General features: G+C 46.3%; 1 protein-coding gene across 1 annotated transcript; it reads left to right on the top strand.

Moving 5' to 3' along the window:
• Positions 1–13,856: 13,856 nt before the first annotated feature.
• LOC141735454 (small ribosomal subunit protein uS12-like) lies at positions 13,857–29,309 on the top strand. Its single transcript, XM_074568277.1, has 8 exons — positions 13,857–14,039; positions 23,239–23,445; positions 23,571–26,243; positions 26,481–26,607; positions 26,787–27,023; positions 27,525–27,684; positions 28,567–28,687; positions 29,120–29,309. Exons 3-8 carry the CDS (start codon positions 26,196–26,198, stop codon positions 29,264–29,266), a joined length of 840 nt encoding a protein of 279 aa, XP_074424378.1. The 5' UTR covers positions 13,857–14,039; positions 23,239–23,445; positions 23,571–26,195; the 3' UTR covers positions 29,267–29,309.
• The last annotated feature ends 33,941 nt before the right edge of the window (positions 29,310–63,250 follow it).

Genomic DNA, 63,250 nt, shown 5'->3' with positions numbered 1-63,250 from the left:
CCGTGGAAGGGACTCCACGCTGGAGCAGGGGAAGAGTGTGAGGATTAAGGAGCCACAGAGATGAAACGTTATGAACTGACTGCAACCCCCATTCCCCATCACCCTGTGCTGCTTGGGGGGGAAGGGGTAGAAGAGTTGGGAGTGAAGCTGAGCCTGGGAAGAAGGGGGGGTGGGGGGAAGGCATTTTTAGATTTGTTCTTATTTCTCATAATCCTGTTCTATTACAATTAATTGACAGTAAATTAAATTAATTTCCCCAAGTCGAGTCTGTTTTGCCCGTGATGGTAATTGGCAAGTAATCTCCCTGTCCTTATCTCTCTCTCTTCTCCAGGCTGAACAGGCCAAGTTCTCTCAGCCTCTCCTTGGATGTCATATTCTCCAGCCCCCGACTAGACTTGTTCTAGTGTGTCGCTATCCTTTTATTGGGAAGCCCAAAACTGGACACAGTGCCACAGATGCAGGACTTTGGATCTGCTCGTATTGAGCTTCATGAGGTTCTGGTCATCCATTTCTCCAGCCTGTCCAGGTCCCTCTGAATGGCAGCCCTGACCTCCCCCCAACTCCTCCTGGTTAAAACCTCTCTGGTATGGAGGACCATGGCTGAAATGTAAATATAGAATCATAGAATAGTCCAACCCTGCTAAAATGAGCAAGGACATCTTCAACTGCATCAGGTTGCTCAGAGCCCCATCCAACCTGGCCTTGAATGTTTCCAGGGATGGGGCATCTACCATCTCTCTGGGCAATCTGTTCCAGTGTTTAACCACTCTCGTAAAAAAATTCGTCCTTCTATCTAGTCTAAATCTACCCTCTTTTAGTTTAAAACCATTACCCCTTGTCCTATCGCAACAGACACCACTAAAAAGTCTGTCCCCATCTTTCCTATAAGCCCCCTTTAAGTACTGAAAGGCTGCAATAAGGTTTCCCCAGAGCCTTCTCTTCTCCAGGCTGAACAACCCCAAGTGTCTCAGCTTTTCCTCATAGGGGAGGTGTTCCAGCCCTCTGATCATCTTTGTGACCCTCCTCTGGACCCGTTCCAACAGGTCCATGTCTTTCTTGTACTGGTGGCCCCAGAGCTGGATGCAGTACTCCAGGTGGGGTCTCGCCAGAGCGGAGTAGAGAGGCAGAATCACCTCCCTTGATCTGCTGGCCGCGCTTCTGATGCAGCCCAGGACACAGTTTCTGGGCTGTAAGTGCACATTGTTGGCTCATGTCCAGCTTTTCACCCACCAGTACCCCCAAGTCCTTTTCCGCAGGGCTGCTCTCTATCACATCATCCCCCAGCCTGTATTGATACCAGGGATTGAGCCGACCCATGTGCAGGACCCAGCACTTGGTCTTGTTGAACCTCATGAGATTCATATGGGCCCACTTCTCAAGCTTGTCCAGGTCCCTCTGGATGGCATCCCTTCCCTCAGGCATGTCAACCGCACCACTCAGCTTGGTGTCGTTGGCAAGCTTGCTGAGGGTGCACTCGATCCCACTGTCTATGTCATTGATGAAGATGTTGAACAGCACCGGTCCCAATACAGATCCCTGAGGGTACCTCAGCCTTCTCCTCGTCCCTTGTTACCAGTTTGCCAGTCTTGCTCATCAGGAGGCCATCGTGCAGCAGGGAAACTATGATGTGGTTGCCATCACGGAAACGTGGTGGGAAGACACACACAAGTGGAGTGCTGTAATTGATGGCTACCAGCTTTTCAGAAGAGATAGGCAAGGGAAGAGAGGTGGTGGGGTGGCCCTCTATGTTAGGGGCGGTTTTGAATGTCTAGAACTCAACAGTGTGAATGACAGTGTTGAGTGTGTATGGATAAAAATCGAGGGGAAGGCCAACAAGGCAGATATCGTGATGGGAGTTTGTTATAGACCCCCTAATCAGGATGTAGAAACCGATGAAGTATTCTATAAGCGGCTGGCAGAGGTCTCGCGATCATCTGCCCTTGTTCTTGTGGGGGATTTCAACTTCCCGGATGTCCGCTGGGAATACTACACAGCAGAGAGGGAACAGTCCCGGAGGTTCCTGGAGTGTGTGGAAGACAACTTCCTAACACAGCTGGTGAAGGAGCCTACTAGGGGAGGTGCCCTACTGGACCTACTGTTTGTTAACAGAGAAGGTCTTGTGGGGGATGTAAAGGTTGGAGGTCGTCTTGGGCAGAGTGATCATGAAATGATAGAGTTTTCAATTCTTGGTGAAGGGAGGCGGGGAGCCAGCAAAACTGCCACCTTGGATTTCCGAAGGGCAGACTTTAGCCTGTTTAGGAGCATGGTTGAGAGTGTCCCTTGGGAGGCAGCTTTGAAGAGCAAAGGTGCCCAGGAAGGCTGGTCATACTTCAAGCAGGTGCTCTTAGAAGCACGGGAGAAGGCCATCCCCACGTCCCGAAAGACGAGCCGACGGGGAAGAAGGCCAGCCTGGCTAAATAGAGAGCTTTGGCTGGACCTCAGGAAAAAAAGGAAGGCTTACATTCTCTGGAAAAGGGGCTCAGCAACTTATGAGGATTATCAAGATATAACAAAGCTATGCAGGGGGAAGATTAGAAGGGCCAAAGCTCAATCAGAACTCAGCTTGGCCACTGCAGTTAAAGACAACAAGAAGAGATTTTTCCAGTATATCAACAGAAAAAGGAAAACTAGGGAAAATATAGGTCCACTGATGAATGAGACGGGTGCCCTAGTGGTGGAAGACACAGAGAAGGCAGAGCTACTGAATGCCTTCTTTTCTTCGGTCTTCACTGATAAAGCCGTCCCTCACGAATCCCATACCCTGGAGGCAAGGGGGAAGGTCTGGAGAGAGGAAGATTTTCCCTTAGTTGAGGAGGACCGGGTCAGAGACCACTTGGCCAAGCTGGACATTCATAAATCCATGGGCCCTGACGGGATGCACCCGCGAGTGCTGAGAGAGCTGGCAGATGTTATCGCTAGACCACTCTCCATCGTCTTTGCAAGGTCATGGGGAACAGGAGAGGTGCCTGAGGACTGGAGGAAGGCTGACATCACTCCAATCTTCAAAAAAGGCAAGAAGGAGGACCCAGGAAACTACAGGCCGGTTAGTCTCACCTCCGTCCCTGGGAAGGTAATGGAGCGACTCATTCTGGATGTCGTCTCCAAACACGTAGAGGAACAGGAAGTTATTGGAAGTGGTCAGCATGGATTTACCAAGGGCAAATCATGCCTGACCAATCTGATAGCTTTCTATGATGTTATAACGGGTTGGCTGGATGAGGGGAGAGCCATAGATGTCATCTACCTTGACCTTAGCAAGGCTTTTGACACTGTCCCCCATAACATCCTCATTAGGAAGCTGAGGAAGTATGGGCTAGACGAGGTGACAGTGAGGTGGATCGAGAGCTGGCTGAGTGACAGAACTCAGAGGGTTGTGATCAGCGGCACAGAGTCCAGTTGGAGGCCTGTAACGAGTGGTGTCCCTCAGGGGTCAATACTTGGACCAATTTTGTTCAATATATTCATTAATGACCTAGATGAGGGGACAGAGTGTATCCTCAGCAAGTTTGCTGATGATACCAAGCTGGGAGGGGTGGCCGACACTCCAGAGGGCCGTGCTGCCATCCAGCGTGACCTGGACAGGCTGGAGAGCTGGGCAGAGAAGAACCTAATGAGGTTCAACAAAAGCAAGTGCAAGGTCCTGCACCTGGGAAGGAAGAATGCCAAGCACCAGTATAGGTTAGGGGCGGACATGCTGGGAAGCAGCTCTGAGGAGAAGGACCTGGGGGTCCTGGTAGACAGCAAATTATCCATGAGCCAACAGTGTGCCCTTGTCGCCAAGAAGGCCAATGGCATCCTGGGCTGCATAGGGAAGACTGTGGCCAGTAGGTCGAGGGAGGTCATTCTCCCCCTCTACTCTGCACTGGTGAGGCCACAACTGGAGTACTGTGTCCAGTTTTGGGCTCCCCAGTTCAAGAGGGACAGGGAACTACTGGAGCGAGTCCAGTGTAGGGCAACCAAGATGATTATGGGACTGGAGCACCTCCCTTATGAGGAAAGGCTGAAAGAGCTGGGACTCTTTAGCCTGGAGAAGAGAAGGTTGAGGGGGGACCTGATTAATGTTTACAAGTATCTAAAGGGTGGGTTTAAGGAGGACGGAGCCAGGCTCTTTTCAATGGTTCCCAGCGACAGGACAAGGGGCAATGGGCACAAGCTAGAACATAGGAAGTTCCGTTCAAATACACGGAAAAACTTCTTTACGGTGAGGGTGACAGAGCACTGGAACAGGCTGCCCAGGGAGGTTGTGGAGTCCCCTTCTCTGGAGATTTTCAAGACCTGCCTGGACGCAGCCCTGAGGGATGTGCTTTAGGCATTCCTGCTCTAGCAGGGGAGTTGGACTAGATGATCTCTAGAGGTCCCTTCCAACTCTGAAGATTCCGTGATTCCGTGATTCCTGGTTTCAGTTCAGTTTTTACCAGAGTCACATTCTTTGCTCATCCAGGTATCTTCAATGCCCACATCAGAGGTATGACTGCATTCAATATTTCCTCTGGAATATGCATTTCTTCGTTGGGATCCTTTTTGGTTAACAGACATATCTGGGCTTTCCAGGCAGCTTCTGGAGGAATATGTAACTGAACAGAGTCTTCAGAAAAGGTTAGTTGTGCATTCAGTTTGCAAAGTAAATCCCATCCAAGCAAGGGGAGGGGGCATTCTGGCATATAGAGGAACTCATGAACTAATTTACTATCTCCAATTGAACATTCCATAGGCTGTAAAAATGGCCTTAAAGTCTTTTTCCCTGTTGCACCAACAACGCTTATCTTAGTTTTACTCAAGGGTCCCTTACAGCTAGTTACAACAGAGTATGTGGCTCTGCTGTCAATGAAAAAATCTATTATTTCATTCCCCAGCTTAACTGGAACCAGAGGATCGGCTGGGAAAACTTCAATAAATTCCTCCAGTTCCCTTCAGTCCAATCCAATCTCTGCCATGACCCCCATCACTTGTCTGATCTTTCTTTCCTGACTGCTCAAAAGGCGCGGACACTCTCTCTTCCAATGTCCCTCTTGCCTACAATATGCACACTGATTTGGTCCCAGGGGAATGGCACAATGATTTCCATTACAATTCTCACAGTTCCTTCCTCGGCCCTGAGATCCACTCTGCATATTTCCTCTACATCTCCCTGCTTCTTGTCCTCCGGTCAAGGCAGCCAGCAAAGAAGCCTGCAGCCTTGCTTGTCCTTGCTTCTCCTTCTCTTCTACTTCATCCTGATTATTATGCACCTTATACGCACTTGACAATAGCTGTGAGATTGTCATGCCATCTGTGCCCTCCACCTTCTGCAATTTCTTTCTTATATCTGTTGCCGCTTGGCCAATAAACAGCATGTTAAACAACTTTAAATTACTAGCATCCTCTGGATCCAGATCTGTTCGTTTCTGAGCTGCTTCACACAATCTCTCATAAAAAGCTGCCGATGTTTCCTTATCTCCCTGCTTTACCTCATACAGCTTAGACTAATTTTTGCATTTCTCAACTCCATGCTGAATCCCGTATAAAATTAACTTCTGATATTCCTTTACCCTTTGTAATCCTCCGCTTGTATTCAGATCCCACCCCGGGTCCTCTTTTGGGAGATAACTATCGACAGCAGGCACTCCCCCATGCAGTTCGGTCAGTCCCTCTCTAGCCTTTTCCAAAACCGTTCTCTTTTCCTCAGAGTTAAGCAAATATTCCAGAAGAACCTGTCCATCTCCCCAATTAGGATTATGAGTCATCATTAGAGTTTTAACTGTACTATGCATTTTCTCTGAGTTACTTTGGTAAGGTCCAACCGCCTGTTTCCAGTTCAATAAATCAGAAGTAGTAAAAGGTACATGCATGTATACTGGTGTTCCTTCAGGCCCTACAGCCTGTCTGAGGGGAGCTTGAATTATGGGTCTCTGTCCCCTTGTTCTTCCAGCTATGGGGCTTGTAATTTTGTCTCCCTCATCATTTAAACTGTCAGATTTTGGTCGGCCCAGGGGAGCTACCAACAGCTGGATATCCTCATCCGTATCTTCCAATTCAGCTTCTTTCAATTTATGACTGGTATAACAAGCATTTTCCCTTTTACTCTCTTTCTTACTTAACTCATATATTCCAATTTGATGTTTAGAATCCACCAGACCACATTTTATCCGAGCATCCCAATAATTTCTTAAAGCAAAGAACATATTCACATAAGGTATTTCATCCCATTTTTCAGTTCTCAGACAAAACAACATCAATTGCAATATAGTATTGTGTTGGAGTGGGAGACGGACCCGGAGTAACGATGGAGTCTCAATATGAGTATGATCGTTCTCCCTTTATTCAAGTTTTCACAGAGTATATAGAGACAGGCAATAAGAGCACGCGCTAGCGGCAGCTATATGATTGGTTTACAACCTATGTTTATGTGATTAAGGCAATTATTTCATTGGTACACGTCCTGTGTCCACCCCTTGCTATGTAGCACAACTAACTTTCTCTATTCACAGATGTGGTTTCTCTTATCTTGTTTACCGCCTTGTTACTTCTGCTCCTTGAAGAATTTCAAGGAGAGTTCACGGTCACATTCGGGCCTGTAGTTAAACAGGCTTCTCCTCAAGGCTCATGTGAAAGGCTGGATTGTTCATCGCAATCAGGTCATGTCCCTTCTCACTCAGCCATTCCTCCACAGTATTGTATTTTAAAGATCCATTTTCAGGCCAATTTTCACCCTCTTCCAATTTATATTGTGGCCACCATTGATTACAATATCATATTAACATATTTTTAGTCATGGGATCCCCTCCAAATTTATTCCAATTTTTCAGGATGCATCCTAGAGGAGAGCAAGGGGGTGTCTCATGGGAAGCAGCAGCGCCCATTTCAGTACCGAAAAAGATTACACAATGTCTCTACACACACTAAAATGAGGGACGTCTCCCATCGTTTATCAAATTTAAGCTCCTGGTGCGGGACTCTCCCACCTAGTGTTGAGAGCTGACCGAACCGAACCCAATGTGTACATGAATCGAAACAATTTAAATGAGGGACGTTTCCCTTCATTTTTAAAACAATGTGTAGAGGCAAACTTCAAACAAAACAGATATTACTTAAGCGCCGCAATGTTAAGAGCAATTTTTACCAAGTGGTACCTGCTACCCAAGAGATTTCACCCCTATACCCCTTTCCTCGTATTTGCTTTTCAGTAGCATTGCACCATTGTGTCGCTTACTGCCCGACTGCAGGAGAGGAGCCCATGGAATCCCTGATGAAAAGGTCGGTGTGCGCTGGAATCCAGTCGGGTCGCTGCTCCTTGTCGGGTACAGCAAGACGATCTGGGCAAGGTTGTCAGCACAGTCCCACCTGGGGTGCCAGAAACTGTTGTCCCAAAGCGGGGTTGTTTACCCGGTGTGCAGATGCCAATATACACACAGAGTAGAGGTATTATCTATTTACTTCATTTCTGCAGAGATGGGTGCTAGGTGGTAATCCACAAAGCTAGCACACTGGCCTATGAGCTCCTCAGAATATTTATATGGTTCAAAACACAGAAATACACAAACTTAATTAAAATTAGTGGTTAGTACCTTATCTTAACAATTTCTATTGATTAGTACAGTCTCTCACTTTCATTTAAAGTTACAAGGTCCTTTAACTGATGTGCACATGCTCCAGTACCGTGGGAGGGTAGTCCAATTCAGTCTCCAATTGAGTCAGTGGTCGCGATCTCCCACTGCCACCCATACCTTTCTCCCAGTGTTATGGTTTGAGAAACCCCATAACAATTTATTGTTGTTTAGACAATTATTCTATCACCCAATGACCCCTCCCCACCCAGAAAGGGGAATTGGGGAAAGCAAGGAAACACAAGGGTTGAAATATAAATAGATTTAATAGAATAAAACTAAATAATTAACAATAATACTAAAGAACCAGTATTAATCCCGATACTAATATAAGATACGCAAGAATTATACTCAGCCAATTATACCAGCAGGAAGCTGTGCACTCTCAACAGCAGACAACAAATGTCAGACACTGCGAGCGCAACGGCTTTGGGAAGAAGGGAAGGCCTCAAGGGACTGGCACCATGGCAAGAAGTTCTTTGGACTGCCGCCATCAAGGGAGAGAGAGACTATGCAGCAAACTTTCTAATTTATATTGAATGTGACGTTCATGGTATGAAATAATCCTGTTGGCCAGCCCGGGTCAAGTGCCCGGGCCTTGCTCCTCCTCATCCCTGCACTTGGCAAGGCTTGAAAACACTGAGACCTTGAATCCCACAGAGCCTAGCTGGCTATAAAGTAAATATTTTCACGAATTCAGACACTAGAGTCTTCCAAAAGTGGAGTTTTCCCAAGCCTTAGAAGAGAAGTTAGTCATCGTAAGTGAAGATCAGGTTCGTGACCATCTGATGAACCTGAAAGCGTACAAGTCCTTAGGACCCGATGGGATACGCCCATGGATACTGAGGGAACTGGCCAATGGGGTTGCTAAACCGCTCTCTATTATATTCCAAAAGTCATAGCAGTCTGGTGAGGTCCCCACTGACTGGAAAAGGGGAAGCATAATCCCCATTTTCAAAAAGGGAAAGGAGGAGGAACCAGGGAACTATAGGCCAGTCAGTCTCACCTCCGTGCCTGGTAAGATTATGGAGCAGATCCTCCTGGAGGCACTGCTGAGGCAGAAGAATAACGAAGAGGTGATTGGGTACAATCAACACGGCTTCACCAAGGGCAAGTCGTGCCTGACAAACCTGGTGGCCTTCTATGAGAAGGTCACAACATCAGTAGACAAGGGGAGAGCAAATGACATCATTTACCTGGACCTGAGCAAAGCCTTTGACACTGTCCTGCATGACATCCTGGTCTCCAAGCTGATAAAATATGGGTTTGATGGACGGACAATTCAGTGGATAAAGAACTGGCCTGATGGCCGCACCCAAAGAGTGGCTGTCAATGGGTCCATGTCCAAGTGGAGGCCAGTGACAAGTGGAGTCCCTCAAGGATCAGTACTGGGACCGGTCTTGTTTAACATCTTCGTCAGCGACATGGACAGTGGCATAGAGTGCACCCTCGGCAAGTTTGCCAACGACACCAAGCTGTGTGGGGTGGCTGACATGCTGGAGGGAAGGGATGCCATCCAGAGGGACCTTGACAGGCTGGAGAGGTGGGCCCATGCCAACCTCATGAAGTTCAACAAGACCAAGTGCAAGGTCCTCCATCTGGGTTGGGGCAATCCCAAGCACCGATATAGGCTGGGCAGTGACTGGCTTGACTGGCTTGAGAGCAGCCCTGAAGAAAAGGACTTGGGGGTGCTGGTGGACGAGAGGCTCAACATGAGCCGTCAGTGTGCACCAGCGGCCCAGAAAGACAATCGTATCCTGGGCTGCATCAGGAGAAGCGTGGCCAGCAGGTCGAGGGAGGTGATTCTCCCCCTCTACTCCACTCTCGTGAGACCCCACCTGGAGTACTGCATCCAATTCTGGAGCCCCTACTACAAGAGAGATATGGACATGCTGGAACGTGTCCAGAGAAGGGCCACGAGGATGATCAGAGGGCTGGAGCACCTCTCCTATGAGGACAGACTCAGAGAGTTGGGGTTGTTCAGTCTGGAGAACAGAAGGCTCCGAGGAGACCTTATAGTGGCCTACCAGTGTCTTAAGGGGGCCTACAAGAAAGCTGGGGAGGGACTTTTTAGGATGTCGGGTAATGGTAGGACTAGAGGGAATGGATTAAAACTAGAGATGGGTCGATTCAGACTGGACGTTAGGAAGCAGTTCTTCACCATGAGGGTGGTGAGACACTGGAACAGGTTGCCCAGAGAGGTGGTGGAGGCCCCATCCCTGGAAGTTTTTAAGGCCAGGCTGGATGGGGCTCTGAGCAACCTGCTCTAGTGGGAGATGTCCCTGCCCATGGCAGGGGGGGTTGGAACTAGATGATCTTTAAGGTGCCTTCCAACCCTAGCAATTCTATGATTCTATGATTCTATAATGTGTCACCGGCCTACAACCTGCCACTGCAGGAAGTGCGGGTTTGGACCTGGCCACTTCCGAACCAACCATAATAACAGATACTAGTGTACAGCTTTTGCCTACGGGGGACTATGGGATGTTGCCAAGAAATAGTGCAGCTCTTTTAATTGGCCGTTCTTCTACAATTTGCACAGGATTATTTGTACTGCCTGGTGTTATAGACTCAGATTATAAAGGGGAAATAAAAATCATGGCCTGGACTCCAAAACCTCCTTGCATTATACCTCAAGGGGAAAAAATCGCTCAATTGATACCATTTCCCGTTTTAACAACATCCAGTAATGGGACACCTCAAATTAACATTCGCTGAACAACAATTGACACAACATGGTTTGCAGATTGCAGAAGAAAAAATTCAAACCACGTCACCTTGGAAGTATTTAGGCTGGAAGCTGCTTGAAACACATATACAGCCTCAACCTTTACACATTGCTCATTCAGTTGTCACCTTAAACGACCTTCAAAATTTATTGGGAACAATTAATTGGGTTCGTCCTTAGCTAGGAATTACTACCAGAGTTGTCTCCATTGTTTAATATATTGAAAGGAGATCCAGATTTAGCTTCTCCACGTTCGTTAACCTCAACAGCTCAGAAGGCATTACAGCACGTTGCAGATAAGATACAATCTACTACCGCTGCAAGACGCATTGAACACCTTCCTATCAGACTGTTTGTGATATATCAAGAATTTCAACCTTACGCCCTGATAGGACAGTGGGATGATGCACTCGCAAAGAGCCTGACTGCGTTAGAGTGGGTATTTTTGCCACATACCTTTTCAAAAACAGTAACTATGATGACTGAAATGTTACTGCGATTGTTTTTCCGGGGTCGTTTGTGCTGTCAGCAGCTTTCTGGAATGGATCCAAGCCACATGCACATCCCTGTCAAAAAGGACGACCTTGACCTTTGGTTATCACAAAGCCTTAACCTACAAATTGCCTTAGTAGATTATATCGGGCAAATAAATTATTCTTTGCCCTGGCACAGACTATTACAGTCACTTTCACAAATTCCTTTACAGCCACGCATCCTGCTAGCACCAAAGCCTCTTGCTGGCACCCGTATGGTGTCTGTAGATGGCTCAGGGAAAACAGGAAAAGCAGTTGTAGCCTGGAAGACCTCTGAAGGACAATGGGATTCGGTTGTAAATCCAGTTGAAGCAACTCGCCGCTACTGTAAGGGCTTTTGACTTATTTCAACAGGAACTGTTAAATGTAGTGGCAGACTCTCAATATGTTACTGGCATTGTTCAAAGACTTGAAGGAGCATTTATAAAACAACTAGAGAACCAATTGTTATTTAAGCTATTACTGCAATTAATGTTGCTTTTATGAAAAAGACAGTTTCCTTATTTTATTGTCCACGTACACTCTCATAGCTGTTTACCTGGTCCTTTAACTGAGGGAAACACAGTTGCAGATTATCACACTCTGTCGGTAACAACTCCGAACATTATGCAGCAAGCTAAAACGTCGCATGATTTTTTTCATCAAAATGCGAAGGCATTGAGGAAGCAATTTTCTTTAACACAACAAGAAGCACATGATATTGTGCGAACTCGTGCCGATTGTCAGCAGCTGGCTCCTCTGCCATCATTTGCGGGGGTTAACCCGCGAGGGCTTACACCTGATGAACTTTGGCAATCCGATGTTACGTGCATTATGGAATTTGGACATGTTTCAGTTGATTTGTTTTCTCACTTTGTTGTAGCTACTGCTCGTACAGGAGAGAAGGCTCGTGATGTTATTCGACATTGGTTGCAATGCATTGCAGTCATGGGAGTACCGAAAACTATAAAAACTGATAACGGACCAGCTTACGTGTCCGCTAAAGTACAGGCCTTTTTACAGACATGGGGTATTAAACATGTCACCGATATTCCCCATTCCCCGACTGGGCAAGCAATTGTGGAGCGTATGCATCATACTTTAAAAACCACGCTTGCTAAACAAAAAAGGGGGAATCCCGTAGGTATGACACCTCAAGAGCGATTGTATAAAGCAACTCATGTTTTAAATTTTCTAAACATGTCGTCTTTGTCATCCACAGCAGTAGAGCGACATTTCAGAAGGACTGTTGAATGGCCTGAACAACCGAAGGTGTATTATAAGCACCTTGAATCGGGGCGCATGGAAGGACCAGTCCCCCTGATAACATGGGGTCGAGGGTATGCTTGTGTGTCTTTGTCCTCAGGTTCCTACTGGATTCCTGCAAAATTCGTTAAGCCGGCTCATCAGCCGAGTCCAGTACGGGAAAAGGAAGGCCTGGAACCAGTCGAGCCAATCAACGAGTAAAGCAGGCGTACCTAAGGATGGGTATTTTTATTAATCTTTCAGTTTTTAATGCTTATCTCTTTTCTGTCTCATGTAGATTCTTTTGTATATTTGGTTATATACTGAGGGCTGGCGAATGGGATTTGTATTTGGAAACAGAAGTCTTCATAAGCTAACCATAGATAATACTACAACAAATAGAAGTTGTGAGCAAGAAGATTCTGTAATGATTTGTACTTCTCATGATTTTTGCAATAGTATCTGCAATTGTTATTTTAACTTCAGCTTTTGTAGCCGTTGTTGTGCTTACTGAATCTGTCCAAAGTGCTAAGGTTGTAGGAGAAACTTTATCTAATGTAACTGAAGAATTAGTTATGTTTAGTATGCTGTTTGCCATGTTTAATAAGCATTATATGATCAGTTGTAGATGCCGCTTTGCATCGTACCCTTGTACGAGTTGTAGAATATGTTGCTGTAAAAACTATGTGTGTATCCATGAGAACCCGACCTTCACAGAAGAAGATAACCAGAAGGGATTACAACAATGTAGTCACGTATCAGACAGCCGCTGTTAGCAAAGCTGGATCATGAGTCTGGTGAGACTCGCTGCATATGCTGGCCACGCATGTAGCAACTCTGGCCTGTACTTCTCCACTCAATCCGATGCGTGGTATAAGGGGATTGTCTCGGACTGGAGAGGGAGAGAGAGACATGAGCGCACTTTGAAGATACAGGGGACGCCCTGAAGGCTGTGACTGCCTCCCCCTCCCATAGGTATGACACTGATACGCAAGAACACATAGATGAAGAAATATTAACCAAATTACAAGCCTTAGAAGCAGCAGTAATATGGATAGGGGATCGGCAAAATGCATTAAAAACATGTCTCTCTCTGTGTTGTGATTGGGAGTACAACTCTCAAAGACTTTGTGTTACATCTCTCCCCTGGAATACGTCGCTACATGGCTGAGAAATGGTTAAACATCATCTCCAAGGTGCTTTTGACATGTCGTTGCAACAAAATACTCGTCCTTTACATGATCAACTAAAAATTCAAATATTAAAGATTCAAGACTTAATGAACCACAATGCATTTGAAACATTGCAAAAGGATTTCTCGTAGGTAAATCCAAAAAATTGATTTTCTGAGCTAAATTTAAGAAGCTTGGTATTTATTGCCTTAGCAGGGTTCTTTTTGATTCTGTTTTTAATTGTGTTTAGTATATAACCTGCTAAGAGCGTCACGACGAGTAGAAGCACAAGTCATGGCGACCTTGTTAATAAATGGTCTGGTGTTAAACAAAAAAGGGGGAGATGGGGCAGATCTACGAGCAGAGGCCTGCGTACGGCCAAGGACACAGTGAGCAGAGCACACAGAAACAGGAACGCAGATGTCGATACGGATGGAATGAAGAGGAATTGGTCCAATATAAACATGGAACAGAAAACAGCTTTGCGTGCTTATCTTGGTGGGAACTGAATAAGGCGACTGGGTTAGTGATCTGAAATATGTGTTTACTTGCCTAGCAGGTGCATGGAAAGTTTTAGAGCTCGGGTATAAAAGCTGAGGCCTGAGAAGCAATAAACGATTTCATGCTCATCACAGCCAGAGTCTGTGCCTTCATACACCACAGGGAAGAGTGGCTGGAAAGCTGCCCAGCAGAAAAGGACCTGGGGGTGCTGGTGGACGGCCAGCTTAACATGAGCCAGCAGTGGGCCCAGGTGGCCAAGAAGGCCAACAGCATTCTGGCTTGTATCAGGAACAGCGTGGTGAGTAGGACTGGGGAAGTGATCGTCCCCTGTACTCGGCACTGGTGAGGCCCCACCTCGAGTGCTGTGTTCAGTTCTGGGCCCCTCTGTACAGGAGGGACATTGAGGTGCTGGAGCGTGTCCAGAGGAGAGCTACCAGGCTGGAGAGGGGTCTGGAGACCAGGGCATATGAGGAGAGGCCGAGGGAGCTGGGCATGTTTAGCTTGGAGAAGAGGAGGCTGAGGGGAGGCCTCATTGCCCTCCACAACTACCTGAAAGGAGGGTGGAGAGAGGTGGGTGTTGGCCTCTTCTCCCAGGCGAATAATGACAGGACCAGAGGAAATGGGCTGAAGCTGCAGCAGGGGAGGTTTAGGTTAGATATTAGGAAGAATTACTTTACTGAAAGAGTGGTCAGGCGCTGGAACAGCCTGCCCAGGGAGGCGGTTGAGTCACCAGCCCTAGAGGTGTTTAAGAAATGTCTAGATGTGGCACTTCAGGGCATGTTCTAGTGGCAGAGATTGTAGGGGGGTTTTTTGTGTGTGTATGGTTGGATTCGATGTTCTCAAAGGTCCTTTCCAACCATCAGGATTCTATGATTCTATGATTCTATGAAGGATTATACTCAGCCAATTATATCAGCAGGAAGCTGTGCGCTCCCAGCAGTGGACAGCAAATGTTGGACACTGCGAGTGCTACAGCTTCAGGAGGAAGGGCAGGGCTCAGGGGTCCAGCACCAGGGCAAGGAGTTTCTCTGGACTGCCGCCATCAAGGGAGAGACTATGCAGCAAACTTTCTAATTTATATCGAATGTGTGACGCTCATGGTATGAAATAATCCTGTTGGCCAGCCTGGGTCAAGTGCCCAGGTCTTGCTCCTCCTCATCCCTTCACCTGACAAGGCTCGAAACCACTGAGACCTTGAAACCCACATACCATAGTTGGCTATAAAGTAAATGTTTTCACAAATTCAGACACTAGAGTCTTCTAAAAGTGCAGTTTTCCCTAGCATTAGAAGAGAAGTTAGTCCTGTGTTGCTCAAATTGGGACAAAGTTATATAGATATCTGAAGGGAAGGTGCAAAGAGGATGGAGCCAGGCTCTTTTCAGTGGTGCCCAGTGACAGTACCAGAGGCAATGGACACAAACTGAAACACAGGAGGTTCCATCTGAACATCAGGAAACACTTTTTGACTGAGTGTGACTAAGCACTGGAACAGGTTGCCCATAAGAGGTTGTTCCTCCTTAGAGATTGTCCTGGTTTGAGATAGAACAAAACCAATTTTTTTTTCAGTAATTTTACTTTTCAGTTAAGCCTCTTCTAACTGACTGAACTCTCTGAAATTAACGGCATATTTTTCAGACAGTGTCTGCTTCTAGCAGCAATAATGCCTGATGTTTATATTTAATACCAAGGAATGGTATGCAGAGAGGCTCTTGCTTATACTTATTGCTATGACAACCAAGGTCAGCTTTGTTATGTGCCACGTTGGAGGGCCGGAAGAGGAAGAGCATGGAGTGGTTGCACCTGTGGGGAGGAGCGGACAGGACAGGTGACCCAAAACTGACCAACAGGGTATTCCATCCCATCTGCCTCATGCTCGGTATAAATCTGAGGAATCAAAGGGGTCAAATTCTCTTCTTCAATGGCCAGTGTCCGAGGACTCTGTCCTTTCTTCTGCTTTTGATTCCAATCCATGTGTTCCTGTATCCAGTTCCCATCTGCTGCCGAGTCCAGTATGGGATTTTCCCAGTGCCTGCTGGTGACTTGATCGTCATCCTGGGAGCTTGATATTGGTTTTGTATATATGTGTATATATTTCATTATTTTCTTATTAATATTTTTTCTTTTTATTGTTAATATTTCATTAAAGCTGTTTTTTCTCAACCCATAAGTTTCTCTCCATTATTCTCTTCCTTCCCTTCTGGGAAGGAAGAGGGGCTAATAGAAAACATCTGTCATTCATTTATTGGCCAGACCAGCCTAAACCATGACTGAGATATTCAAAAGCCATCTGGACATGGTCCTGGGCAACTAGCTCTAGGTGGCCCTGCTCGAGCAGGGGAGTTGGACCAGATGCTCTCCAGGGGTCTCCTTCCAACCTCAACCATTCTGTGATATGTCTTGTTTTCCCTTAGTTATTGTTCTCCCAGTCCTGCTGTCATCTGTCAGTTTACCCAGTAACAATTTTATGTTTTTTCCCTGTATCTTTCATAAAATATTATATAGTAGAAGGTCAAGAACTAATTTCTGTAATTGCAGTAAAAGCACATCTGCTTGGTTTTGGTTGTTTACAATTACCCTTAGAAATGTGTTGTTTAACGTATGATGTGTATGGGTTATTTTCATGTTATGTTGTGTGGTTGCAAGTGAAATGTCATGTAGAAGAATATGATTACATCATTTATGTTATTAGAATGGATTATTTTTTTTGTATAAATATTTGAAAATCAAATTTTTATGTTGACCTAAAGATTTTGTGAATTTATGATTAATTCAACAAAGAGTTTAGGTTCTGGCAAATTTTTAAAAGCCAAAATGTTTAATCAAAATTTTTATACTGGAACATCTGTGTCAAATCAATAATTTGATACCAAAATGTGTTTTTAAAAAAGTTTAAAAACTTCTCAAATCATAATGGAACATGTTGTATTTTACTGAATGAAATATGATCCAAAATTATTCTTTTTTTTTTTACTTGGGTTTAAAAAATCCTGGCTTGTGCACTTTTATCTGGCAGAATTTGTTTATCAATCTTCACATTTTTATAAGGGGCAGAATGCTGATGGCTGATACTGTAGAAACTTAGATTGCTCCAGCATGGGTCCCCTACAGGGTCACAAGTCCTGCCAGGAAACCTGCCCCAGGTTCACAGGTCCTGCCAGGAGCCTGCTCCAGCATGGGCCCTCCATGGGGTCACAGCCTCCTTCAAGCGCATCCACCTGCTCCAGCATGGGGTCCTCCATGGGCTGCAGGTGGATATCTGCTCCACTGTGGACCTCCATGGGCTGCAGGGGGACAGCCTGCCTCACCATGATCTTCAGTACAGGCTGCAGAGGAATCTCTGCTCCAGTGCCTGGAGCACCTCCTCCCCCTCCTTCACTGACCTTGGTGTCTGCAGAATTGTTTCTCTCACATATTCTCTCTTATCTCTCCTGACTGCGGTTGGTATTGTACAGATTTTTTCCCCCCCCTTCTTATATATGTTATTACAGAGGCGCTACCACCGTCCCTGATTGGCTCAGCCTTGGCCAGCAACAGGTCCGTCTTGGAGCCAGCTTGACATTGGCTCTATCGGACATACGGGAAGCTTCTGGCAACTTCTTACAGAAGCCATCCCTGTTGCCCCCTCGCTACCAAAACCTTACCATGCAAACTCAATACAGAAGTACTACAGAAGGAATCACCCAAAACAATGGAGAATGAGCCTTGCAAGAAATGGGGCAAGCACAGTGGTGACCCAACTTGAGCTGGTTTTGGCACCCAGCACCCCAGCCCAACATGCTGCCTCTCCTGTCCTGAATGACCCATGTCACAGATGGAGCCCAAGTCATGGACTAAATGAACTGAACAGATTTTTGTGGACATTTAGGGGATGGACAATAGAATAAAGGAATTATATTTGTGTATATATCAATGGACAGGGAGGAGGGTGGTGGCTGATGAGGATGTATTGGATAGTGTAGGACCTGAGCATGATGCAAATGATTTGGAATTGTGGTGGAGATTATATTAGGTGAACTAGGTCTGGCTGAGATGGAGTTAACTTTCTTCGTAGCAGTCCATATGGTGCTTGTATTTGTGGCTAAAACTGTTGATAACACAACAGTGTTTTGGCTATTGTTGAACAGTGCTTGCACAGTATCAAGGCTTTCTCTTACCCCAGCATATAGGCTAGGGGTGATCAAGAGATTAGGAAGGCATACAGCCAGGACAGCTGATCCAAACTGGCCAAAGGGATATTTCATGCCACATATATTTCATTCTCACCAATAAAAACTGGGGGTAGAGGAAGAAAGGGAAGGGGTATTTTTAGCTTCTGAGGTGGCCATTGCTCTGAGACTGGCTGGGCATCAGTCTGCTTGTGGGAGGTGGTGAGTGATTGCCTTTGCATCACTGTGAGGTTTTTCCTCTTCACCTATTAAACTGTCTTTATCTTGACCCATGGGTTTTCACAGTTTTGCTCTTCCTATTCTCTCCCTCGTCTTGCTGGGGAAGGGGAGTGAGCGAGCAGCTGTGTGGGTGCTTAGCTGCTGGCTGGGGTCAACCCATAACACCACTGAAGTACAGCACCTAAATTTTTGGATTGTCAGACTGAGACATCAGGGTAATTCTCACAGGGATACATGATATGGGTATCTCTTCTATAGACCCTCTGTCCTAGTAAACGTAATCAAAATATACATCAACTGTGTCTTCCTTTGTGACGGTAAAGAAAAGGGCAAGGCACATTAACTGCTTCCTCTCTAGACCTTCCTCTCCAGAAATTCAAGTCATATGCTCGAATGGAACCTCTAAAACAATAAGGATGGCCTTTACTATTTTATATCAGTCCTGCTCAGGTTACTTCCTATATTCCTAGCTGTTTTCAAGTGATCTTTTTCAGCCCTCAATCCTTTTATTTCTTTCTGTTCCTGAACTACTCATATTTTTGCCTATCCTCCAATTCCCACACCCTTTTCCATAGAATTCTTTGCCTTCCTTTGCGCAAGTTGTGTTCTCCTCTATCCCCCCAGTTGCGGGGAATGATGAGGGGGCAAATAGGAGAAGCCAGCAGATCAATGCCTGGCTCCGAGCCTGGTACTACCAGCAGGACTTTGGGTTCTTTGACCATGGCCTGATTTACAAGCCGCCAGGCCTGCTGGTAACAGGCGGGAATACCTTGACTTCCAGGAGAAAAAGGGTTCTAGGACAAGAGTTATCAGGGCTCATTGATAGGGCTTTAAACTAGATTTGAAGGGGGGTGGGAACGGTACCGGGCTTGCTGGTGAGGTGCCAGAGCGTAGTTGCTCAGCACTTGTGGGAGAGCGTGCCAGTATTTCTGAGAGCCAGAAGGCATAGCACATCTCAAGGGTCAAAACTACACACACGACTCCCTCTCTGAAATGCTTATACACCAATGCACGCAGCACGGGGAATAAGCAGGAAGAGCTGGAGATCTGTGTGCGGTCGCAGGGCCACGATCTCATTGCAATTACTGAGACGTGGTGGGACAGCTCACGTGACTGGAACACTGTCATGGATGGCTATGTCCTTTTCAGGAAAGACAGGCCAGTGAGGCATGGTGGTGGAGTTGCTCTTTATGTGAGAGAGCATCTGGAATGCATCGAGCTCTCACTAGGGGCGGATGAAGAGAGAGTCGAGAGCTTATGGGTAAGGATTAAGGGGCAGGCAAATATGAGGGACACTGTTGTGGGTGTTTATTACAGGCCACCTGATCAGGATGGGGAAGCTGATGAGGCCTTCTACAGACAGCTGAAGGTAGCCTCGCAATCGCAGGCCTTGGTTCTCATGGGGGACTTCAATCACCCCGATATCTGCTGGGAAGGCTACACAGCCAGGCACGCACAGGCCAGGAGGCTCCTCCAGTGCATTGATGACAACTTTTTGGCACAGGTGGTACAGGAGCCAACAAGGAGAGGAGCACTCCTGGACCTGGTACTGACAAACACAGAGGGACTGGTGGGGGACATGAAGGTTGGGGGCAGCCCAACTGTAGTGATCACGAGAAGATACAGTTCAGGATCATGGGTACTATGCACAAAACAACAAGAAGTAAAATCACAACCTTGGACTTCAGGAGGGCTAACTTTGACCTCTTCAAGAAACTGCTTGGAGAGATCCCGTGGGCTAGGGCTCTGGAAGGCAAAGGGGCTCAAGAAAGCTGGTTGGTATTCAAAGACCACTTCCTCCAAGCTCAGGATCGGTGCATCCCTAAGAGCAGGAAATCGGCCAAGGGACGCAGGAGACCTGCATGGTTGAGCAGGGAGCTTCTGAAAAAGCTCAAGTGGAAGAAGGGAGTTTACAGTAAGTGGAAGAAGGGACTGACCCCTTGGGAGGATTACAAGAATGCCGCCAAGGCGTGCAGGGATGAAACAAGGAAAGCCAAGGCCGCCTTGGAATTAAACCTGGCCAGGGATATCGAGGTCAACAGGAAGGGCTTCTACAAGTACATTGGAGGCAAAAGGAAGACCAGAGAAGTTGTGGGCCCACTGTTGAATGAGACAGGAGCCATGGTGACGGAGGATGCGGAGAAGGCGGAGTTACTGAATGCCTTCTTTGCTTCAGTCTTTACTGCTTGGCCCAGCCCTCAGGAGTCCCAGGCTTTGGGGAAAGTAACAGGGAAAGAAGACAACTTCCCCTTGGTTGAGGAGGATCAAGTGAGAGATCAATTAAGTCAACTGGATATCCACAAGTCCATGGGCCCCGATGGGATGCACCCGAGAGTGCTGAGGGAGCTGGCAGAAGTCATTGCTGGGCCGCTCTCCATCGTCTTTGAAAGGTCCTGGAGAACAGGCGAGGTGCCTGAGGACTGGAGGAAAGCCAATGTCACTCCAGTCTTCAAAAAGGGCAAGAAGGAGGACCCGGGGAACTACAGGCCGGTCAGCCTCACCTCCATCCCTGGAAAGATGATGGAACAGCTCGTTCTGGGCATCATCTCAAGGCATGTGGAGGAAAAGCAAGCTATCGGAAGTAGTCAACATGGATTCACCAAGGGGGAATCATGTCTGACCAATCTGATAGCTTTCTATGATGGCATGACTGGATGGAGAGATGAGGGGAGGGCAGTGGATGTGGTCTACCTTGACTTCAGCAAGGCTTTCGACATGGTCTCCCACAGCATCCTCATAGGGAAGCTTAGGAAGTGTGGGTTGGATGAGTGGACAGTGAGGTGGATAGATAACTGGTTGAAAGACAGAGCTCAGAGGGTCGTGATTAGGGGCACAGAGTCTAGTTGGAGGTCAGTGACGAGTGGTGTTCCCCAGGGGTCAGTACTGGGTCCAGTCCTCTTCAATATACTCATCAATGACCTGGATGAGGGGATAGAGGGCACCCTCAGCAAGTTTGCTGATGACACAAAGCTGGGAGGGTGACTGACACAGCAGAAGGCCGTGCCGCCATCCATAGAGACCTGGACAGGCTGGAGAGTTGGGCAGAGAGGAACCTTCTGAAATTCAACAAGGGCAAGTGTAGGGTGCTGAGGAGAAATAACTGGACTCCAGACGATCCAATGTGAATCAACAGAAGCCGTTTATTAAGCACAGATCATCATCTTTTATACCCTGCGTTGTAGCCGTACACGCGACTCGCTTATTTCTGATTAGCTCGTTACACTGTCCACGCGCTGTCCATGCAGTTCGTTCACACATCAGATTGGTTACAAGAATTCGCATAGTCAATTGCTTAGTCATTAGCACAACATGTTTTCTACCTTCTCAGTTCCCGTTTTTCCCATGTACTAATTCCATCTTCTACCACCTGTTTTGCCCTTAATCTAATCTCTCATAGTAGGGAGGCTGGCTCACATGGCCATTTTCTCTCAGACACATTCCTACAGGGTGCTGCACCTGGGGAGGAATAACCCCCTGCACCAGTACAGGTTGGGGGCTGACCTGCTGGAGAGCAGCTCGGTGGAAAGAGACCTGGGAGTCCTGGTGGACAACAGGATGACCATGAGCCAGCAATGTGCCCTGGTGGCCAAGAAGGCCAATGGCATATGGGGTGCATCAAGAAGAGTGTGGCCAGCAGGTCGAGGGAGGTCATCCTCCCCCTCTACTCTGCCTTGGTGAGGCCGCATCTGGAGTACTGTGTCCAGTTCTGGGCTCCCCGGTTCAAGAGGGACAGGGAACTGCTGGAGAGGGGACAGCAAAGGGCTACCAAGATGATGAGGGGACTGGAAGACCTCTCTTATGAAGAAAGGCTGAAGGATTTGTGTCTCTTCAGTCTGGAAAAAAGACAGCTGAGGGGGGATCTTATCAACGCTCATAAATACTGAAAGGGGGGGTGTCAGGAGGATGGGGCCAGGCTCTTTTCAGTGGTGCCCGGGGACAGGACAAGAGGTAATGGGCACAAACTTGAGCACAGGAAGTTCCACCTAAACATGAGGAGGAACTTCTTTACTTTGAGGGTGGCAGAGCCCTGGCACAGGCTGCCCAGAGAGGTGGTGGAGTCTCCGTCTCTGGAGACATTCCAAACCCGCCTGGACGTGTTCCTGTGCACCCTGCTCTGGGTGACCCTGCTCTGGCAGGGGGGTTGGACTAGATGATCTCCAGAGGTCCCTTCCAACCCTACCATTCTGTGATTCTGTGATTCCTTTCCTTATCTGAATTAACACTATATAGAGTCATAGAATCACAGAATGGTTTGGGTTGAAATTGACGTTTAAAGATCATCTAGTTCCAAATTCCCTGCCATGGGGATTGGGCATCCACAACTTCCCTGGGCAAAACTGGAAGCGTCTCACCACCCTCATAGTAAAGAATATATCTAATCTAATATCTAATCTAAATCTACCTTCTTTCAGTTTAAAACCATTACCACTCGTCCTATCACCACACTCCCTGATAAAGAGTCCCTACCCGTCTTTCCTGTAGGCCCCCTTTAGGTACTGGAAGGCTTCTGTAAGGTCTTCCTGGAGCCTTCTCTTCTCCAGGCTGAACAACCCCCAGCTCTCTCAGCCTGTCCTCATAGGAGAGGTGCTCCAGCCCTCTGATCATCTTCATGGCCCTCCTCTGGACCCGCTCAAGCAGGTTCATGTCTTTCTTATGCTGGGGGCCCAATCTATACTAGACTGCAAAATGCTGCTACATTTCTAATTGTATTTTCCCTTTCCTTCCTCAAATTTTCTCCCTTTCTATCTGTGAAAATGGCAGCATATTTGTTAGAGTCCAATACTCTCTGACCAGGTTCTTTTAGATATGCCACATGAGAAGGGTTTAATGTTTAATAACAAATTTACTTATTTGAAGATATTTGGTGTTACATGGGATTTGATTTAGAACAGTTATACAGCAATATACTGAAATTACAACACATATGGCCAGTGCGAAAGCCTGATGGAGACTGGCGGCTAACAGTAGACTCTAGTGGTCTGAATGAAGTCACACCACCACTGAGTGCTGCTGTGCCAGGCATGCTAGAACTGCAGTATGAACTGGAGTCCAAGGCAGCCCAGTGGTATGCTACCATTGACACTGCTCATGCCTTTTTCTCTATTCCTTTAGCAGCAGAGTGCAGGCCACAGTTTGCTTTCACCTGGAGAGGCCTCCAGTACACCTGGAATCGACTGCCCCAGGGGTGGAAACACAGCCCCACCATTTGCCATGGGCTGATCCAGACTGCACTGGAGAAGGGTGGAGCTCCAGAACACCTGCAATACATTGATGACCTCATGGTGTGGGGTAGTACAGCAGAAGTAGTTTTCAAGAAAGGTAAGAAAATAATCAAGATTCTTCTGAAAGCAGGTTTTGCTGTAAAAAGAGGTAAGGTCAAGGGACCTGCATGAGAGATCCAGTTCTTGGGAATTAAGTGGCTGATGGGTCTTGTCGTATTGTAGGAAAACATCAAAGGTGGAAAGCTGCTGTATGGAGTCCTACATGAGAAGTTGCAGAAGCTACTGAAGGAGAAGGTGAACAGAGTCAATTTGCAGAGGTAAAAGCCATCCAGCTGGCCCTAGGCATTGCCGAAGGAGAGAAGTGGCCAATACTCTGTCTCTGTACTGACTCATGGGTGGTGGCAAATGCTCTGTGGGGGTGGTTACAGCAGTGGAAGCAGAGCAACTGGCAGCGCAGAGGTAAACCCATCTGGGCTGCTGAATTATGGTGAGATATTTCTGACCGGCTAGGAAAACTAGTCGTGAAAGTATGCCATGTAGATGCCCACATACCCATGAGTCGGGCCACTGAGGAACTTCAAAACAATCATCAAGTGGACCAGGCTGCTAAGATTTTCCAGACAGATTTGGACTGGGAACATAAAGGTGAACTGTTTTTAGCTCGGTGGGCCCATGACACTTCAGGCCATCAAGGAAGGGATGCAACATACAAATGGGCCCGTGACCAAGGGGTGGATTTAACCATGGACGCTATTGCACAGGTTATCCACAACTGTGAAACATGCGCCGAAATCGAGCAAGCTAAAAGGTTAAAACCTTTGTGGTATGGGGGATGACGGCTGAAATATAAACATGGGGAGGCCTGGCAAACTGACTACATCACACTCCCTCAAACCCACCAGGGTAAGTGCTATCTGCTTGCTATGGTAGAAGGAAGCACCGGATGGTTGGAAACCTACGCCGTGCCCCATGCTGCTGCCCAGAATACCATCCTGGGCCTTGAAAGGCAAGTCTCGTGGCGACACGGTACTCCAGAAGGAACTGAGTCAGACAGTGGGACTCATTTCAAAAACAGTCTTATAAGTAATTGGGCAAAAGAACATGGCATTGAGTGGGTATAGCAGATCCCCTGTCATGCACCAGCTTCTGGGAAAATTGAACGGTACAATGGACTATTAAAAACCACCCTGAAAGCAATGGGGGGTGGATCCTTCAAAAATTGGGACAAGCCTTTAGCACAAGCTACCTGGTTAGTTAACACCAGGGGATCCATCAATCGAGCTGGTCCTGCTCAGTCAGACCTTTTACATGCAGTAGAAGGGGATAAAGTCCCTGTGGTGCATGAAAGGGATATGTTAGGGAAAACCGTTTGGGCTTTTCCTGCCTCAGGCAAAGGCAAACCCATTTGTGGGACTGTGTTTGCTCAAGGGCCTGGATGTACTTGGTGGGTGATGCTGGAGAATGGAGAAATTCAATGTGTACCTCAAGGAAATCTAACCCTTGGTGAGAATACTCAGTTCTGAGCTATATGATGTCAATTGTCATATAATACTAACAGTGTTCTATAAGTGTTTTTCAGGATAACATAATGGTCATGAAGCCTGAGCCAGCTCCATCAAGTGGCATCCAGCAAATGTCTTCGGGATGGACATGCTACCCTTGGGCACAAACCGCAATGAATTTCATACCATCTTTCCTGCCCTGAGAATCTACTAGGATAGATGAAATCCTGCAGTTATGAACTAATTGAACTTGGCGAACTTTTGTGTATTAAGATAAATCATAAATGAGTAACCTGCTTGCATCTATCTATCTATCTATATGTGTGTGTGTGTGTATAGATTTGACGGATAAAAAGTAATAGTGATCTGAGTGTTTTCCCAAATCTGGGTTCTTTACCCAGTGTGCAAGCCAATAACACACAGAGCAGAGGTATTTTTAAGTTTATTCCCTTAATGTGCAGAAATGGGGTGTTTGTCCCAAGGGAGCACACCTTTGTTTCAAAAATTTCCTTTTTATACTCTGATTATTACATATTCTATCAGTTAATACATATTCATTGTTATTCTCTAATGATTGGTTGAGATTTCTTTGCTTCCTATGTAAATTAGTGCGCAGACTCTGTTTTCTTCTTCCATTGTTCTCTTTTGAGTAGGTGGTATCATTTGGGTAGGTGGTCAATGAGTCCGTGGTCGCGATCTGCTCTTATTGGAATTACCTTTTACCTGCTTCTCCTCTAATCTGGGCAGTTCCAGGTGGTTTTTTCTGTTTGCTGACCAGGCCTACAGTTCATCACTCTCTTGAAAGGAATATCCTGCTTATCAACAAAGCTACATTGTCTAGTAGTCAGTTCATGTCTAGTTACTATTTCTCTATAAATGATGTTGGGGCCATATAGAGGACTTCTATTAGCAATGGCCCATCGATCTCTATTTTAATTGGTAATAAATTAAATTAATCTCCCTAAGTCAAGTCTATTTCGCCTGTAATGGTAATTGATAAGTGATCTCCCTGTCTCTATCTTGACCCATGAGCTTTTTCATCTTCTTTTCTCCCCCTATCCTATTGACAGAGGGGGTGAGATAATGGCCGAGTGGGCATCTGGCAGACAGCCAAGGTCACCCCACCACAGTGGGGCAAAATGAGGCCTAAGTGGTGGGAGTCACGTGAGGCATTGTGGGAGTTGTACTTCTTCAGCCATTTCCCTGTCAAAAGCAGCTGTTTTGTCAGCCTCCCAGGCTATTGGCAGCAGTGGCTTTGTGCTCATGTCTCTCAGTGCAGGAACAAGCACAACAGCTCTGGCAGAGTACTGGCACCTGAGGGGATGGGCCTGGGAGCTCCAGTGCAATGGTGGCACTCCCCACCCAGGCTTGGCAGCAGTATGTGGCACCTTGGGTGAGTGTCCACAGCCAAGCTGCTGGCCCAGGCTACTCATCCCAGGGGAGCTGAGACCAGCCTCCCCTGGGTGTGGACACTGGGGGGCGGGATACACCCACCACTGCCCTGCCGCTGTGCCAGTCTCTGTGTACAGCACAGCACCCAGGCCAGCCTGCAGCTGCCTCCCCTTCAGAGCTATACCATCACCATTTTGTCTATACCAATCATAGTGTCTGGTGCCAAACTGTTTTCTAGGGAAGTGCCATGAGCTACATACTGCTCAGAAACTCTGCAGCTGTGACCAGAAATGACATGACAAGCAGTACAAGGAGGCCCACTGAAATTCAACCCCTTCAGCGGCACTTCCCACATCAAGGAAAGTGTAAGTGAAATCTAATCTTTCATTTGTGAGATCATAAGGTTGGTGTTGTACCACTGTTGTGGGTTAACCCTGTCCAGCAACTAAACACCACGCAGCCACTCACTCACTCCCCCCACAGTGGGATGGGGGAGAGAATCAGAAGGGTAAAAGTGATCCCCTCTCTCCCCCTCGGTGTGCAGGGTTGCGGGGTGATTTGGTTCTGCAGCTGCACGGGGACGACCCCCGGGCGGGCCCGTCACAGCCCCTTCCTCGGAGGAGCGTCACGCGAGCGGTGGCGACCGGTACTGGTCCCGGATGGGAGTTTCCAGGCAGGCGCGACATAGTCACCCCAACGCGGGTCCTTGCGGCCACAGCTAACCGGCGAGGCGCAGCACAGGCCTCCTTTTTTCAGCTTGGCAGGCGTGGTGGCAGGATGGGTGAGTGTTGTAGCGGTGACCTTGGGGGCTACGGGGAGGGGAGCAGAGCAGAGCAGAGCAGAGCAGAGCAGAGCAGAGCAGAGCAGAGCAGAGCAGAGCGAGTCGTAGGGGTGACCTTGGGAGGATTAGGACTGGAGGGGGGGGAAGTGCGTGCGTGCAGGCGCGGAGAGGCGGCCTAGAGCGCTCCCCCTCACTGTCCCTAGAGTCTCTTCCACTGGCTTTGGGGCCTCGTGACGTCCCTAGGCTTCGGTGTTACCTGTGTCTCCGTTAGCCTTTCTCCCTTATTCTCACTTGCTGCCTGTTGGTAGTGATACTGTCGGTCCCTGTTGTGCCCCCTCCCCCTCCCCTTCCCCACAGACACAGACACAGACGAGGAGGTCTGCGGTCTTGCGTGCCCCGTGGCCGTAGGTTGCTGCTGGGTTGACTCCAGAGGCCTGTGAGGGGCAGTGACGGCAGGAGCTGGCTCGGTGACCTCCAGCTCTCTCTGATGGTGTTTTCTAGGGAAGTGCCGTGGGCTCCGTACCGCTCGGAAACTCCGCAGCCACCGCCGTGATCAGAAGTGGCACGACAAACAGTATAAGAAGGCCCATTTGGGCACTGCGCTGAAGGCCAACCCCTTCGGCGGCGCTTCTCACGCCAAGGGCATTGTTCTGGAAAAAGTGTGGGTAAAACTCCCGGAGTGCGCCTTTACGGCCTTGCAGGCCCTGGGGGTAGTCTGCTGTGGGATGGGGACAGCTTGTGCTTGCGCGGGGTTAGGTGTATGCAAGAATATCTTCTCAGCAGTGAGCTAAGTTGTGGCACAAGTGCCTGGTGCTTGTGTCTGACCCACAGCCACCTAATGTACAGTGTAGGATATTCTGGGTTGTAATCCCTGGAGTCGCCAGGAAAATTCCTGGTAATTTGGGACCTTTGAAAGATCCCCTATGTGACTTTAAAGAAGAAGTTGTGTTTCTAAATATGTTAGAGTTTTTCTACCTGAAATATGACAAATTTTTACTATTTTGTAGCTTCTATGTACTAAATTGAAAACAGGTGGGGTTTTTTAGGTGACAATGCTGAAAGGTATTTGTTCTCATATACTCAGTGTTGGTTTTGGAATTGTGTATAACCTTTAGAAGAAGAATAATTTTACTTAACATTTAAGTTTAGTTGGGGGGGGTTCAGCGTGTATGCTTTGTTTGATGCAGTCAGCAAGTATCCAAGATATCATCTACTTGTGTTCTGTTTTTTTGTTAGTAACTTATAAGTTTTGTTAGGATACTCTCATGACTCCAAGGCATTTCTTTTTCTTTTTCAAATTTTTAATTACTGAGTTAGTGTTTGTCTCTAGAAGACTTACTTTCAATTTTTACTCTGTTTAGGAACTAATTGTCTTTGGATATTGCATAGTTCTAAGTAGATCACTAATATTTTTTGCTTTTGAAATACATATGTGACTTATGGTTAGTACAAAATAACATAGTGATTCATGGTATTGTAATTAATATCTGCTAACTTATCAAACAGATTTTTGTTAATATATTTTCATGTACTTCTGTTTTAGTGGAGTAGAAGCTAAGCAGCCTAACTCTGCCATCAGGAAATGTGTCAGAGTCCAGCTGATCAAGAATGGCAAAAAAATAACAGCTTTTGTTCCCAATGATGGTTGCCTGAACTTCATTGAGGTGAATAATTTTCAAGAAACAACCTATAGAAAGCTGTGTATGAAAGTAAACACACACATAATTGACAGAATCGGGTGATGGCTAGACAAGGGTTCATGGCATTCTGAACTGTGTGTACCTTAATGCTGTATCTGCAGAAGCAGATGAGAAATGCCAGAGGTGGTTTTGTACTCTTCACTTGCTAAGGTAAACTGGTCCTCAGCAGTACTCCTGCAAGCGAAATGATACCTCAGCTTATGTTTCCCTTCTCCAAAATACTGAAGGGGTTAATACATAATTCATGCATATCAATCAATAGACTTCAGCATTTAGTGTCTTTCCACCTTTTCCTTAGAAAGTCTGTGATGTGGCTCAAATTTAATGTAAATGATTTTAGAAGTACATACGAATTTAATGTTTATAGCTCTGTATTTGCACTGTCTTTCATTGTAGGAAAATGATGAAGTTCTGGTTGCTGGTTTTGGACGGAAGGGTCATGCTGTTGGTGATATTCCTGGAGTTCGCTTCAAGGTTGTCAAAGTAGCCAATGTTTCTCTGTTGGCCTTATACAAGGGCAAGAAGGAGAGACCAAGATCATAAATTGATGTGCCAGGAATATAAATAAAATTTGTAATTGGAAAAACTCTTATACTTGTTAGTGTTGTGGTTTTGGCCAAATTGGCCAATGGCCACTGACAGGTGCTCTCCCCCCCCACCTCTCATACATGGAGAGGAGGAGGAGGAGAGGTAGAGATTTACAAGTTTAGAAGAAACTAAACTACTTTAATGAAATATTAATAATAAAATAAAAAGGAAATACTAAAATAGATAACAGTATATACAAAGCTCCCAGGATGACATCACCGGCAGGCACTGGGGAAGTCCCAGACTGGACTCAGCGATGGGTGGGAACTGGATTCCACAGATGGAATCAGGAATGCTCGGAGCGGGATTAAAGGCAGATGAATAGACAGGGTCCTCCTCGGACATCAGCCATTGAAGGAAGAGACTGACCCTTTGCTCCCTCAGCTTTTATACTGAGCATGGGGCAGATGGGATGGAATGCCCTGTTGGTCAGTTTTGGGTCACCTGTCCTGTCTGCTCCTCCCTGCAGGTGGGGCCCCTCTACGCTTTTCTCCTTCCAACCCTCTAATGGGGCAAATAATGAAATTAGCTGACCTTGGTTGCTATAGCAATAAGTATAAGCAAGAGCCTCTCTGCGTACCATTCCTTGGCACTAATTGTAAACATTGGTCTTCTCACTCTGAGAATGAACCGTTCACAGCACAACATGCTGTTAATTTCAGAGAGTTAGAAGAGGCCTAGCTAAGAAGTAAAATTACTGAACAGAAAGTTGGTTCTCTTTTACCTCAAACCAGGACATTCCACCCCTTATTCCATACCATTTGTGTCATGCTCAGATCACTAATACTTTTATCTATCAATCTATGCATACATATAGATAGATAGAAAGATGCAGGTTACTCAATTAAGATTTTATCTACAGAAGTTCACTAAGTCCATTTAGTTCATAACTGTAGGATTTCATCTCTCATAGCAGATTCTCAGAGTAGGAAAGGTGAATGAAATTCATTGTGGTTTGTGCCCATGGGTACGATAGAATCATTTAGGTTGGAAAAGACCTTTGGGATCCTCGAGTCCAACCATCAACCCCACTCTACAAAGTGGGAGTACAAACCCTACACCATATCCCTTAACACCACATCTCAATGAGTCTCAAACACATCCAGGGATGGTGACTCCACCACCTCCCTGGGCAGCCTATTCCAGTGTCTGACCACTCTTTCTGGGAAGAATTTTTTCCTAATGTCCAGCCTAAACCTACCCTGCTGCAGCTTGAAGCCATTCCCTCTTGTTCTATTGCTAATTACCTGTGAGAAGAGACCAGCACCAGCCTCTCTACAATGTCCTTTCAAGTAGTTGTAGAGAGCGATGAGGTCTCGCCTCAGCCTCCTCTTCCTCAAACTAAACAGTCCCAGCTCCTTCAATCGCTCCTCATAAGATTTATTCTGCAGGCCCTTCACCAGCTTCGTTGCCCTCCTCTGCCCTCGCTCCAGCACCTCGAGATCTCTCTCGTATTGAGGTGCCCAGAACTGGACGCAATACTCAAGGTGTGGCCTCACCAGTGCTGAGTACAGGGGGACAATCACCTCCCTCCTTCTGCTGGTCACACTATTTCTAATACAAGCCAAGATGCCATTGGCCCTCTTGGCCACCTGGGCACACTGCTGGCTCATGCTCAGCCGCTTGTCAATTAGAACCCCCAGGTCCTTTTCTGCCAGGCAGCTCTCCAGCCACACTTCCCCAAGCCTGTAGCGATGCATGGGGTTGTTGTGGCCCAAGTGCAGGACCCGGCACTTGGCCTTGTGGAAGCTCATCCCGTTAGCATTGGCCCATTGGTCCAATCTATCCAAGTCTCTCTGTAGAGCCTCCCTACCCTCATGCAGATCAACACTCCCGCTTAGCTTCGTGTCATCTGCAAACTTGCTGATGATACACTCTATGTCCTTCTCAAGGTCATCAATAAAGATGTTAAACAGAAATGGTCCCAACACCGAGCCCTGAGGGACACCGCTTGTGACCGGCCGCCAGCTGGATTTAACTCCATTGGCCACCACTCTTTGGGACCGCCCATCCAGCCAGTGCTTGATCCAGCAGATCGTATGCTCATCCAGGCCATGAGCCGCCAGTTTTCCCATGAGAATTCTATGGGGGACAGTGTCAAATGTCCACAGCCTTTCCCTCATCCAATAATCGGGTCATCTTATCATAGAAGGAGATCAGGTTTGTCAGGCAGGACCTATGTCCATCCCGAAGACATTTGCTGGATGCCACTTGATGGAGCTGGCTCAGGCTTCATGACCATTATGTTATCCTGAAAAACACTTATAGAACACTGTTAGTATTATATGACAATTGACATCATATAGCTCAGAACTGAGTATTCTCACCAAGGGTTAGATTTCCTTGAGGTACACATTGAATTTCTCCATTCTCCAGCATCACCCACCAAGTACATCCAGGCCCTTGAGCAAACACAGTCCCACAAATGGGTTTGCCTTTGCCTGAGGCAGGAAAAGCCCAAACGGTTTTCCCTAACATATCCCTTTCATGCACCACAGGGACTTTATCCCCTTCTACTGCATGTAAAAGGTCTGACTGAGCAGGACCAGCTCGATTGATGGATCCCCTGGTGTTAACTAACCAGGTAGCTTGTGCTAAAGGCTTGTCCCAATTTTTGAAGGATCCACCCCCCATTGCTTTCAGGGTGGTTTTTAATAGTCCATTGTACCGTTCAATTTTCCCAGAAGCTGGTGCATGACAGGGGATCTGCTATACCCACTCAATGCCATGTTCTTTTGCCCAATTACTTATAAGACTGTTTTTGAAATGAGTCCCACTGTCTGACTCAGTTCCTTCTGGAGTACCGTGTCGCCACGAGACTTGCCTTTCAAGGCCCAGGATGGTATTCTGGGCAGCAGCATGGGGCACGGCGTAGGTTTCCAACCATCCGGTGCTTCCTTCTACCATAGCAAGCAGATAGCACTTACCCTGGTGGGTTTGAGGGAGTGTGATGTAGTCAGTTTTCCAGGCCTCCCCATGTTTATATTTCAGCCGTCATCCCCCATACCACAAAGGTTTTAACCTTTTAGCTTGCTCGATTTCGGCGCATGTTTCACAGTTGTGGATAACCTGTGCAATAGCGTCCATGGTTAAATCCACCCCTTGGTCACGGGCCCATTTGTATGTTGCATCCCTTCCTTGATGGCCTGAAGTGTCATGGGCCCACCGAGCTAAAAACAGTTCACCTTTATGTTCCCAGTCCAAATCTGTCTGGAAAATCTTAGCAGCCTGGTCCACTTGATGATTGTTTTGAAGTTCCTCAGTGGCCCGACTCATGGGTATGTGGGCATCTACATGGCATACTTTCACGACTAGTTTTCCTAGCCGGTCAGAAATATCTCACCATAATTCAGCAGCCCAGATGGGTTTACCTCTGCGCTGCCAGTTGCTCTGCTTCCACTGCTGTAACCACCCCCACAGAGCATTTGCCACCACCCATGAGTCAGTACAGAGACAGAGTATTGGCCACTTCTCTCCTTCGGCAATGCCTAGGGCCAGCTGGATGGCTTTTACCTCTGCAAATTGACTCTGTTCACCTTCTCCTTCAGTAGCTTCTGCAACTTCTCATGTAGGACTCCATACAGCAGCTTTCCACCTTTGATGTTTTCCTACAATACGACAAGACCCATCAGCCACTTAATTCCCAAGAACTGGATCTCTCATGCAGGTCCCTTGACCTTACCTCTTTTTACAGCAAAACCTGCTTTCAGAAGAATCTTGATTATTTTCTTACCTTTCTTGAAAACTACTTCTGCTGTACTACCCCACACCATGAGGTCATCAATGTATTGCAGGTGTTCTGGAGCTCCACCCTTCTCCAGTGCAGTCTGGATCAGCCCATGGCAAATGGTGGGGCTGTGTTTCCACCCCTGGGGCAGTCGATTCCAGGTGTACTGGAGGCCTCTCCAGGTGAAAGCAAACTGTGGCCTGCACTCTGCTGCTAAAGGAATAGAGAAAAAGGCATGAGCAGTGTCAATGGTAGCATACCACTGGGCTGCCTTGGACTCCAGTTCATACTGCAGTTCTAGCATGCCTGGCACAGCAGCACTCAGTGGTGGTGTGACTTCATTCAGACCACTAGAGTCTACTGTTAGCCGCCAGTCTCCATCAGGCTTTCGCACTGGCCATATGTGTTGTAATTTCAGTATATTGCTGTATAACTGTTCTAAATCAAATCCCATGTAACACCAAATATCTTCAAATAAGTAAATTTGTTATTAAACATTAAACCCTTCTCATGTGGCATATCTAAAAGAACCTGGTCAGAGAGTATTGGACTCTAACAAATATGCTGCCATTTTCACAGATAGAAAGGGAGAAAATTTGAGGAAGGAAAGGGAAAATACAATTAGAAATGTAGCAGCATTTTGCAGTCTAGTATAGATTGGGCCCCCAGCATAAGAAAGACATGAACCTGCTTGAGCGGGTCCAGAGGAGGGCCATGAAGATGATCAGAGGGCTGGAGCACCTCTCCTATGAGGACAGGCTGAGAGAGCTGGGGGTTGTTCAGCCTGGAGAAGAGAAGGCTCCAGGAAGACCTTACAGAAGCCTTCCAGTACCTAAAGGGGGCCTACAGGAAAGACGGGTAGGGACTCTTTATCAGGGAGTGTGGTGATAGGACGAGTGGTAATGGTTTTAAACTGAAAGAAGGTAGATTTAGATTAGATATTAGATTAGATATATTCTTTACTATGAGGGTGGTGAGACGCTTCCAGTTTTGCCCAGGGAAGTTGTGGATGCCCAATCCCCATGGCAGGGAATTTGGAACTAGATGATCTTTAAACGTCAATTTCAACCCAAACCATTCTGTGATTCTATGACTCTATATAGTGTTAATTCAGATAAGGAAAGGAATCACAGAATCACAGAATGGTAGGGTTGGAAGGGACCTCTGGAGATCATCTAGTCCAACCCCCCTGCCAGAGCAGGGTCACCCAGAGCAGGGTGCACAGGAACACGTCCAGGCGGGTTTGGAATGTCTCCAGAGACGGAGACTCCACCACCTCTCTGGGCAGCCTGTGCCAGGGCTCTGCCACCCTCAAAGTAAAGAAGTTCCTCCTCATGTTTAGGTGGAACTTCCTGTGCTCAAGTTTGTGCCCATTACCTCTTGTCCTGTCCCCGGGCACCACTGAAAAGAGCCTGGCCCCATCCTCCTGACACCCCCCCTTTCAGTATTTATGAGCGTTGATAAGATCCCCCCTCAGCTGTCTTTTTTCCAGACTGAAGAGACACAAATCCTTCAGCCTTTCTTCATAAGAGAGGTCTTCCAGTCCCCTCATCATCTTGGTAGCCCTTTGCTGTCCCCTCTCCAGCAGTTCCCTGTCCCTCTTGAACCGGGGAGCCCAGAACTGGACACAGTACTCCAGATGCGGCCTCACCAAGGCAGAGTAGAGGGGGAGGATGACCTCCCTCGACCTGCTGGCCACACTCTTCTTGATGCACCCCATATGCCATTGGCCTTCTTGGCCACCAGGGCACATTGCTGGCTCATGGTCATCCTGTTGTCCACCAGGACTCCCAGGTCTCTTTCCACCGAGCTGCTCTCCAGCAGGTCAGCCCCCAACCTGTACTGGTGCAGGGGGTTATTCCTCCCCAGGTGCAGCACCCTGTAGGAATGTGTCTGAGAGAAAATGGCCATGTGAGCCAGCCTCCCTACTATGAGAGATTAGATTAAGGGCAAAACAGGTGGTAGAAGATGGAATTAGTACATGGGAAAAACGGGAACTGAGAAGGTAGAAAACATGTTGTGCTAATGACTAAGCAATTGACTATGCGAATTCTTGTAACCAATCTGATGTGTGAACGAACTGCATGGACAGCGCGTGGACAGTGTAACGAGCTAATCAGAAATAAGCGAGTCGCGTGTACGGCTACAACGCAGGGTATAAAAGATGATGATCTGTGCTTAATAAACGGCTTCTGTTGATTCACATTGGATCGTCTGGAGTCCAGTTATTTCTCCTCAGCACCCTACACTTGCCCTTGTTGAATTTCAGAAGGTTCCTCTCTGCCCAACTCTCCAGCCTGTCCAGGTCTCTATGGATGGCGGCACGGCCTTCTGCTGTGTCAGTCACCCTCCCAGCTTTGTGTCATCAGCAAACTTGCTGAGGGTGCCCTCTATCCCCTCATCCAGGTCATTGATGAGTATATTGAAGAGGACTGGACCCAGTACTGACCCCTGGGGAACACCACTCGTCACTGACCTCCAACTAGACTCTGTGCCCCTAATCACGACCCTCTGAGCTCTGTCTTTCAACCAGTTATCTATCCACCTCACTGTCCACTCATCCAACCCACACTTCCTAAGCTTCCCTATGAGGATGCTGTGGGAGACCATGTCGAAAGCCTTGCTGAAGTCAAGGTAGACCACATCCACTGCCCTCCCCTCATCTCTCCATCCAGTCATGCCATCATAGAAAGCTATCAGATTGGTCAGACATGATTCCCCCTTGGTGAATCCATGTTGACTACTTCCGATAGCTTGCTTTTCCTCCACATGCCTTGAGATGATGCCCAGAACGAGCTGTTCCATCATCTTTCCAGGGATGGAGGTGAGGCTGACCGGCCTGTAGTTCCCCGGGTCCTCCTTCTTGCCCTTTTTGAAGACTGGAGTGACATTGGCTTTCCTCCAGTCCTCAGGCACCTCGCCTGTTCTCCAGGACCTTTCAAAGACGATGGAGAGCGGCCCAGCAATGACTTCTGCCAGCTCCCTCAGCACTCTCGGGTGCATCCCATCGGGGCCCATGGACTTGTGGATATCCAGTTGACTTAATTGATCTCTCACTTGATCCTCCTCAACCAAGGGGAAGTTGTCTTCTTTCCCTGTTACTTTCCCCAAAGCCTGGGACTCCTGAGGGCTGGGCCAAGCAGTAAAGACTGAAGCAAAGAAGGCATTCAGTAACTCCGCCTTCTCCGCATCCTCCGTCACCATGGCTCCTGTCTCATTCAACAGTGGGCCCACAACTTCTCTGGTCTTCCTTTTGCCTCCAATGTACTTGTAGAAGCCCTTCCTGTTGACCTCGATATCCCTGGCCAGGTTTAATTCCAAGGCGGCCTTGGCTTTCCTTGTTTCATCCCTGCACGCCTTGGCGGCATTCTTGTAATCCTCCCAAGGGGTCAGTCCCTTCTTCCACTTACTGTAAACTCCCTTCTTCCACTTGAGCTTTTTCAGAAGCTCCCTGCTCAACCATGCAGGTCTCCTGCGTCCCTTGGCCGATTTCCTGCTCTTAGGGATGCACCGATCCTGAGCTTGGAGGAAGTGGTCTTTGAATACCAACCAGCTTTCTTGAGCCCCTTTGCCTTCCAGAGCCCTAGCCCACGGGATCTCTCCAAGCAGTTTCTTGAAGAGGTCAAAGTTAGCCCTCCTGAAGTCCAAGGTTGTGATTTTACTTCTTGTTGTTTTGTGCATAGTACCCATGATCCTGAACTGTATCTTCTCGTGATCACTACAGTTGGGCTGCCCCCAACCTTCATGTCCCCCACCAGTCCCTCTGTGTTTGTCAGTACCAGGTCCAGGAGTGCTCCTCTCCTTGTTGGCTCCTGTACCACCTGTGCCAAAAAGTTGTCATCAATGCACTGGAGGAGCCTCCTGGCCTGTGCGTGCCTGGCTGTGTAGCCTTCCCAGCAGATATCGGGGTGATTGAAGTCCCCCATGAGAACCAAGGCCTGCGATTGCGAGGCTACCTTCAGCTGTCTGTAGAAGGCCTCATCAGCTTCCCCATCCTGATCAGGTGGCCTGTAATAAACACCCACAACAGTGTCCCTCATATTTGCCTGCCCCTTAATCCTTACCCATAAGCTCTCGACCCTCTCTTCATCCGCCCCTAGTGAGAGCTCGATGCATTCCAGATGCTCTCTCACATAAAGAGCAACTCCACCACCATGCCTCACTGGCCTGTCTTTCCTGAAAAGGACATAGCCATCCATGACAGTGTTCCAGTCACGTGAGCTGTCCCACCACGTCTCAGTAATTGCAATGAGATCGTGGCCCTGCGACCGCACACAGATCTCCAGCTCTTCCTGCTTATTCCCCGTGCTGCGTGCATTGGTGTATAAGCATTTCAGAGAGGGAGTCGTGTGTGTAGTTTTGACCCTTGAGATGTGCTATGCCTTCTGGCTCTCAGAAATACTGGCACGCTCTCCCACAAGTGCTGAGCAACTACGCTCTGGCACCTCACCAGCAAGCCCGGTACCGTTCCCACCCCCCTTCAAATCTAGTTTAAAGCCCTATCAATGAGCCCTGATAACTCTTGTCCTAGAACCCTTTTTCTCCTGGAAGTCAAGGTATTCCCGCCTGTTACCAGCAGGCCTGGCGGCTTGTAAATCAGGCCATGGTCAAAGAACCCAAAGTCCTGCTGGTAGTACCAGGCTCGGAGCCAGGCATTGATCTGCTGGCTTCTCCTATTTGCCCCCTCATCATTCCCCGCAACTGGGGGGATAGAGGAGAACACAACTTGCGCAAAGGAAGGCAAAGAATTCTATGGAAAAGGGTGTGGGAATTGGAGGATAGGCAAAAATATGAGTAGTTCAGGAACAGAAAGAAATAAAAGGATTGAGGGCTGAAAAAGATCACTTGAAAACAGCTAGGAATATAGGAAGTAACCTGAGCAGGACTGATATAAAATAGTAAAGGCCATCCTTATTGTTTTAGAGGTTCCATTCGAGCATATGACTTGAATTTCTGGAGAGGAAGGTCTAGAGAGGAAGCAGTTAATGTGCCTTGCCCTTTTCTTTACCGTCACAAAGGAAGACACAGTTGATGTATATTTTGATTACGTTTACTAGGACAGAGGGTCTATAGAAGAGATACCCATATCATGTATCCCTGTGAGAATTACCCTGATGTCTCAGTCTGACAATCCAAAAATTTAGGTGCTGTACTTCAGTGGTGTTATGGGTTGACCCCAGCCAGCAGCTAAGCACCCACACAGCTGCTCGCTCACTCCCCTTCCCCAGCAAGACGAGGGAGAGAATAGGAAGAGCAAAACTGTGAAAACCCATGGGTCAAGATAAAGACAGTTTAATAGGTGAAGAGGAAAAACCTCACAGTGATGCAAAGGCAATCACTCACCACCTCCCACAAGCAGACTGATGCCCAGCCAGTCTCAGAGCAATGGCCACCTCAGAAGCTAAAAATACCCCTTCCCTTTCTTCCTCTACCCCCAGTTTTTATTGGTGAGAATGAAATATATGTGGCATGAAATATCCCTTTGGCCAGTTTGGATCAGCTGTCCTGGCTGTATGCCTTCCTAATCTCTTGATCACCCCTAGCCTATATGCTGGGGTAAGAGAAAGCCTTGATACTGTGCAAGCACTGTTCAACAATAGCCAAAACACTGTTGTGTTATCAACAGTTTTAGCCACAAATACAAGCACCATATGGACTGCTACGAAGAAAGTTAACTCCATCTCAGCCAGACCTAGTTCACCTAATATAATCTCCACCACAATTCCAAATCATTTGCATCATGCTCAGGTCCTACACTATCCAATACATCCTCATCAGCCACCACCCTCCTCCCTGTCCATTGATATATACACAAATATAATTCCTTTATTCTATTGTCCATCCCCTAAATGTCCACAAAAATCTGTTCAGTTCATTTAGTCCATGACTTGGGCTCCATCTGTGACATGGGTCATTCAGGACAGGAGAGGCAGCATGTTGGGCTGGGGTGCTGGGTGCCAAAACCAGCTCAAGTTGGGTCACCACTGTGCTTGCCCCATTTCTTGCAAGGCTCATTCTCCATTGTTTTGGGTGATTCCTTCTGTAGTACTTCTGTATTGAGTTTGCATGGTAAGGTTTTGGTAGCGAGGGGGCAACAGGGATGGCTTCTGTAAGAAGTTGCCAGAAGCTTCCCGTATGTCCGATAGAGCCAATGTCAAGCTGGCTCCAAGACGGACCTGTTGCTGGCCAAGGCTGAGCCAATCAGGGACGGTGGTAGCGCCTCTGTAATAACATATATAAGAAGGGGGGGGAAAAAATCTGTACAATACCAACCGCAGTCAGGAGAGATAAGAGAGAATATGTGAGAGAAACAATTCTGCAGACACCAAGGTCAGTGAAGGAGGGGGAGGAGGTGCTCCAGGCACTGGAGCAGAGATTCCTCTGCAGCCTGTACTGAAGATCATGGTGAGGCAGGCTGTCCCCCTGCAGCCCATGGAGGTCCACAGTGGAGCAGATATCCACCTGCAGCCCATGGAGGACCCCATGCTGGAGCAGGTGGATGCGCTTGAAGGAGGCTGTGACCCCATGGAGGGCCCATGCTGGAGCAGGCTCCTGGCAGGACCTGTGAACCTGGGGCAGGTTTCCTGGCAGGACTTGTGACCCTGTAGGGGACCCATGCTGGAGCAATCTAAGTTTCTACAGTATCAGCCATCAGCATTCTGCCCCTTATAAAAATGTGAAGATTGATAAACAAATTCTGCCAGATAAAAGTGCACAAGCCAGGATTTTTTAAACCCAAGTAAAAAAAAAAAGAATAATTTTGGATCATATTTCATTCAGTAAAATACAACATGTTCCATTATGATTTGAGAAGTTTTTAAACTTTTTTAAAAACACATTTTGGTATCAAATTATTGATTTGACACAGATGTTCCAGTATAAAAATTTTGATTAAACATTTTGGCTTTTAAAAATTTGCCAGAACCTAAACTCTTTGTTGAATTAATCATAAATTCACAAAATCTTTAGGTCAACATAAAAATTTGATTTTCAAATATTTATACAAAAAAAATAATCCATTCTAATAACATAAATGATGTAATCATATTCTTCTACATGACATTTCACTTGCAACCACACAACATAACATGAAAATAACCCATACACATCATACGTTAAACAACACATTTCTAAGGGTAATTGTAAACAACCAAAACCAAGCAGATGTGCTTTTACTGCAATTACAGAAATTAGTTCTTGACCTTCTACTATATAATATTTTATGAAAGATACAGGGAAAAAACATAAAATTGTTACTGGGTAAACTGACAGATGACAGCAGGACTGGGAGAACAATAACTAAGGGAAAACAAGACATATCACAGAATGGTTGAGGTTGGAAGGAGACCCCTGGAGAGCATCTGGTCCAACTCCCCTGCTCGAGCAGGGCCACCTAGAGCTAGTTGCCCAGGACCATGTCCAGATGGCTTTTGAATATCTCAGTCATGGTTTAGGCTGGTCTGGCCAATAAATGAATGACAGATGTTTTCTATTAGCCCCTCTTCCTTCCCAGAAGGGAAGGAAGAGAATAATGGAGAGAAACTTATGGGTTGAGAAAAAACAGCTTTAATGAAATATTAACAATAAAAAGAAAAAATATTAATAAGAAAATAATGAAATATATACACATATATACAAAACCAATATCAAGCTCCCAGGATGACGATCAAGTCACCAGCAGGCACTGGGAAAATCCCATACTGGACTCGGCAGCAGATGGGAACTGGATACAGGAACACATGGATTGGAATCAAAAGCAGAAGAAAGGACAGAGTCCTCGGACACTGGCCATTGAAGAAGAGAATTTGACCCCTTTGATTCCTCAGATTTATACCGAGCATGAGGCAGATGGGATGGAATACCCTGTTGGTCAGTTTTGGGTCACCTGTCCTGTCCGCTCCTCCCCACAGGTGCAACCACTCCATGCTCTTCCTCTTCCGGCCCTCCAACGTGGCACATAACAAAGCTGACCTTGGTTGTCATAGCAATAAGTATAAGCAAGAGCCTCTCTGCATACCATTCCTTGGTATTAAATATAAACATCAGGCATTATTGCTGCTAGAAGCAGACACTGTCTGAAAAATATGCCGTTAATTTCAGAGAGTTCAGTCAGTTAGAAGAGGCTTAACTGAAAAGTAAAATTACTGAAAAAAAAATTGGTTTTGTTCTATCTCAAACCAGGACAATCTCTAAGGAGGAACAACCTCTTATGGGCAACCTGTTCCAGTGCTTAGTCACACTCAGTCAAAAAGTGTTTCCTGATGTTCAGATGGAACCTCCTGTGTTTCAGTTTGTGTCCATTGCCTCTGGTACTGTCACTGGGCACCACTGAAAAGAGCCTGGCTCCATCCTCTTTGCACCTTCCCTTCAGATATCTATATAACTTTGTCCCAATTTGAGCAACACAGGACTAACTTCTCTTCTAATGCTAGGGAAAACTGCACTTTTAGAAGACTCTAGTGTCTGAATTTGTGAAAACATTTACTTTATAGCCAACTATGGTATGTGGGTTTCAAGGTCTCAGTGGTTTCGAGCCTTGTCAGGTGAAGGGATGAGGAGGAGCAAGACCTGGGCACTTGACCCAGGCTGGCCAACAGGATTATTTCATACCATGAGCGTCACACATTCGATATAAATTAGAAAGTTTGCTGCATAGTCTCTCCCTTGATGGCGGCAGTCCAGAGAAACTCCTTGCCCTGGTGCTGGACCCCTGAGCCCTGCCCTTCCTCCTGAAGCTGTAGCACTCGCAGTGTCCAACATTTGCTGTCCACTGCTGGGAGCGCACAGCTTCCTGCTGATATAATTGGCTGAGTATAATCCTTCATAGAATCATAGAATCATAGAATCCTGATGGTTGGAAAGGACCTTTGAGAACATCGAATCCAACCATACACACACAAAAAACCCCCCTACAATCTCTGCCACTAGAACATGCCCTGAAGTGCCACATCTAGACATTTCTTAAACACCTCTAGGGCTGGTGACTCAACCGCCTCCCTGGGCAGGCTGTTCCAGCGCCTGACCACTCTTTCAGTAAAGTAATTCTTCCTAATATCTAACCTAAACCTCCCCTGCTGCAGCTTCAGCCCATTTCCTCTGGTCCTGTCATTATTCGCCTGGGAGAAGAGGCCACCACCCACCTCTCTCCAACCTCCTTTCAGGTAGTTGTGGAGGGCAATGAGGTCTCCCCTCAGCCTCCTCTTCTCCAAGCTAAACATGCCCAGCTCCCTCGGCCTCTCCTCATATGCCCTGGTCTCCAGACCCCTCTCCAGCCTGGTAGCTCTCCTCTGGACACGCTCCAGCACCTCAATGTCCCTCCTGTACAGAGGGGCCCAGAACTGAACACAGCACTCGAGGTGGGGCCTCACCAGTGCCGAGTACAGGGGACGATCACTTCCCCAGTCCTACTCACCACGCTGTTCCTGATACAAGCCAGAATGCTGTTGGCCTTCTTGGCCACCTGGGCCCACTGCTGGCTCATGTTAAGCTGGCCGTCCACCAGCACCCCCAGGTCCTTTTCTGCTGGGCAGCTTTCCAGCCACTCTTCCCTGTGGTGTATGAAGGCACAGACTCTGGCTGTGATGAGCATGAAATCGTTTATTGCTTCTCAGGCCTCAGCTTTTATACCCGAGCTCTAAAACTTTCCATGCACCTGCTAGGCAAGTAAACACATATTTCAGATCACTAACCCAGTCGCCTTATTCAGTTCCCACCAAGATAAGCACGCAAAGCTGTTTTCTGTTCCATGTTTATATTGGACCAATTCCTCTTCATTCCATCCGTATCGACATCTGCGTTCCTGTTTCTGTGTGCTCTGCTCACTGTGTCCTTGGCCGTACGCAGGCCTCTGCTCGTAGATCTGCCCCATCTCCCCCTTTTTTGTTTAACACCAGACCATTTATTAACAAGGTCGCCATGACTTGTGCTTCTACTCGTCATGACGCTCTTAGCAGGTTATATACTAAACACAATTAAAAACAGAATCAAAAAGAACCCTGCTAAGGCAATAAATACCAAGCTTCTTAAATTTAGCTCAGAAAATCAATTTTTTGGATTTACCTACGAGAAATCCTTTTGCAATGTTTCAAATGCATTGTGGTTCATTAAGTCTTGAATCTTTAATATTTGAATTTTTAGTTGATCATGTAAAGGACGAGTATTTTGTTGCAACGACATGTCAAAAGCACCTTGGAGATGATGTTTAACCATTTCTCAGCCATGTAGCGACGTATTCCAGGGGAGAGATGTAACACAAAGTCTTTGAGAGTTGTACTCCCAATCACAACACAGAGAGAGACATGTTTTTAATGCATTTTGCCGATCCCCTATCCATATTACTGCTGCTTCTAAGGCTTGTAATTTGGTTAATATTTCTTCATCTATGTGTTCTTGCGTATCAGTGTCATACCTATGGGAGGGGGAGGCAGTCACAGCCTTCAGGGCGTCCCCTGTATCTTCAAAGTGCGCTCATGTCTCTCTCTCCCTCTCCAGTCCGAGACAATCCCCTTATACCACGCATCGGATTGAGTGGAGAAGTACAGGCCAGAGTTGCTACATGCGTGGCCAGCATATGCAGCGAGTCTCACCAGACTCATGATCCAGCTTTGCTAACAGCGGCTGTCTGATACGTGACTACATTGTTGTAATCCCTTCTGGTTATCTTCTTCTGTGAAGGTCGGGTTCTCATGGATACACACATAGTTTTTACAGCAACATATTCTACAACTCGTACAAGGGTACGATGCAAAGCGGCATCTACAACTGATCATATAATGCTTATTAAACATGGCAAACAGCATACTAAACATAACTAATTCTTCAGTTACATTAGATAAAGTTTCTCCTACAACCTTAGCACTTTGGACAGATTCAGTAAGCACAACAACGGCTACAAAAGCTGAAGTTAAAATAACAATTGCAGATACTATTGCAAAAATCATGAGAAGTACAAATCATTACAGAATCTTCTTGCTCACAACTTCTATTTGTTGTAGTATTATCTATGGTTAGCTTATGAAGACTTCTGTTTCCAAATACAAATCCCATTCGCCAGCCCTCAGTATATAACCAAATATACAAAAGAATCTACATGAGACAGAAAAGAGATAAGCATTAAAAACTGAAAGATTAATAAAAATACCCATCCTTAGGTACACCTGCTTTACTCGTTGATTGGCTCGACTGGTTCCAGGCCTTCCTTTTCCCGTACTGGACTCGGCTGATGAGCCGGCTTAACGAATTTTGCAGGAATCCAGTAGGAACCTGAGGACAAAGACACACAAGCATACCCTCGACCCCATGTTATCAGGGGGACTGGTCCTTCCATGCGCCCCGATTCAAGGTGCTTATAATACACCTTCGGTTGTTCAGGCCATTCAACAGTCCTTCTGAAATGTCGCTCTACTGCTGTGGATGACAAAGACGACATGTTTAGAAAATTTAAAACATGAGTTGCTTTATACAATCGCTCTTGAGGTGTCATACCTACGGGATTCCCCCTTTTTTGTTTAGCAAGCGTGGTTTTTAAAGTATGATGCATACGCTCCACAATTGCTTGCCCAGTCGGGGAATGGGGAATATCGGTGACATGTTTAATACCCCATGTCTGTAAAAAGGCCTGTACTTTAGCGGACACGTAAGCTGGTCCGTTATCAGTTTTTATAGTTTTCGGTACTCCCATGACTGCAATGCATTGCAACCAATGTCAAATAACATCACGAGCCTTCTCTCCTGTACGAGCAGTAGCTACAACAAAGTGAGAAAACAAATCAACTGAAACATGTCCAAATTCCATAATGCACGTAACATCGGATTGCCAAAGTTCATCAGGTGTAAGCCCTCGCGGGTTAACCCCCGCAAATGATGGCAGAGGAGCCAGCTGCTGACAATCGGCACGAGTTCGCACAATATCATGTGCTTCTTGTTGTGTTAAAGAAAATTGCTTCCTCAATGCCTTCGCATTTTGATGAAAAAAATCATGCGACGTTTTAGCTTGCTGCATAATGTTCGGAGTTGTTACCGACAGAGTGTGATAATCTGCAACTGTGTTTCCCTCAGTTAAAGGACCAGGTAAACAGCTATGAGAGTGTACGTGGACAATAAAATAAGGAAACTGTCTTTTTCATAAAAGCAACATTAATTGCAGTAATAGCTTAAATAACAATTGGTTCTCTAGTTGTTTTATAAATGCTCCTTCAAGTCTTTGAACAATGCCAGTAACATATTGAGAGTCTGCCACTACATTTAACAGTTCCTGTTGAAATAAGTCAAAAGCCCTTACAGTAGCGGCGAGTTGCTTCAACTGGATTTACAACCGAATCCCATTGTCCTTCAGAGGTCTTCCAGGCTACAACTGCTTTTCCTGTTTTCCCTGAGCCATCTACAGACACCATACGGGTGCCAGCAAGAGGCTTTGGTGCTAGCAGGATGCGTGGCTGTAAAGGAATTTGTGAAAGTGACTGTAATAGTCTGTGCCAGGGCAAAGAATAATTTATTTGCCCGATATAATCTACTAAGGCAATTTGTAGGTTAAGGCTTTGTGATAACCAAAGGTCAAGGTCGTCCTTTTTGACAGGGATGTGCATGTGGCTTGGATCCATTCCAGAAAGCTGCTGACAGCACAAACGACCCCGGAAAAACAATCGCAGTAACATTTCAGTCATCATAGTTACTGTTTTTGAAAAGGTATGTGGCAAAAATACCCACTCTAACGCAGTCAGGCTCTTTGCGAGTGCATCATCCCACTGTCCTATCAGGGCGTAAGGTTGAAATTCTTGATATATCACAAACAGTCTGATAGGAAGGTGTTCAATGCGTCTTGCAGCGGTAGTAGATTGTATCTTATCTGCAACGTGCTGTAATGCCTTCTGAGCTGTTGAGGTTAACGAACGTGGAGAAGCTAAATCTGGATCTCCTTTCAATATATTAAACAATGGAGACAACTCTGGTAGTAATTCCTAGCTAAGGACGAACCCAATTAATTGTTCCCAATAAATTTTGAAGGTTGTTTAAGGTGACAACTGAATGAGCAATGTGTAAAGGTTGAGGCTGTATATGTGTTTCAAGCAGCTTCCAGCCTAAATACTTCCAAGGTGACGTGGTTTGAATTTTTTCTTCTGCAATCTGCAAACCATGTTGTGTCAATTGTTGTTCAGCGAATGTTAATTTGAGGTGTCCCATTACTGGATGTTGTTAAAACGGGAAATGGTATCAATTGAGCGATTTTTTCCCCTTGAGGTATAATGCAAGGAGGTTTTGGAGTCCAGGCCATGATTTTTATTTCCCCTTTATAATCTGAGTCTATAACACCAGGCAGTACAAATAATCCTGTGCAAATTGTAGAAGAACGGCCAATTAAAAGAGCTGCACTATTTCTTGGCAACATCCCATAGTCCCCCGTAGGCAAAAGCTGTACACTAGTATCTGTTATTATGGTTGGTTCGGAAGTGGCCAGGTCCAAACCCGCACTTCCTGCAGTGGCAGGTTGTAGGCCGGTGACACATTATAGAATCATAGAATCATAGAATTGCTAGGGTTGGAAGGCACCTTAAAGATCATCTAGTTCCAACCCCCCCTGCCATGGGCAGGGACATCTCCCACTAGAGCAGGTTGCTCAGAGCCCCATCCAGCCTGGCCTTAAAAACTTCCAGGGATGGGGCCTCCACCACCTCTCTGGGCAACCTGTTCCAGTGTCTCACCACCCTCATGGTGAAGAACTGCTTCCTAACGTCCAGTCTGAATCGACCCATCTCTAGTTTTAATCCATTCCCTCTAGTCCTACCATTACCCGACATCCTAAAAAGTCCCTCCCCAGCTTTCTTGTAGGCCCCCTTAAGACACTGGTAGGCCACTATAAGGTCTCCTCGGAGCCTTCTGTTCTCCAGACTGAACAACCCCAACTCTCTGAGTCTGTCCTCATAGGAGAGGTGCTCCAGCCCTCTGATCATCCTCGTGGCCCTTCTCTGGACACGTTCCAGCATGTCCATATCTCTCTTGTAGTAGGGGCTCCAGAATTGGATGCAGTACTCCAGGTGGGGTCTCACGAGAGTGGAGTAGAGGGGGAGAATCACCTCCCTCGACCTGCTGGCCACGCTTCTCCTGATGCAGCCCAGGATACGATTGGCTTTCTGGGCCGCTGGTGCACACTGACGGCTCATGTTGAGCCTCTCGTCCACCAGCACCCCCAAGTCCTTTTCTTCAGGGCTGCTCTCAAGCCAGTCAAGCCAGTCACTGCCCAGCCTATATCGGTGCTTGGGATTGCCCCAACCCAGATGGAGGACCTTGCACTTGGTCTTGTTGAACTTCATGAGGTTGGCATGGGCCCACCTCTCCAGCCTGTCAAGGTCCCTCTGGATGGCATCCCTTCCCTCCAGCATGTCAGCCACCCCACACAGCTTGGTGTCGTTGGCAAACTTGCCGAGGGTGCACTCTATGCCACTGTCCATGTCGCTGACGAAGATGTTAAACAAGACCGGTCCCAGTACTGATCCTTGAGGGACTCCACTTGTCACTGGCCTCCACTTGGACATGGACCCATTGACAGCCACTCTTTGGGTGCGGCCATCAGGCCAGTTCTTTATCCACTGAATTGTCCGTCCATCAAACCCATATTTTATCAGCTTGGAGACCAGGATGTCATGCAGGACAGTGTCAAAGGCTTTGCTCAGGTCCAGGTAAATGATGTCATTTGCTCTCCCCTTGTCTACTGATGTTGTGACCTTCTCATAGAAGGCCACCAGGTTTGTCAGGCACGACTTGCCCTTGGTGAAGCCGTGTTGATTGTACCCAATCACCTCTTCGTTATTCTTCTGCCTCAGCAGTGCCTCCAGGAGGATCTGCTCCATAATCTTACCAGGCACGGAGGTGAGACTGACTGGCCTATAGTTCCCTGGTTCCTCCTCCTTTCCCTTTTTGAAAATGGGGATTATGCTTCCCCTTTTCCAGTCAGTGGGGACCTCACCAGACTGCTATGACTTTTGGAATATAATAGAGAGCGGTTTAGCAACCCCATTGGCCAGTTCCCTCAGTATCCATGGGCGTATCCCATCGGGTCCTAAGGACTTGTACGCTTTCAGGTTCATCAGATGGTCACGAACCTGATCTTCACTTACGATGACTAACTTCTCTTCTAAGGCTTGGGAAAACTCCACTTTTGGAAGACTCTAGTGTCTGAATTCGTGAAAATATTTACTTTATAGCCAGCTAGGCTCTGTGGGATTCAAGGTCTCAGTGTTTTCAAGCCTTGCCAAGTGCAGGGATGAGGAGGAGCAAGGCCCGGGCACTTGACCCGGGCTGGCCAACAGGATTATTTCATACCATGAACGTCACATTCAATATAAATTAGAAAGTTTGCTGCATAGTCTCTCTCTCCCTTGATGGCGGCAGTCCAAAGAACTTCTTGCCATGGTGCCAGTCCCTTGAGGCCTTCCCTTCTTCCCAAAGCCGTTGCGCTCGCAGTGTCTGACATTTGTTGTCTGCTGTTGAGAGTGCACAGCTTCCTGCTGGTATAATTGGCTGAGTATAATTCTTGCGTATCTTATATTAGTATCGGGATTAATACTGGTTCTTTAGTATTATTGTTAATTATTTAGTTTTATTCTATTAAATCTATTTATATTTCAACCCTTGTGTTTCCTTGCTTTCCCCAATTCCCCTTTCTGGGTGGGGAGGGGTCATTGGGTGATAGAATAATTGTCTAAACAACAATAAATTGTTATGGGGTTTCTCAAACCATAACACTGGGAGAAAGGTATGGGTGGCAGTGGGAGATCGCGACCACTGACTCAATTGGAGACTGAATTGGACTACCCTCCCACGGTACTGGAGCATGTGCACATCAGTTAAAGGACCTTGTAACTTTAAATGAAAGTGAGAGACTGTACTAATCAATAGAAATTGTTAAGATAAGGTACTAACCACTAATTTTAATTAAGTTTGTGTATTTCTGTGTTTTGAACCATATAAATATTCTGAGGAGCTCATAGGCCAGTGTGCTAGCTTTGTGGATTACCACCTAGCACCCATCTCTGCAGAAATGAAGTAAATAGATAATACCTCTACTCTGTGTGTATATTGGCATCTGCACACCGGGTAAACAACCCCGCTTTGGGACAACAGTTTCTGGCACCCCAGGTGGGACTGTGCTGACAACCTTGCCCAGATCGTCTTGCTGTACCCGACAAGGAGCAGCGACCCGACTGGATTCCAGCGCACACCGACCTTTTCATCAGGGATTCCATGGGCTCCTCTCCTGCAGTCGGGCAGTAAGCGACACAATGGTGCAATGCTACTGAAAAGCAAATACGAGGAAAGGGGTATAGGGGTGAAATCTCTTGGGTAGCAGGTACCACTTGGTAAAAATTGCTCTTAACATTGCGGCGCTTAAGTAATATCTGTTTTGTTTGAAGTTTGCCTCTACACATTGTTTTAAAAATGAAGGGAAACGTCCCTCATTTAAATTGTTTCGATTCATGTACACATTGGGTTCGGTTCGGTCAGCTCTCAACACTAGGTGGGAGAGTCCCGCACCAGGAGCTTAAATTTGATAAACGATGGGAGACGTCCCTCATTTTAGTGTGTGTAGAGACATTGTGTAATCTTTTTCGGTACTGAAATGGGCGCTGCTGCTTCCCATGAGACACCCCCTTGCTCTCCTCTAGGATGCATCCTGAAAAATTGGAATAAATTTGGAGGGGATCCCATGACTAAAAATATGTTAATATGATATTGTAATCAATGGTGGCCACAATATAAATTGGAAGAGGGTGAAAATTGGCCTGAAAATGGATCTTTAAAATACAATACTGTGGAGGAATGGCTGAGTGAGAAGGGACATGACCTGATTGCGATGAACAATCCAGCCTTTCACATGAGCCTTGAGGAGAAGCCTGTTTAACTACAGGCCCGAATGTGACCGTGAACTCTCCTTGAAATTCTTCAAGGAGCAGAAGTAACAAGGCGGTAAACAAGATAAGAGAAACCACATCTGTGAATAGAGAAAGTTAGTTGTGCTACATAGCAAGGGGTGGACACAGGACGTGTACCAATGAAATAATTGCCTTAATCACATAAACATAGGTTGTAAACCAATCATATAGCTGCCGCTAGCGCGTGCTCTTATTGCCTGTCTCTATATACTCTGTGAAAACTTGAATAAAGGGAGAACGATCATACTCATATTGAGACTCCATCGTTACTCCGGGTCCGTCTCCCACTCCAACACAATACTATATTGCAATTGATGTTGTTTTGTCTGAGAACTGAAAAATGGGATGAAATACCTTATGTGAATATGTTCTTTGCTTTAAGAAATTATTGGGATGCTCGGATAAAATGTGGTCTGGTGGATTCTAAACATCAAATTGGAATATATGAGTTAAGTAAGAAAGAGAGTAAAAGGGAAAATGCTTGTTATACCAGTCATAAATTGAAAGAAGCTGAATTGGAAGATACGGATGAGGATATCCAGCTGTTGGTAGCTCCCCTGGGCCGACCAAAATCTGACAGTTTAAATGATGAGGGAGACAAAATTACAAGCCCCATAGCTGGAAGAACAAGGGGACAGAGACCCATAATTCAAGCTCCCCTCAGACAGGCTGTAGGGCCTGAAGGAACACCAGTATACATGCATGTACCTTTTACTACTTCTGATTTATTGAACTGGAAACAGGCGGTTGGACCTTACCAAAGTAACTCAGAGAAAATGCATAGTACAGTTAAAACTCTAATGATGACTCATAATCCTAATTGGGGAGATGGACAGGTTCTTCTGGAATATTTGCTTAACTCTGAGGAAAAGAGAACGGTTTTGGAAAAGGCTAGAGAGGGACTGACCGAACTGCATGGGGGAGTGCCTGCTGTCGATAGTTATCTCCCAAAAGAGGACCCGGGGTGGGATCTGAATACAAGCGGAGGATTACAAAGGGTAAAGGAATATCAGAAGTTAATTTTATACGGGATTCAGCATGGAGTTGAGAAATGCAAAAATTAGTCTAAGCTGTATGAGGTAAAGCAGGGAGATAAGGAAACATCGGCAGCTTTTTATGAGAGATTGTGTGAAGCAGCTCAGAAACGAACAGATCTGGATCCAGAGGATGCTAGTAATTTAAAGTTGTTTAACATGCTGTTTATTGGCCAAGCGGCAACAGATATAAGAAAGAAATTGCAGAAGGTGGAGGGCACAGATGGCATGACAATCTCACAGCTATTGTCAAGTGCGTATAAGGTGCATAATAATCAGGATGAAGTAGAAGAGAAGGAGAAGCAAGGACAAGCAAGGCTGCAGGCTTCTTTGCTGGCTGCCTTGACCGGAGGACAAGAAGCAGGGAGATGTAGAGGAAATATGCAGAGTGGATCTCAGGGCCGAGGAAGGAACTGTGAGAATTGTAATGGAAATCATTGTGCCATTCCCCTGGGACCAAATCAGTGTGCATATTGTAGGCAAGAGGGACATTGGAAGAGAGAGTGTCCGCGCCTTTTGAGCAGTCAGGAAAGAAAGATCAGACAAGTGATGGGGGTCATGGCAGAGATTGGATTGGACTGAAGGGAACTGGAGGAATTTATTGAAGTTTTCCCAGCCGATCCTCTGGTTCCAGTTAAGCTGGGGAATGAAATAATAGATTTTTTCATTGACAGCAGAGCCACATACTCTGTTGTAACTAGCTGTAAGGGACCCTTGAGTAAAACTAAGATAAGCGTTGTTGGTGCAACAGGGAAAAAGACTTTAAGGCCATTTTTACAGCCTATGGAATGTTCAATTGGAGATAGTAAATTAGTTCATGAGTTCCTCTATATGCCAGAATGCCCCCTCCCCTTGCTTGGATGGGATTTACTTTGCAAACTGAATGCACAACTAACCTTTTCTGAAGACTCTGTTCAGTTACATATTCCTCCAGAAGCTGCCTGGAAAGCCCAGATATGTCTGTTAACCAAAAAGGATCCCAACGAAGAAATGCATATTCCAGAGGAAATATTGAATGCAGTCATACCTCTGATGTGGGCATTGAAGATACCTGGATGAGCAAAGAATGTGACTCTGGTAAAAACTGAACTGAAACCAGGAATCACGGAATCACGGAATCTTCAGAGTTGGAAGGGACCTCTAGAGATCATCTAGTCCAACTCCCCTGCTAGAGCAGGACTGCCTAAAGCACATCCCTCAGGGCTGCGTCCAGGCGGGTCTTGAAAATCTCCAGAGAAGGGGACTCCACAACCTCCCTGGGCAGCCTGTTCCAGTGCTCTGTCACCCTCACCGTAAAGAAGTTTTTCCGTGTATTTGAACGGAACTTCCTATGTTCTAGCTTGTGCCCATTGCCCCTTGTCCTGTCGCTGGGAACCATTGAAAAGAGCCTGGCTCCGTCCTCCTTAAACCCACCCTTTAGATACTTGTAAACATTAATCAGGTCCCCCCTCAACCTTCTCTTCTCCAGGCTAAAGAGTCCCAGCTCTTTCAGCCTTTCCTCATAAGGGAGGTGCTCCAGTCCCATAATCACCTTGGTTGCCCTACACTGGACTCGCTCCAGTAGTTCCCTGTCCCTCTTGAACTGGGGAGCCCAAAACTGGACACAGTACTCCAGTTGTGGCCTCACCAGTGCAGAGTAGAGGGGGAGAATGACCTCCCTCGACCTACTGGCCACAGTCTTCCCTATGCAGCCCAGGATGCCATTGGCCTTCTTGGCGACAAGGGCACACTGTTGGCTCATGGATAATTTGCTGTCTACCAGGACCCCCAGGTCCTTCTCCTCAGAGCTGCTTCCCAGCATGTCCGCCCCTAACCTATACTGGTGCTTGGCATTCTTCCTTCCCAGGTGCAGGACCTTGCACTTGCTTTTGTTGAACCTCATTAGGTTCTTCTCTGCCCAGCTCTCCAGCCTGTCCAGGTCACGCTGGATGGCAGCACGGCCCTCTGGAGTGTCGGCCACCCCTCCCAGCTTGGTATCATCAGCAAACTTGCTGAGGATACACTCTGTCCCCTCATCTAGGTCATTAATGAATATATTGAACAAAATTGGTCCAAGTATTGACCCCTGAGGGACACCACTCGTTACAGGCCTCCAACTGGACTCTGTGCCGCTGATCACAACCCTCTGAGTTCTGTCACTCAGCCAGCTCTCGATCCACCTCACTGTCACCTCGTCTAGCCCATACTTCCTCAGCTTCCTAATGAGGATGTTATGGGGGACAGTGTCAAAAGCCTTGCTAAGGTCAAGGTAGATGACATCTATGGCTCTCCCCTCATCCAGCCAACCCGTTATAACATCATAGAAAGCTATCAGATTGGTCAGGCATGATTTGCCCTTGGTAAATCCATGCTGACCACTTCCAATAACTTCCTGTTCCTCTACGTGTTTGGAGACGACATCCAGAATGAGTCGCTCCATTACCTTCCCAGGGACGGAGGTGAGACTAACCGGCCTGTAGTTCCCTGGGTCCTCCTTCTTGCCTTTTTTGAAGATTGGAGTGATGTCAGCCTTCCTCCAGTCCTCAGGCACCTCTCCTGTTCCCCATGACCTTGCAAAGACGATGGAGAGTGGTCTAGCGATAACATCTGCCAGCTCTCTCAGCACTCGCGGGTGCATCCCGTCAGGGCCCATGGATTTATGAATGTCCAGCTTGGCCAAGTGGTCTCTGACCCGGTCCTCCTCAACTAAGGGAAAATCTTCCTCTCTCCAGACCTTCCCCCTTGCCTCCAGGGTATGGGATTCGTGAGGGACGGCTTTATCAGTGAAGACCGAAGAAAAGAAGGCATTCAGTAGCTCTGCCTTCTCTGTGTCTTCCACCACTAGGGCACCCGTCTCATTCATCAGTGGACCTATATTTTCCCTAGTTTTCCTTTTTCTGTTGATATACTGGAAAAATCTCTTCTTGTTGTCTTTAACTGCAGTGGCCAAGCTGAGTTCTGATTGAGCTTTGGCCCTTCTAATCTTCCCCCTGCATAGCTTTGTTATATCTTGATAATCCTCATAAGTTGCTGAGCCCCTTTTCCAGAGAATGTAAGCCTTCCTTTTTTTCCTGAGGTCCAGCCAAAGCTCTCTATTTAGCCAGGCTGGCCTTCTTCCCCGTCGGCTCGTCTTTCGGGACGTGGGGATGGCCTTCTCCCGTGCTTCTAAGAGCACCTGCTTGAAGTATGACCAGCCTTCCTGGGCACCTTTGCTCTTCAAAGCTGCCTCCCAAGGGACACTCTCAACCATGCTCCTAAACAGGCTAAAGTCTGCCCTTCGGAAATCCAAGGTGGCAGTTTTGCTGGCTCCCCGCCTCCCTTCACCAAGAATTGAAAACTCTATCATTTCATGATCACTCTGCCCAAGACGACCTCCAACCTTTACATCCCCCACAAGACCTTCTCTGTTAACAAACAGTAGGTCCAGTAGGGCACCTCCCCTAGTAGGCTCCTTCACCAGCTGTGTTAGGAAGTTGTCTTCCACACACTCCAGGAACCTCCGGGACTGTTCCCTCTCTGCTGTGTAGTATTCCCAGCGGACATCCGGGAAGTTGAAATCCCCCACAAGAACAAGGGCAGATGATCGCGAGACCTCTGCCAGCCGCTTATAGAATACTTCATCGGTTTCTACATCCTGATTAGGGGGTCTATAACAAACTCCCATCACGATATCTGCCTTGTTGGCCTTCCCCTCGATTTTTATCCATACACACTCAACACTGTCATTCACACTGTTGAGTTCTAGACATTCAAAACCGCCCCTAACATAGAGGGCCACCCCACCACCTCTCTTCCCTTGCCTATCTCTTCTGAAAAGCTGGTAGCCATCAATTACAGCACTCCACTTGTGTGTGTCTTCCCACCACGTTTCCGTGATGGCAACCACATCATAGTTTCCCTGCTGCACGATGGCCTCCAGCTCCTCCTGTTTATTCCCCATGCTGCGTGCATTAGTGTAGATGCACTTCAGTTGGGTTAATTGTCCTGCCACTTTCTTGGGGGGACAGGCCCTGATTTGCACCTGATCATTCTCGGACACTACTGTAGTTACCAAATTATCACTACTCCTTGTGTCTATGCTGCCACACAATTCACTATCCCCCACCATCGCTGAGACAGGCTGCAAGACCTTGCTATCACTTTTACCCATGAGCACTGCTATGTTGCTCCCAGGCACCACTTTTGTGATCCTGGTTTCGTCCCCATCCCCCATCAAACCTAGTTTAAAGCCTTATGGATAAGCCCTGCTAATTCTTGTCCCAGTCTCTTTCTTCCCCTTCGGGTTAGGCTTCCCCCGCCTGATGCCAGCATGCCTGGTTTCCTGTAGATCAGCCCATGTTCAAAAAAGCCAAAGTCCTGCCGGACGCACCAGTCACGGAGCCAGGAGTTAATTTGCTGGCTCCTCCTATTTATCCCCTCGTCTACCCCTGCAAATGGTGGGATAGAGGAGAACACTATTTGTGCTCCCGATCCCTTAACCAGCCGTCCCAGGGCCCTAAAGTCATTCTTCATTGCCCTCAGACTTCTGGTACCTACTTCGTCACTGCCTACCTGAAATATCAGTAGCGGATAGTAATCTGATGACTGGACCAGGGAAGGGAGTTTCCTCCGTATGTCCTTAATTCTGGCCCCAGGGAGGCAGCTGACTTCCCTGTGGGATGGGTCCGGTCTACAGATAGGACCCTCTGTTCCTCTCAGAAGGGAGTCACCTACTACAATAACCCTTCTTTCTTTCTTTGTTGAGGACGTCCTGAGGCGTGGGGGTGAGTGACTAGCACTGGGCATTTCACTGGATGGATCAGCTTCTCCATCCTCAGTCGCCTGGTCCTCAATTTCCAGAGCCTCATACCTATTACGTAAGGGCAGTTGGGATGGTGAGGGGGGCCGTGAGAGGTTTCGCTTACCTCTCCGAGGAGGGATCTGACTCCACTCCCCCTTATCCCTTGAGTCCTCTCCTTCTGCCTGGTGACAGGAGGGAAGTGGGTCATCCACTTCTGATAGAGCCTCTTCCTGCTGCCTTTGCCTCAGGGTATGGCTCCACCAATCTATTTCGTTTTCACAGTTCCTAATACTTCTTAACCTTTCTACCTCTTCCTTCAGTTCAGCCACCTGCCTGAGCAGATCATTTACTTGATCGCACCGTATGCACACAGTGTCTCTGGATCCCTGTGGGAGCAGTGCCAGACTCAGGCATTCATTACAGCCCGAGACCTGCACAGCCACATGCTTGCAGAGGAGCTCAGTCTGAGTTCCCACGTTCTTCCTCGCAGCAGCTTTTGACTGTTTTGCAGCCATGTTCTTTTCTCGTGCCGGGAGATGGAGGATCTCTGCTGTTCGCTTCCTTCGCGCCCTGAGCCGGTGCCCTTGCACGCCGATGTTCCTCTGCTTGTGGTTGCCCAGCTTCTGCTTACCTTAGACTCAAGGCTTCCAGTGACCCACCGTACAAAATGCTGCTCCTTGTTCGTTCGCTCGCACTGCGGTGCCGCCCTGGGTGACCCACGCAGGCTACCCGCGTGCTGGGTGCGCAGCGGCCGGCCGCTGCACTCCGGGACCACCCGTTTAGAGCTGCCGCGTGTGACGCTGACTCCGCCCCTGCCGCGCCAGCAGCCCGCCCCCGAGCTGCCGGTTTCGGCACGAGCTAGCCTCCCGGCGGCTAAAGTATCCCATTAAGTTAGAGGCCCAGAAAGTATTAGAAATTATAATAAGCTCCTTTTTAGAGCATGGACTGTTACAGGAGTGTCAATCAGAATTTAATATTCCTATTTCACCTGTAAGGAAACCTCATTCTTCGGAATATAGATTGGTACAGGACTTACGAGAAATTAATGCAAGGATGGTAGACATCCATTCTGTGATTCCGAATACGTACACCCTCCTTGCTACAATCCCTAACAGTAATACTTATTTTACAGTATTGGATTTAAAGGATGCCTTCTTCTGCATACCTGTGGACGAACAGAGCCAGACCATCTTTGCCTTTGAGTGGGAAAATCCAACTACCGGACGAAAAACACAGCTCTGCTGGACTGGAGTTCTAAAACAAGGGGTAATTCCTGGGGAATACGGATACTAATACATCTACTGGTAATGGTAGATACCTTTTCTGGTTGGCCAGAGGCTTTCCCCTGTCATACCAACAAAGCAACGGAGGTAATTAGAATTTTATTGAAAGAAATCATCCCTAGATTTGGTGTTCCAGAAGGTATTTCCTCTGATAATGGATCCCATTTTATTGCAGAAACAGTGCGGGGAGTTTCCAAATTTCTAAATGGGATTTACATACTCCTTAGAGGCCACAGTCTAGCAGCGAAGTAGAAAGAATGAACCAAACCCTAAAAAGACAGATTCCCAAGGTACGTCAGGAAACCCAAATGAAATGGGTAGATGTTCTACCCATAGCATTAATGAGGGTACTAATTACACCCAGAGTGAATCCCCACATACCCCCTTAGGTCACTTGGTTCTTGGGGCAATTTCCCCCTACCTGGGCCAAGTAACAACCCAACATAAAACAGTAAAGAATGCGAAGGACAATGGACCAGAATGTTATGGCAACCCCTTAGCGCACCTGGTTCCCATGTCCCCTATCACTTGGAAACATTATCGATAATCGATCACCCCCTGACAGTACCTGAATCGTGGACCAAAGAGAGGGGTGATACCAGAACTTCAAGATCTAGCAAGTTCTGGGCTTACACAACTGGTGGAAAGTACCAGAATATCCCATTGTCAGAGTTGGGTGGGAGTAGAAAAGGACCTGATGAAAGTAATTTGTCTCGGACCCCCTAAAAAAGGACACTAGCATGACCCTTTGAGCTCTCCTGGATTGCAGCAGGCTGTGACCAGGATCTCCCCTGAGTTGGGACACCGCTCAGGTAAACAACTCGAGTTAAAGGGCCAGGGCGAGTCAACCTCCTTGAGTCTCAATTATCTGCCTGCTGAGGAATGCTGATGCATTGTGAGTATTTACTCTAAGCTGGAGAAGAGGGAAATTTTAACTATAGGCTAGCCTCTCTCTCATCCACCTCTCTATATATGTGTTTCTGATATACACGTTAGCTTTTATGACTGTGGGTGTTCATATATTTTACTGGATCCAAATATTTTCTGTCTCCTTGTCTGTGTGTTTATATATTTTTGTGTTCATACACATACATATTGATATACAAAAAGGGTCACCCATTGGCTCACTGGAGTCGCCCACTGCAAAGGGACCTTGGTCCTAGCAGTTAGACTCAGGTGGTATATATGTGATTGGCCAATCAGAATGACAGATGCCCCCCCCCCAAAGAGAGGAGAGGAAGAGAGAAAGGGATTTATGAGTTTAGAAAAAAACTAAACTAATGAAAATAATAAATAATAATAAAATAAAATTTAAAAAAAAGTGTAAAATATATACAAACCCGTATCCAGCTCCCAGGATGACGATCGCGTCACCAGCAGGCACAGGGAAAGTCCCAGACTGGAGTCATTGATGAGCAAGAGCTGGATTCCGGATCTGGAGTCAGGAATGCTCAGACTGGGATCAAAAGCAGACAAACAAACAGGGTCCTCCTCGGACGTCGGCCATTGAAGAAAGAGAGCTGACCCTTTGCTCCCTCAGCTTTTATACTGAGCATGGGGCAGATGGGATGGAATGCCCTGTTGGTCAGTTTTGGGTCACCTGTCCTGTCCGCTCCTCCCTGCAGGTGGGACCCCTCTGCGCTGCTCCGCTTCCGACCCTCTAACGGGGCAAACAGCGAAGTGAGCTGACCTTGGTTGTTATAGCAATAAGTCTAAGCAAGAGCCTCTGTGCCTACCATTCCTTGGCACAAACTGGCTTATCACTCTGAGAGTGAACAGTGTCTGAACAATATGCTGTTAATTTCAGACTTTAGTCGGTTAGAAGAGGCCCAGCTAAAAAGTAAAATTACAAACCAGAAAATTGGTTCTGTTTTACCTCAAACCAGGACAATCTTATGTGCATATAAATAAGATGCAACCCCTACTAAGGATATGGTTCTTTCTTCCTAATGTTTGGATATATCTTTTTTTGGATTGACATGGCAATTTCTCCCTTTATACCAGGCTACCATTTTCCCAAACAGGCCTTCTTTCTGTGCTCCTGGAGATGGCTTTTGAAACTGAAGGCTGCATCCAGCTTTTTAAATGTCCCTGTCTCCCCCCCCTCCAAAGATTCTGCTGGAAATACCAGGCAAAGGGGAAAGAAGAGCTGCCCACAAAAAACATCGTATGGGAATAGGTGGAAGAGCAGGGGTTCGGAGCAGATGGGATTCAGGATTACTATAGACCATATCCCATCCACACTGCTTAGTAGGTGACTGGCTTGGAAGCAAGGATGTACACAGTTCTCTCCCTTTCCTCAGAACAACCAAACTCACCACACAGAATCATTCTTTTTTTCTCTGTTTGCCACAAATTATGTCAGCTCCATTTTTGTGGCACACAGCAAATATTCTCCTAAATAAGTTTAAAAGATAAAGACATGAGGTTAAGGTTTGCTCTGTGACCATGCTGCAAAACCAAAAGACTGAAGTTATTCTGATAATGGCATTCCATATTTGACCTATATGTTGACTACTGTAACTCAGGAAAGGTTTTAAATAATACCTGAATGGAAATTTTGAATGCCAAATTTATTATTTTTATTTTAGAAGGTAAATACCTTCAGTCAGAGCAAATATAAAGATAAGACTTTCACACAGAATTTATTTTTTAAAAATGCTGTCAAATTTGAGATGCACCAAAATATACTGGAGAATTTCAAAGCAACCATCTACAAAAGAGGATTTGTCCACCACTGAGTGAATACCTACCTAATTGTGATTTCTTCTTATTTACTTACCAAGATTTTTCTAGTTCTGCATGTTTTATTATTATGTTTTGAGTCAGGACACTTTCAGGATGGTTGAGGTGTTTTCTGCAACCAATGTGAGGTGTATCTAGGACACTGAAGGACCTGCTAACATTTTACTTGGTTTTGTGGCCTTCTTCAATCCCACATTAACATAATGGAGAAATTCTTCACAACCATATAAAAGTAATGCCTGAAATGCACAAGCCCCTAAATGATACCAGAAGTGTAAGAAGCAAAAAGCCTTGCCATACTGCTGCAGCAAGAATCAAAGTTAATTGGGGAGGGGAATAGCACCATTTGAAAAACCTGAATGAAAGAAAGAAGTCCTTTTCTTCTGGTTTGGTGGACTTGAGTGTTACTTACCAGTAAGTGGACCTGTGTTTTTTTTCTTCCTGTCTCCATGGTGAACTTGGCTTTGATTATTCCTTGTGCATTCATAACCAATACTGTGCCAATAGTCCACCATTTTAGGTCAAGCAACAATAGTTAATGTACTACCTGAAATCTTAGTTTCCTACAGGTATGAAGTTTACTAAAATTTGGGATGTAAATATATAAAATTTAAACTACAGCAGCTGAAACATGATAAATGAATGTATTTATTTGTTCAATTCAGCATTAAAATTATGCAATGAGAGCTGCAAAGTCTTTGAAATTTATCCTGCTTCAGTTAAAGGAAATAAAAATTGTTGACTTGAAGTGGAAGTTGATGGGGCCCTGACTTTGAACCAGTAAATCAGTTTTGAAAAGATGCTATAAGGCTTTTGTTTGAATGGCTATATTTATGTTGAAATGGCTACTGTGTTCCAATGCAGCAGCAAAATTATGCAGAATGCAGATCATGTAAAAAAAGATTATCTTTTGTTAATGAGGCTGTTAGTGCAAATGTAGCTTATTTTTGTAGAAACTAGTTTATTTTAACTGAGTTTTCTTGTTTCAGAAACAGAGGAATGGACTGACCCTGTTCTGTAATGTGCATTTGATAAAGGCTGTTTATCTGACTTGCACAAAACAGAGTCTACTGGGAATGCAAAAATCCACGTTTTGTCTTTTCAGTCTTGCATAATTTTTATATGTGGCACAAGGAGACAGAAGCTGTACAGATGATGTTTTTTTTTCTTCTTGTGATGTTTTTCCACTAAAATATCATTAAGTTCTTACAAATGTATGGCTCATAATTCCAGTCCTATGACTTAACATCATATTTCCTGTCTCTCTAACTCAATTGACTTATTTATCCTTTCTAACTCCTGCTGATACCTGAGCAGAAATGTGATGATACTGAATATACCTGTCAGAGTAGAATCATCAGTCACTGCCTGGCATGACTGCAACATGAAAAGTCCCAGCAGAGAGAAGATAGACAGCTTCTAATTGTACTCCTCCACCAAGAGGAGTTGCCTATAATATATATGTTGCCTATAATACCAATTGCTGTCATGGTTTTGAAAAAGCTGAGAAAAAGAGAGGATTTTTCTTTTTCTTTTCTATTTTTTTATTTTTATCTGAATTCTCTTTTTCTTGTAAATAGTGGGTATAAATTTGTCTCTCTCGTTTAGTTGCATTACTGCTGAAGGAACCCCACCCATCATTTAATTCTGCAACAAAAATTTTGCAGCAACATGCTGGAGATTTGCACTGTTGAGTCTCTAGAGCATAAAACTGACAGACACAGTCTCACCCTCGCTACCAAGATAGAGACAAGGGGAACATCATGTGGGTAGGAAAATAGCTAAGGAAGGAAGTTTATAAGGACAGATGAGGAGTGAAGGATATGGTTAGAGAGAAGCTCTCTTTTTCCCAATGTGTCTATTTAAAATATGCAAGAAAATTATTTGCAATCTTCATCTTGGTGTAGATAAGAATTGCACCCATAGCATCACTAGATGCTAACCAGAAGGTTAAGTGAGCTCTATGGGATGGGCTACTGCACTTGTTCCCAAGAGAACATTAAGTTTAGAGAATGCTGTCATGCCCAAAGCTACCATGTACGGCTCTGCAGAATGGATATTTTACATTAGTGAATGACAGTAATTTTGAAAGCCAGACTATCACAGATTAGTGTCAGATGCTTATTGCCTGATATACAAGCAAAGCCCAGGCACAACAGCACTGCTCTCCAGACTCTGAGGGAACATCAGCTATTTAGCACTGGCATTCTGAACTCCTGCTGACATTGTCATTAATCTAGATTTGTCATCACGCTGTGTAATGAGAGGGGACCAAACAGGTGAGTGTTTAGCTGCTCCATGTAGAATGCAGTATTGTATTTGCATCTCATTTTATCCTCATTTGGGTTCCTAGGCATTCATGGTTTTGCTTGTTTTATTTACAAAACAGATCATGATTGGCAGTAACTGGCCACAGACAGCTTTGCCAAGTTCCCCAAAATTTGTCTCTTACATCTGGTTACTGTTCAAAGATGATTTTTTTCTCCTCTGATGTGCTTTCCTAAATGGAGTAATTGCTTCAGACTCTACATTTAGTCTGTGTGTTATCTGTGCTAATAAATAGAAGCTTTGGACATCTCACAAGGTATTTAAAGAGCACTGTAATACACTTTACAAAGACCATAAACAACTAGTCAATTCTTTTCTCTAAAATAAAAAGGCAGCTGGTTGCTAAATCTGGTTTTGCAAAAGATTTGCTAAAATGCTGGGTTTAGTATTACTTGTGACCTAAAAAAATTATATCTCAGCAGCCGTTTCAATCTTGGCGTGCTTCCACCACTTTGTTTATATATATTTTCAGTTATAGTACTGGATATCACCACTCAGGTAAAATTTCCAAGGAAGACCAATGGGATTTCACAGAAAATAAATTAACCTAGAATTAAAGGATATAATGCTCATAATCCTTCTTTTGGCATAGAGTTGAGCCAGGAATTTAAGGGTAAGCCTTTGACCAGATGTCTGCTGTTCTCCCACCAGACCCTTACAGTTAAGACTCCAGTTTAGACAGAGAAAATTATTGGGATGCTGCTATAACAGTCATCACTTTTTCATCAGTGTAGTGGATGAATACACAGTTTCTATGTCTTTGAAGATGCTAAAGAAGGTGGATGCTTTTATGAAGAGAAAGAGGAGGGGGTGTAACTTGGAATTACTGAATGAAATACACACAAAAAGTTACACTGAGAAAGGAATGGATGCTCTTTTGCCAGAACACATAGCAGAGTAGATGAACCAAATATGAAAAAAGGAAAACCCTTGCCTTCTGAAGGGCAAGGAGATATTTATTTTTTTAATCTTTATTTAACTTCAAAGGCTCCATTACTGATTCTTCTTTTCAGGACTTGGTAAACTGGCTGTAAAAATATGCATTTTTGGTTTGTACTGCAGGAATAAACTCCAACCACATGAATTCTCTTACTCCCACTGTATTATTTTTTTTAGTCCTGATTTCCAAGGCATCTTT

Source organism: Larus michahellis, chromosome W, assembly GCF_964199755.1.
Source record: "Larus michahellis chromosome W, bLarMic1.1, whole genome shotgun sequence".
NCBI classification, from domain to species: Eukaryota; Metazoa; Chordata; class Aves; order Charadriiformes; family Laridae; genus Larus; species Larus michahellis.
The sequence above is the reverse complement of the archived record's forward strand: the minus strand, read 5'-3'. Positions and strand labels throughout refer to the sequence as shown.

What these genes read in the sequence shown, in the direction of transcription:
- LOC141735454 (XM_074568277.1), top strand. Translation starts at nt 26,196, where the DNA reads ATGGTGGCACTCCCCACCCAGGCTTGGCAGCAGTATGTGGCACCTTGG. An exon ending in CTTCCCACATCAAGGAAAGT is followed by an intron (nt 26,608 to 26,786) that starts GTAAGTGAAATC and finishes CTCGGTGTGCAG; the next exon opens with GGTTGCGGGGTGATTTGGTT. An exon ending in CAGGCGTGGTGGCAGGATGG is followed by an intron (nt 27,024 to 27,524) that starts GTGAGTGTTGTA and finishes GGTGTTTTCTAG; the next exon opens with GGAAGTGCCGTGGGCTCCGT.